At 44.3% G+C, this 71,697-nt stretch overlaps 2 protein-coding genes across 4 annotated transcripts; one reads left to right on the top strand and one right to left on the bottom strand.

The window, feature by feature from the left end:
* Positions 1-21,587: 21,587 nt before the first annotated feature.
* Positions 21,588-23,048, bottom strand: MAGEH1 (MAGE family member H1). Its single transcript, XM_081115102.1, has one exon. It carries the CDS (start codon positions 22,805-22,807, stop codon positions 22,148-22,150), a length of 660 nt encoding a protein of 219 aa, XP_080971228.1. The 5' UTR covers positions 22,808-23,048; the 3' UTR covers positions 21,588-22,147.
* Positions 23,049-40,014: 16,966 nt separating this feature from the next.
* Positions 40,015-65,749, top strand: RRAGB (Ras related GTP binding B). Of its 3 annotated transcripts, none has more exons than XM_081115099.1 (11): positions 40,015-40,704; positions 41,587-41,620; positions 45,317-45,416; positions 49,696-49,779; positions 51,687-51,753; positions 54,061-54,283; positions 57,629-57,724; positions 60,119-60,241; positions 62,172-62,263; positions 63,319-63,434; positions 65,234-65,749. In XM_081115099.1, the coding sequence occupies exons 1-11, from the start codon at positions 40,613-40,615 to the stop codon at positions 65,329-65,331; spliced, it is 1,125 nt and encodes a 374-aa protein (XP_080971225.1). In that variant the 5' UTR covers positions 40,015-40,612; the 3' UTR covers positions 65,332-65,749. The 3 variants fall into 3 exon arrangements, with proteins under 3 accessions (XP_080971225.1, XP_080971227.1, XP_080971226.1); XM_081115101.1 differs by having other exon boundaries at positions 40,048-40,263; XM_081115100.1 differs by lacking the exon at positions 49,696-49,779 and having other exon boundaries at positions 40,086-40,704.
* The last annotated feature ends 5,948 nt before the right edge of the window (positions 65,750-71,697 follow it).

Genomic DNA, 71,697 nt, shown 5'->3' with positions numbered 1-71,697 from the left:
CTCCCCGTTCTGTACGAGCAGGAGCAGAGGCTCCGGTGTGAGGTGCAACCCTAGGCCATCCTCTTGACCCCTCCCCCTGCCGGCCCCACCACAGTTTGCAGTGATTGAGACTTGAGGCTCCTTCCAGGTGCCACCAGAGGCCCTCAGACCTAGACAGGTCAAATGCTCTGCATTTCCAGGGTCAGGTCTGATTCCGTCTGATGCTGTCATTTTCAAACCTGCAATCTGTTTAATGTGAGAGCGAATGTGATTCCATATTTCATATCTTGGTGAGGATCATATGCCTACATCACAAATCAAAATGCAGTAGAAAATCAGGGCTTGGTGCCCTATTTATTGTCTGATCTTAGCCATCTAAACCGTGCGTATTCACAGGATATATGAGGGAAACAAGAGTATTGCAATACAAACCACGAGAATTTATGGTGATGGCATAATATCCAACTATCTTTTCTCCTTCTTTGTTTCCACATAGTGTTATCCTGGGCCTATGTTATCTTATCCTTTTTTCACAGTTAGAAGATACTTTCTTACCCGTGCATTTATGTGTGGGTTTTGGGGTTTATATATGTCTGAACTTAAACCTTGTAACTTTGTATTATCTAAAAGTGATAATGAACACGGCTTGCTTACTTATTGATAATAGATTTGATCATTCGTTTAGAAAACAGACCTTCAGCAAAGAATCACAGAGCACTCTGTACACATGGCTTCACTAAGCCACAGACCACCTGGACTAGGAAGGACCACAGCAGCCCTGAGGGTTTAAAGGATCCCTCCTGGGCTTCGGGAGTAGGGAGCTGCCTGAATTCCAGCCCCCTTCTCCCCTTCCCACACTCGGGGTCAGCTTCTGGCCCACAGGGGCCAACTCTGGAAGCATGATCTCCCTTAGGAAGCACTGCCAGTCAGCCTGCCCGGAGGCCCCACCCCCCAAAGCCCCAGGGGCCCTTCTGTGTGAGTGGGAGAAAACCATCCTCCCTCACTTGAGAGGCTGAGCAAGAGGGGCCTCCTCCCTTTCCCTTTCCTGTCCTGCACTCGGGCCGCTCAGCTGCTGTTGAAGGAGCAACTCCAAACAGACTGACCCAGCTATGGAACTCAAGCGTGGGAGTCATCCCACAGAATTGCTGATCTCCCATCTCACAATTCACGTGACCCCCCTCAACGCATCCCCTGCTGTGGGTCCTCCTCGCTCTGCCCCGTCAGAGAACCCAGGACACCCTCTGCCATTGTGTCCTGGTGCCCTGGGTGCAGCAGGTTTGGTGTCTGGCCAATGGGTGTGGAATGCGCCCCGTGGATGTCACTCTCCTTGGCTGGGAATGGGATTTGACGGCTGGGGTCACCTGGTGGTGAGCATGATCAGCAGTGGCGAGTGGGAAGCACCCCGCTGCGGTAGACCCAGGAAGTGGAATGGATCCTTAGTGGCGGTGATGGCAGTCGTGATGTTGGTCACAGATACAGCCCCAGCGGCTGAAGCTCAGGCCAGATCATGACTTTGAAGAACTCTTGGCAACAAAAAGGATATTGTGTTCTGTTGACCCGTACGCACATGCACACGTATGCACACCTGCCCCCCACACCTACGTGTGTGCTTACACACATGCTCACACACCCCCCATACACACACACTCATATGCATACTCACGCACACTCTCCTCCCACCCATGGTCACAGACACCTACATGTCCACGTACACACACATACATCATGCAAAACAAATTTATACTCCCCACACCTATGTGATGCTCCAATGTAGACACCAATTTCTGATGTCTGATTCCTGACTAACTGGCCTTTTCTCCCTCTGCCTGTCTCTTTGGAGCGAGGGTGATGGGAGACCTAGCCTAGCTTTGCTGGTGCCTTAATCAGAGCTTTGCCTATGTTATATATTTGATGAAAGATAGAAAATAATAGCACCTTTTTTTGCATGAGTTTCTCTATTTTTGTCTTTAACATATAGGTTCTGTAGACCGGGACATCTTCTCCCCTCCCTTTTGCAGTTGGGGCCCATCTCACACACACACACGCACACACACATGCACACGCACACACACACACTTTTGGGAACCTGTGTCAGGTAGCATTCTGTTCTACCAGTGGCGCAGCAGTGATCAGAAGTGAGATATTGGGTCGGGCACAGCGAAAAGATTGGCACCTCCTGTCCCAGGATCATGGATCCCAAGACACAGAGGGCCCCTAGGCAGAAGTTCCTAAAGAGCGAGAGATTCCTTTGCCTTGAAGATGGTGATGACTTTAAGACATGTGCCCTGGCTTCGGACCCCTGAAACCTCTCTGCACTGAAATGATTTTCTCTACTAACCTCACATATGAGAAGAGTGCTAATTCCTGGAACCGCGTTTCTTTTAGACAAGAGGATTCCAAGCACACCACCCTCAATATTCTTACCAGTGGAGCATATTACTGTACACGTCATTTGCTTCTATCTCCTTCAACAAAAACAAAAAGGAGTGATTTTTAAGAAATAACACATGTTGAAGAGATCGGGAAGATGTCCCCTTCTTTCCAAATTCTTTCTGGGGGTAAATGACTCTGTTGTAATTGCAGAATCACTTCCAGCCCCATTTGTCTGAGGATGGCTTACGTCTGCCAGAATCTGCCATTGGCAGGTCATCTATGAATATGTGACTGATAGTTCACAGCCATTTGCATATTGCACTGGCTATTTTGTTCCCATGAATGTGACTATTTTTTTCCATTCCTCATCTCTTGCCCCCACGTTACCCGTAGTAAGTGAAGCATTTCATTTTCTGACTATTATGGAAAATTTCAAACACATGAAAGCAGAAGGAATAGTATAATGCATTCCGTGTGCCCATTAAGTTCAGGAGTCATCAACTTCAGCAATCATTAACTTTTTCAGTTTGTGCTTCATGTACATCCCATTATGTGAATGTTTTTCCTGGAGTACTGTGAAGCAGAGTGTAGGCATATACTCATTTCACCCAGAAGTACACTGTAAGAAACGAGGACCCCTTTTCCCATACCCACGGCACAATATCACACCTGAGGAAGGGACCAGGACTGACTGAGCACCATCTACCTACTACCTAATGACATTTCCATTTCCCCAATGGTCTCCGAAATGTATTTACACAATTCATTTGATCAAATTAGGATCCTAAAACCACCACACACTGCATGTGTTTGGTTGTGACTCTTAAAATACTGCCCTTCCCTGTCTCTTCTCCAGGACATTATTTGGATGAAGTACCTGTAATCTGCTCTCCTCTTGCCAGTTTAGAAACCGGACTGGGGCATAATGACAGTCATGGTTCTCCTGGGCCTTGGGCCAGAGGGTTGGGTCTGGGCAGCATTGGGGTCAGATCTTCCTTCTTTTTTACTGTTTCAAAATTTGGCTTTAAGTGCTTAATGGGTCTAACTGTTACAATGAGAAATAGAAAAGTAAGGAGAAACAAGGAACCTCACTGAGGAATGGGCATATATTCCACATTCCATTCGTAGGAATTCGGGCTCAACTCTCCCCATCAAGTTTTGACTGGCCAAGGTACACACCAGTGTTGGAACTGTCTCAGTCAGTGGCCTCCCTTCCTTGCCAGCAGTGGGCCAGAAGAACTGTGGGGAATCTTGGCAGGATCCCGTGGAAAGGTTGCTCTTCTTTACCCAAGAGGGAAGATTCTTCAACATGTCCCTGTGTAATCCCAGGAAATGAAGGCCCTTGGAACCACTCCATGAGGAGGCTACTAGGTTCTCTAGGAGATGAGAGTAGAAGTTGGAGACTGGTGTATCAGCTATCATGTTCCCCTCGGGGCTCCCTTTCCTCTCCTCTTGTATTATATGCAAGACTGGAGCGGTCCCATCCTGACCCTTTCAAGCTAAGAGATGGTGTCTCCATCTGCTTCCTTCGGAATTGTGTGATTTCCAGAAGCAGTGTTGAGTAACCAGGTACCAGTGTGCAATAACATATGCAGGTATTTGTCATTAAATTGTCAAGAAATGTTTTGCCTTCCAACAGTCTAAAAATCTCTGGGGTGCGGGAACATGTGCATGTAGTCTTGGGAAGAAGGTGCCATGGTATAGGAGAATTAGGTGGCTGACACTTAGAAAGAAGAAGTAAAACAAATGTTTACTTTTCTCAGAAGAAGTGCGGGAAGGGGCAGGGAGAAAGAGGTGGAGAGACAAGAGAAAATTATTTAACATAAGTGTGTCCTGACATCATGTTCTGACAATTCCTGTAAGTGGTCATATCTAGAAGACGGGAAAGTTGGACAAGAACGGGCACCTGCCAACCACAATGGGCCAACATGACTGCTGGGAGACCAAAGCTGTCTTGTAGCCTGTGAACACACTTTATGCAGAGTGGATGTGGAGAGATGAGAGCCTGAACCCTTGAACCTTCCCACGCTGCCACTTGCTTTACAAGAGATCAGGAATATGTCACCAGCCTCATGGAAGGGTTGGAAGGCACCCTGGATGTTTGCTGTTGAACACACCAGAGTCCCTGTAGCCTGGAGGAAGGGGTCTTGGAGCACATTGGTTTACAAAGGGCGGTGTGCACACATAGGAGGTGGGTAAGAAGAGCTATGGAGGTGTAGGAAGACCTCAGCATTAGGGATTCAAAGGATTTGTATGTTTATTACCTCCTTTTCAATGTCTAATTTTAGTGTATGTTTGATGAGCATGGCCTCCTAACATAGTGTCACCATTGTATAAACTGTAAGTTCATAAATAGACATACAGTGGAGGCGTGTGCTCATAATCTTTGATTAGAGGGGCAGGTATTGGGCTCTCGGAGCTGCTGTAACCAATGACCATCAGTGGGGTGCTGTTGAACAACAGGAACATATGCTCTCGCAGCCTGGAGGCTGAACGTCTGAAGCAAGGTGTGGGCAGAGCCACACTCCTTCTGACGCCTTTTGGAGAGGATCCTTCCTTGCCCTTCCCAGCCCCTGGTGGCTGCCATGATCCTTGGAGTCTCCTGGCTTGTACTCGCATCCCTCTGGTCTCCACCATCCCCTTGGTATGGCGTGCTCCTCTGCGTGAGTCTGTTTCTCTGTGTGTTCTTGATAGGAAGAACGCAGTTGTATTGGTTGTGTGGACATTAGGTCCTGCCCTAATCCCACCTGGCCTCATTTGAGCTAATCACATCAGCATGGGCTCTATGTCCAAATAAAGCCATGTCTGAGGTTCTCGATAGACATGCATCTTGGGGGCACACTCCTTCACGGAGTCCAATATGTAAGGAAAATTGGCCAGAGGCCCTTACTGTATGGAATGATGCACTGGGCACCCATGTCACTATTAAGTCTGAGGGGTCCCCTGAGTGTAGCAAGTGAACAGTCAAGTAAGAAGGCAGCATTCAGATTGCAGAGCCACATAGGCAGCCACCAAAGAAAAGAACTCCAGACTCAGGGGTCTTTGTGCTGCCACCTTAACATCATGCGAGCCACACCCTTCCCGCAATCCCCAGGCGTCTTCTTTTTTTTCTTCTTCTTTTCTTTTTCTGTTTATTTTTTTCTTTTTCTTTTTAAATTTTTATTGAATATATATATATATATATATATATATATATATATATATATATATTGCTTTAAGTATTACAAAGAGTATTACATATGTCTCCTTTTTTTCCCCCCGCCCTTGATAATCCCCTGGCCTCCCCTACCCCCCAGTGTCTTATGTCCATTGGTTATGCTTATATGCATGCATACAAGTCCTTCGGTTGATCTCTTACCCACCCCCCTCCTGCCCTCCCACCCTCCGCGGCCTTCCTGCTGTAGTTTGACAGTCTGTTCGAGGCAGCTCTGCCTATGTATCTATTTTTATTCATAAGTTTATAATGGTCTTTATTGTCCAGAAATGAGTGAGATCATGTTTTATTTTTCCTTCATTGACTGGCTTATTTCACTTAGCATAATGCTCTCCAGTTCCATCCATGCTGTTGCAAATGGTAAGAGCTCCTCCTTTTTTACAGCAGCATAGTATTCCATCGTGTAGATGTACCACTGTTTTCTAATCCATTCATCTACAGATGGACACTTAGGCTGTTTCCAGATCTTAGCTATGGTGAATTGTGCTGCTATGAACATAGGGGTGCATATATCCTTTCTGACTGGTGTTTCTGGTTTCTTGGGATATACTCCTAGAAGTGGGATCACGGGGTCAAATGGGAGTTCCATTCGTAGTTTTTTGAGGAAACTCCATACTGTCTTCCATAGTGGCTGCACCAGTCTGCATTCCCACCAGCAGTGCACAAGTGTTCCTTTTTCTCCACATCCTCTCCAGCACTTGTCGTTTGTTGATTTGTTGATGATAGCCAGTCTGACAGGTGTGAGATGGTACCTCATTGTTGTTTTGATTTGCATCTCTCAGATGATTAGTGACTTTGAGCATGTTTTCATATGCCTGTTGACTTTCTGAATGTCCTCTTTTGAAAGGTGTCTATTTAGATCCTTTGACCATTTTTTGATTGGATTGTTTATCTTCCTTTTGTTAAGTTGTATGAGTTCCCTATAAATGTTGGAGATTAGGCCCTTATCAGATATGACATTGGCAACATGCCTCTTCTCATAAAGGAGAAGGAGGAGGAGAACTTTGCATTGACACCATAATTGCCTACAATGAAGCAGCCAAACTGAGAGCCTGAGGAATCCTTAGTCATGAAAGGTAAGTGGGGACCCCCTGCCGCCTCGAGCACCCACTGCAGCGTGTCCAGGCCAAGTAGGATTGATCTTGAAAACCAAGAGGTTGTGTTGTCTTTGCACCAGAGAGCACACTGTAGTAAAGTTTGAGATTCTTCCAATGGATAGTCTGTGTAAGGAGCCTCCCTACCTATGTATCGTGTCCTAATCCCTCTGGTGATGTCACACTGCACCTGAAAACGGGCCTATCCCATATGAGCCCTTTGAAGCAGCTCACAGATAGTGAAGGGTGGGTGCTGCCTTTTGAGATTTAAGAGCAAAGTCCCGGTTTTGGTCTTGGGGAGAGCTGGTGTTAAATCTCCATTCTGCCACTTAATGAAACCTTGGATGGCCCTGATTAAGCTATCTAACCTCCGTGAATTCCAGACGTGTCATCTCTAAAGATTGTGAACCCTGTCACAGAGGGTGGAGGTGAGGGTGACATTTTCCAATATAAAAAATATAAACACGCACCCAGAACACCACCGGTGCTCAGTCAACACAAGCTGTAGCTGTGAAGTGCATTCCTTGCTCATTGAAGAATCTGCTCCAGGATCAAGTGGAGAATGCTGTACCACCTTCGGAGTATCCTAGCAACTTCCCTGCTTCTGCTATTGCACAGTTGGCACATAGCTTAATGATTCATGGCACGCGCCTGCTCAGCTTCAGTGGTCATTATAGTTTAAGATAATTCCATATCTTTCAGGTGAAGATGAGTGAGGCATTATTCTGCTGTCGCCTGATTTCTCTGTGGGGATGCCTCAGTCACGTGGAAGTGTTTATTATCACCACCGTTGACATCTTTGCGCTAGATGCTCAAAAGGATTCATTGACTCATGCACCAAGTTTTTTCGACTGTTGAATATTCCCAGGGTACCGTTCTAGGCACCTAGGCTATATCAGCAGATAAAGCAAACAAACGCAGCAAGGCCTGACTCCATGGAGCGTGCAGTCCAGCGCAATGATGGTGAGAGCATTGACCCGGGGACTCACCCTCTGGACACAGATTCTGCTGCGACTTGCACAGGCATCAGACAGGCCTTCTTCCCACCTGGGTGGGAATGTGGACCAGCATCACAGTCCTCTCTCCTATGATTACTGTCTTCAGCAATGATCAGGCTGGGAATATGTGCCTAACCCCCGAGCACTCTACAAAGCAGTTGCATGCACTCACCGCATTTCATCTTCCCAGCCGTGTCCTTGGGGGGCATTAGCACTGCACAGTGGAGCATGCTGAGTCTCAAAAGGGAAGGGCTTGGTCCGTGGTCACACAGCCCAGCAAAGGTGAGGCGGTCGGCCTTCTGATGACCAATCCCAGCCGTTCCCAAAGGGTGCACGTAGTACCTGAGCCCCCACCCATGAGAATTGGGAAAGTGGATGATCACAGACCAGGGTGTGAGGGCAGGCTGTGTGTGTGTGTGTGTGTGTGTGTGTGTGTGTGTGTGTGTGTGTCCGCTGAAAGAGAGATTGTTTATCAGAGGATGGAAGGCAATTGCTTGAGTTCAATTCTTGATGTTCCCTCAGTTCCGGGGGCTCCCACCCACAGTCAGGAAGCTAGTAAGTACCACACCTAATGGCCTGCTGGCTGACTCTCCAGGTATGGGGATCACAGACCAAGTCCTCCATCCCCAAGCACCACCACTTCTGACGCACCCAAGGCTTACTCTTGTTGTGTAGAGATCTCACTGGCAAAAAGATGGATACCCCTGAATCCATGGGACAGGGAATGATTGACTTTTCCACCCTGGCCAGTGCTGCTCTGTAGTTAGGGTGTTGACCTGTGCGTGGAAGGGAAGCTGGTTTGATTCCCCATCAAGTGCATGTGCCTGGCTTTCATGTTCTATCCCAGGCCCCAGTGGGGACCCATGCTGAAAGCAACCCATCCATGTGGCTTCCTCACATTGATCTCCCTCTTCTCCCTCCCTCTCTCCCTCCCTTCCACTCACTAAAAATCAATGGAAAAAATATCCTCAGTGGAAGATGAACCACAATAAAATGGTAGTCTTTTCCTACCCATGTCCTTGTTAAGAGATGAGCACCTTCTGTATTCTGCCAGAGCTGGGTGGGACAGAGGGGTAGATATGGACAAGGAACCCACAGCAGCCGGTCCAACCTACGCTTCTCTTCCTTAGGAGAGAGATGCGACAGCCCTAAGTTTGCTCCACTATTGGTGTGCAAAGGCAGGAACAGGACTTTGGCTGATGATTCCTCCCTCCTAGGAAGTAGGACACAGCAGGGTGCAGTGGAAGGGAAGGTTACTAGGTCCAGGGGTTCTTGGCGAGATAAATATGGTGCCTTCACTAATTCCCCCATTGCTTTCCCATCTCCCCTCCCTCCCCCATTGCTTTCCCATCTCCCCTAGTTCCCCCATTGCTTTCCCATCTCCCCTCCCTCCCCCATTGCCCCCCTCTCCCCTCCCTCCCCCATTGCTTTCCCATCTCCCCTCCCTCCCTCATTGCTTTCCCATCTCCACTAGTTCCCCCACTGCTTTCCCATCTCCACTAGTTCCCCCACTGCTTTCCCATCTCCACTAGTTCCCCCACTGCTTTCCCATCTCCACTAGTTCCCCACTGCTTTCCCATCTCCACTAGTTCCCCCATTCCATTCCCATCTCCCCTAGTTCCCCCATTCCTTTCCCATCTCCCCTCCCTCCCGCATTGCTTTCCCATCGCCCCTATTTCCCCCATTGCCCCCCCTTCCCTAGTTTCCCCATTGCTTTCCCATCTCCCCTCCCTCCCCCATTGCTTTCCCATCTCCAGTAGTTCTCCCATTCCTTTCCCATCTCCCCTCCCTCCCCCATTGCTTTCCCATCTCCTCCAGTTCCCCCATTCCTTTCCCATGTCCCCTCCCTCCCCATTGCTTTCCCATCTCCCCTCCCTCCCCCATTGCTTTCCCATGGCCCCTATTTCCCCCATTCCCCCCCCTTCCCTAGTTCCCCCATTGCTTTCCCATCTCCCCTCCCTCCCCCATTGCTTTCCCATCTCCAGTAGTTCTCCCATTCCTTTCCCATCTACCCTAGTTCCCCCATTGCCTTCCCATCTCCTCTAGTTCCCCCATTGCTTTCCCATCTTCACTAATTCCCCCATTGCTTTCCCATCTCCACTAGTTCCCCCATTGCTTTCCCATGTCCCCTCCCTCCCTGATTGCTTTCCCATCTCCCCTCCCTCCCTCCTCCATTGCTTTCCCATCTCTACTAGTTCTCCCATTCCTTTCCCATCTCCCCTAGTTCCCCCAGTGCCCCCCCTCTTCCCTAGTTCCCCCAGTGCCCCCCCTCTTCCCTAGTTCCCCCATTGCTTTCCCATCTCCACTAGTTCCCCCATTGCTTTCCCATGTCCCCTCCCTCCCCCATTCCTTTCCCATCTCCCCTAGTTCCCCCATTGCTTTCCCATCTCCCCTAGTTCCCCCATTGCTTTCCCATCTCCACTAGTTCCCCCATTGCTTTCCCATGTCCCCTCCCTCCCTGATTGCTTTCCCATCTCCCCTCCCTCCCTCCTCCATTGCTTTCCCTTCTCTACTAGTTCTCCCATTCCTTTCCCATCACCCCTAGTTCCCCCAGTGCCCCCCCTCTTCCCTAGTTCCCCCAGTGCCCCCCCTCTTCCCTAGTTCCCCCAATGCCCCCCCTCTTCCCTAGTTCCCCCCTTGCTTTCCCATCTCCACTAGTTCCCCCATTGCTTTCCCATGTCCCCTCCCTCCCCCATTCCTTTCCCATCTCCCCTAGTTCCCCCATTGCTTTCCCATCTCCCCTAGTTCCCCCATTGCTTTCCCATCTCCACTAGTTACCCCATTGCTTTCCCATGTCCCCTCCCTTCCCCATTGCTTTCCCATCTCCCCTCCCTCCCTCCTCCATTGCTTTCCCATCTCTACTAGTTCTCCCATTCCTTTCCCATCTCCCCTAGTTCCCCCAGTGCCCCCCCTCTTCCCTAGTTCCCCCATTGCTTCCCCATCTTCACTAGTTCCCCTACTTTTTTCCCAACTGCACTCATGGAGCTGTTGTCGGTGTGCACGTGGTGACACAGACCTGATGTGCATAGATGGTGGGTTATGCTGAGGAGAACGCTACCATAGCCCTCTAACTGGTCCCAGTTCTAGGTACAGCTCCTTCCACTTTCCTGCCACGCCCAGTCCTGACTATTTTATTAATACTGATAATTCAGGGGAATCTTTTCCAACATCTGTTCCTTGTTTTATCCTCACATAATCTCATCACCGATTCACATAATTCTTCCCCGGACTGGAGAAGCACACAGGGTCTGGTCAGAAGCCTGGCTGGGAAAAGTGGGCATCAAGGTTGTCCTGGTACTTGGGCCTCAGGTTGTGCCCTGGGCAACCTCAATCCCAGCCCTCATAGCTCTGCACCCTGCCCTGTGGGTATCTGCCTGGAAGGGTCAGAGTCCTTTGGGGGCATCAGCCACATGGTGAGGAGAAGGGCGGGCCATTTCTCCTCTGCATGAGCTGATGACCAGGCCCCTTCCTGTTGACTTTCTGCAGGAGTTTGCAGCTGACGCACTCATTAGCTGCAGGCCCCAAGCCTAATGTCAAAGGTCAACATGCCAGGGACTGAGGCTTTCTCAGGGAATCCATCTGATTACACAGCGATGGAAGGGGAGAGGCGTGTCAGGAGGCCCCTTGGGAGTTTTAGGGACATCTTGGCTGTGTTGTGAGCTCCGGGTCACAGGGCAGGATTCCATGGTCTTGCCTCCTCTCTGGTCACTTTCCTCCCAGTTGCTCTCTGCTGCTTTGCCTGCAGAACTCTCATTCCCGGTGCTGGCCTGCAGATAGCTTTTCCTCCTTCAGCCCCTGCACAAGTCCGCTCAGGCTTCCTTCTGCGTCCTGGGTCCTGAGGCTACTCACTGTTTGACCAGAACAGCAGGTATATCTGCTTTCTCTCCATAGCTGCATTCCAAGGGGGTCATGCGAGGGAGGGAGGCTTCAGAGCAGGAGGAGGGAGCAGGGAACAGTGCACAGAGGAAGCTGAGAAGCAGGCTGCCTTGCGTTTGGCTTTTGGAGCCGCCCAGGCTGGGTGCCAGGAATGGGGATCTTCTGTGCCCCAGGGCTCCAGGTTTGCTGCAGGGCCACCTCCTCCCAGTAACTGCTGCTCAGGACCATGTTGCCCTGCCTCCACTTTCTCACCTTGCCATATCTGTGGAAGCTGTGTGTGTTAGCGTGTGTGTGTGTGTGTGTGTGTGCAGAAAGACAGAGAGTAAATGTATGTGTTTGTGCAAGAGTATGCATGACTGTGTTTGTGGGTGTGAAAGAGAATGTGTGTTTTTCTTGCTAGTTTGTGTTTGGTTTCTGTGTATATGTGTAACAAGGAAAGATGAGAGAGAGAGAGAGAGACAGAGAGAGGAAAGGAGAGAGGACAGAAGGGAGGGAGGGATGGAGAAAGAGAAAGGGTAAACTATGTACTTTAGGCCTGGGAAGAGGGAAGAACCTGAGACTACAAATGCATCCTTCTCCTTGTTATCTCAGGACTTGGATAGTGTGGGTAGACACAACATGCTTCAACTTCCCTAGTATGCATGAGTGTGCATGCATATATGCATGTGTGGTTTTCTTAGTCAGTAAACATGTTCTTGTAATGTGTAATAGGTTTCAGTATGTGTGCATTTAAGGATATTTCTGGACATCATACTCCCTGAGATTTTCTCCATCCTGCGTGCACTCATGTGTACATGTGTGTCCTTGTGTGTGGCCTTTGTGACTATGCATTATTAGCTATGTTTGTGGGTGTGGAAGTGTATGCCAGGTGTTTCTGTGGTGTCCATACGGTGAGTGGGCTCGTGTGTGTGTGTCCATCTGGGGGTATGTCTGTCTGCCTGAGAATGGAAGCCTGTGAGCACACACTCAGGTGAAGATGGGTAAGGTAGCATCCAGGAGAGTCTGTAGCTGTGTGAGGTGGCTGTCTGTGGCATGGGGATCCAGTGTACACCTGAAAGAGAGGTTGATGCCCATCTGTAGGACATCAGAGGCACCATGGGGATGTCACCCGCTGGGGGAAAGGGAGGCTTGTGTAGGATTGTGGGGGCCCAGGATATGCCTGTCAGAACTCCTCCCTCAGTGAGCTGAGAATGAGCGCTGGGGATGTTGAGACAGGAGGGAGCCTCACAGAGTCAACAGGGTCAGAGGAGCATATGAGAATAAGATCATCAGATAGCCCTCCAGGGCTGGGAGCACAGGGCAACCTTGTCAGGGGACAGCATGAGGGTGCTAGAGTGGCCCATGGTCCGCTGGTTCTGTAGGCTGCTGTGGGACTGGGCTGAGAGGGGTAGCCCAGAGAAGGGTGGGCCAGGCAGTGGACAGGGAGAAGTGCTGTGGCCCAGGTACAGGGAAGCACTGTGAGGGGGGGGGGGCAGCTCTTCCAAAGAGATGGGTTCTGGGGAAGGGAGACCCTGGCCACGCACACACACGCTGGGCTGTGGTGCCACCTTTCCCTTAACCTCACCCGCAGGGCCAACCTTGCAGAGAAGAGCCGATCTGATCTATGGTAAGTTGACTTGGAGATTACACGTTCAGAAAATTGCAAAGAATGTGAGGAGAGTTTCCATGATGGTCAAAACATCAGGGCTGTACTTTCTCATTTTTCTTCTTTGTATGAGTTCACTTTCCTTGCATTGTACGGATGCGTTGATCCAGAGTGACTGACTTGGAGCAGAATAAACCCGGGTGTTCACACAGAGAGTTTGAGGAGCAGCAGTCGAAGGGCCCTGGGAAGACCAGCTGGCTGGTTCTGCAGTGTGTCTATGAGCAGCGGGCATCATTCCTGTGTGTGATGGTGTTCACAGAAGCTGACACAAGATAGATGCGTTTGATGTGTCCCTGAGCTGCTGTGTAAACACCTTGGGTTGGGGAGCAGCATGTTACCAGTCAACGTGCCTAGTTTCCCTCAGCTGCGGTCGATTGGAGCCGGGAACGAGTTCATCTTGCCAGGACTTCAAAAGGGCCTCCGACACACAGCCCTGGAGGCTGCTCTGCACCTTGCACACCATATGGGGCAGCGATGCCTCAGAAGGAGCCCCCCCATGGGGGGGCCTCTCAGAGGAGTGCCTCTCTGGAAAGAGCACGCAGCTTCAAGCCAGTCACGGAAGCTCTGTCTGCGTGAAGGCCACAGAAAGGTGACACCACATGTCCACCTGCAGGGAGTGGGCACCTGAAGGCCGTGATCCCCGTTTCAGGGACAGGGCTGTAGGAGTGGGGAGAAGGTGATGTGTGCCTTGCAGGAGCTCATCCTTGAACTCAGCCGCCCTCCAAATCTGGGTCTGTGAGGGCGCCAGGGCCATGTGTTCCTCTCTTGTTCCTTTGTTGTCCTGGACTCTGAAGTCATTCTCGCTGGCTCAGATCAGCCGCATGATTGTCCTTCCCCCAGGATAGGCCTGGACCCTGTGACCTGAGGCTCATCCTTGTGAAACCCTCACAATCTTCCCTGGCTTCAGGCTTTCCCTGCAGAAGGCCCCCCTCACCAGGAAGCTCGTGCTTGGGGAGAGAGCAGATGGGAGCTCTTGCCTGACCGGTTGGGTATGGAGTGGCAGACACCAGAATGAAGCCAATGGTAGAAAGCCCCCAGTGGTGACAAAGGGATGTGTGTGTGTGTGTGTGTGTGTGTGTGTGTCCAGCAGTCTAAAGGGTAGTGTCCCAAATGGCACAGTGGCTTTAGTTTGATCAGAGTTCTTTATGATCCCAGGGAAATCCTGTTCAGGACACGAGCCTTGCTGTTGGAGTTTATTGAAGTCAAGGACAGGACAGTGTGTGGTTCTGGGACGTCAGTTCCACATGGAGTCGGGCCCTCTCCTGAGCAAAGGTCTGTTTTAACCGAGCCACCCGCAGTCTCAGACTTGGGATTGAGCTCCAACTCTGCGGTAGCATGTCACACGGAGCCTGAGGCAGGTGCTCAGACACACCGACTGCCTGTGGCCAGGTCATTCGAAGCAGCTGTGGTAACTGGGAGCCGTGTTGCCAGGGTGACGGGCTGCAAGCACAATGGCACCCTTTGAGTTGCCAGCAGGTCCGAGCCTATGGTTATAAGTCGGTCTTGATAATGAGCCTGCTTGGGCTCCATATGTTAGTCCTCCAATCCATGGCTAAGTGCCCTTGCCAGCCCACCTGCCCCCCTTGCGCATCACATCTCTAGCTTGTGTAATGGGGATCAGGATATAACCCACATTGATCTGTTTGGAGTACTAAATGTCACGAAGGAGCCTGGCGCATACCACATGCTCAATAGACAGGGAGGCACATCAAATAGGCAGGTGCCTGACCTCAGGTAGAGGAGGTCACGGGGCCCAGGAAGGCTAGCTGAGCTCCCGGCGATCCAGTACCCTCATGATCTGCAACTCCTTGTGCCTGCTGTGGGCCCCTCTTCATGCAAGGTCCAGTGCCCTCCAGGCCACTCACAGTGGCTGTGCCGGGACTTCTCTGTGCCTCCCTGTGCTGTGGACCTCACTGCTCTCCGCTGGGCACCTCCCTTCACTCAATGCTGCTCTCATCGAGGTCACGGGGACGCTCTGCATCGGAACATGCAATGGTCACGTGTCACCCTCACTCATATGTCACCTGGCATCAGCCCTCTGTGCATAGTTGCCCACTGGCTCTCCCTCGATACACTTGGCTTCCCTTGGCTTGCCAGGCACTGCACTCTCCGTCTCTGACACTGGTGACAACACTCCATGTCTGGGCCGGTGCCTCCTGCTCCCCCTGACCCTGTATGCTGCAGGCGACTGCCCATGATCCTCTGCTCCTCTGCGCTTCTCTGTATGCTCTCACCCCCTATCTGATTGCTTATCATCTCAGGGCTTCTTAGGCAAACCGTTCAGCCACATTCCTGACTTCCACACAACTGAATTTACACAACTGCCTACCCCACCCCCATGAGTGTTAAAGGGACATTTACTGAATTTGACATTTACGGACTGCATTCTTGATCCCCTCTCCCAACTACAAAACCCATATAATTTGACCGTCATTCCCTCCTACTACTTGTGAGGAGAAAAACTTGGCGTCATCCTTGACTGCTCTCTGACACTCCACATGGAAACCAGCAGGAATTCTATTAGCTCAACCTCAAAATATGCCCAGAAACTGAGCAGCTCTGGCCATATCTGCTGTTACCAGCATGGTCACAATCCCCACCCTCTCTAGCTAGACGTACAGCTGTAGCTTTCTCCCTGGTCTCCCCACCCTCTACATTGCTGGCTTTCGCTCTCTTCTGAATAGAGTAAGTGTTCAAAGTGATCCTCTCAAAAGGTGAGTCAGGGTTGCTCCTCTGCTCAATCCCCCACCTCCGTCCTCCTGCCCCCACATTTCATGGCCATCAGGAGCCCAGTTTCTTCAATGGCCTCCTAGGCCCTACGCAATATGGGCTTCTCGTAATGCCGCTGACTGTCTCGCCAACTCTTGTCCTTTTGCTCATACCATGCCAGTCACATTGGCCTCTCTGCCGTTCCTCGGACCTGCTACAGGCTCGCTCCTGGCCTTGCTTGGAGCCTTCGCACTCGCAGGTGTTGCTGCATGAACAACATTTCCTTCGTGTGTCAGTAAAGCGAATCCCCTCACCTTCTTCCTTTCTTAGCTGTGTCACCCCTCCAATGAGGACAGCCCTGACTACCCATGAGATTGAAATGTCATACTCCCTTTCTTTCCTCACGTTTCCAATGCACCGTTCTCTGTTCTTTGTGGGCACAGTACGCACCCCCCCCCCCCCCAGAAGACGTATGCCCTTCTAAGGCGCTGTATAATGTGCTACTGAAAAGGTTTACCTTCAATGTTCTGTTTCTCAGCAAGGCAGCCTGTGATGTGTTCATGCATGTTTCCCAGGCAACGGGAACTGTGACCGGCACAAATAGACCCTTGAAAACGTGTTGAATGAGTGAATGGATGAATTGTTAGGTAATCTCAGCGTCCAAAATATCGTGGGCCCAGTCATTTTTGAGACTTTGTAGGCCGAGAATAGATCAAGAGCCTCCTTGGTCGGACTTGCAGGAGGGATTTCGGGCACTTCTCGTGGATTGCTTATTTTGACATAACATTTGCCAGGGTGTCATTAGTCATAAACTGCGGCGAAAACCGACCTGTCTAGAACGGGGCCTGATATTCACCAGCTATTTACGGGCTCCACCTTCTGCTTTAATCTACCCTGTGTGTGCTCTGCCTGCTGGGTGATGGGCTGTACCTGCCTAGAGCCCCATTCTCCCCCGCCCCCCACCAAGCCTGTTCTCCCAGCCCTGGATGGCTCCAGAGACATTCTTCTTTATGCTCTTTGGTGTTTCACTGTTCCAGGCAGTGCAAGCCCTGCAGTGCCCTGTATACAGATCTCATTACATCTTCATAGCAACCACTGATCTCCAACAGCACCACTAGGTCAAAACCATTGCCTTCAGAAAGCGGGGGCTCTGTGCTCCTTCCAAAGGAAGGAGACAGTGGGAGCCTGGCCGCTACCCACCTCCCAGGGGGGCATGTGAGCCAGGCAGAATCCACACCTGCCTTCCTCCAGGGCTGTGGTCTGTCCTCTGCCCCTGACTGCTGAGGCCAAGGCCCCAGCACTGGGCCCAAGGAGGACACCCGTCAGCCTGAGTTTATGATACTCACTGCTCTCCGCCTGAGCCTTACCCCAGGCTCCCCCTCTGCTCAAGGTAGCAGAGATCTGCGGCTCTTGTGCCTTCTGGATTGAAAATGGGATCAGGGAACAGCGTTGCAAGCCCAGAAAGTTTGCTGTTTGGTGGGTCCACAATGTGACAGCCAGGACCTCGCATCTGAAGATCAACAGAGTGTCTGGGTGGCCACGTTGCTGAGCCATGTGCGGGGATGGGGAGGACAGACTTGTCTGGGAAGGAAATCCTCATTGCACACATGGCCACCCCGCAAGGACACGTGGTGACTGGGCCCGCAACCAATCAGCAGGAAGGGACCGTCTCTCTAATCCCCAAATGGCTCATTGACTTCATTGTCCCAGGCCTCCTCTCCCCACCCCAGCCTGCCCTTCCTCACCTCACAAGGGCTGTGCTGATGAGAAGACAGCAGACTCCCCGGGCTGGTGGAGCGCCAGGTGTCCCGGGGATGCAGTGGGTTGTTTTAGTAAAACAGTTGGGGCTTTAGCCTTGGCTGGCCCTGAATCCATGTCCAAGGCTGTCAGTGACCGACCAGGGGAACCTAGCAACCTGCTGCTGGTATGTGACGCGAGTTCTTCCTCTGTGAACGTGGCCTGGGGCGCCCACCCTGGTGACTGCTGCCAGAGTTAGAGACTGCATGACAGCAGCCATCAAAGTGTCTGGCACAGCCTAGGTGCTCAGGGAATGGCAGCTGCCGGTCTTGCTGTGCATTGGGCTCTGGGCTCTCTATACCTGAGCTTCCTAATCACCCGGAGGGTCTGGGACCCAGAATCTCAGTGCACTTCAGAGGTATGCTGGCAACTGAAACGGCATCTTTCTAACTCAGTCTGTGGAAACTCTGCTGGGTGGTGGGGGCAGCTTAGGCGGTTGGTTGACACACAGAGGCTCCCAGCCTGGTTCCCATCTGGATGCTCACAGACTCTGTAAGAATGTGTGAATCAGTGGAGAAGAAACAGTGAATATTCTGTTTTCCTCACCTCCTTCCAGAAGCCCCGTTTCCTGCCTCTCCCTCAGCCCTGCTGTCCATGTCATGGCCCCTGGACATGCAGCCCCTGTGTAGTGCTGAGCTCATCAGATGAAGGTTGACTGTTTGCGGCGCCAATGCAGGGGGTGGGGGTGGGGAGGGGTGGGGACACACTTTACCTCCAGGCCAAGGGGAGGAAGGATGGGCCTGGGGCAGTAGCTGCTTCCTGGCTGGGTGAGGCCAGGCCACTCAGCCCTCTGCTCTTCCTTGTGGAGCCTCCCGCCTGGGGCCCGCAGGAGCCCAGCAGTCCTGGTGTCAGTGCAGCTGGTGGCAGACTCCCACCCCTTCCCCCCTTTCCTGCTTCTCTGACTGAGTTAAGGCTCTTGAGCCACGCTTGCAAATACCCATTGAGATCTTGGGATGGCTATTGCCCACCAGAGTCAAAGGAAACATGGGTTCGGACAGGATCTAATAGTGGGGAAGGGCCTGGGAGGAGAATGGAGCCACAGTTGTCTAATAATTACTGACCTTACCACCTATAGATAGGTTTTCCTACAGACCCTGGGAGCCTGCAGGATGGTACAAGGCTGTCAAGAGATAAGATGCCTCCATGGATCCATGACTCAGAAAAGAAATACATTTTGAGAACAGAGCTAGGACAGGACCTGCTTTGATTTGGCGGCTGTGCCCGGACCCTGACCCCCTCCGGGAGTTTCTCTCAAGAATGCCGACCATTCTCCAGTCCCAGGAAGGGGCTGAGCTGTTTGTAACATCACAGAAAAGTAGCCACCTTGTTATCAGACTTTGAGCTCCTGAAGGCCAGACTGCAGACCCTCCCGTCCCCTTCCCACATTACACTTGCAGCTCGCAGCTGCACGTAGCTATCTTCTCCCGTGTGTGTGTGTGTGTGTGTGTGTGTGTGTGTGTGTGTGTGTACTCAGCCAACTGGCAAAGGGGGTCAGAGCAGAATTTCCAGGGTGACCTGCTGCTCGCTCATCCTACCGGTATTATTGGAATGAACGCGCAGTATTTCTTCCCCTGAGCTAGCTGGTGCGTCCTATAAATTGGGGTGTGTGTCATTTTACTGACCTGGCAGAGATAATATATGGCGGGCCCCTGGTACAGAGAAGATCCTCAGTACATCTTTGCTCTGCAGCTCTCCCACTTACTGACTGACCTGGAGCTGTCTGACATTTTTATTGTTATTTATTGATGAGAGAGAGAGAGAGAGAGAGAGAGAGAGAGAGAGAGAGAGAGAGAGTTTGTCCACTTATTTATGCAATCATTGGTTGCTTCTTGTGTGTGCCCTGACCAGGGAGAGAACCTGGAAGCTTGGAGTATGGGGAAGATGCTCTAGCCAACGGAGCTACCCGGCCTGGGCCCGTCTGACATCTTCGGGCCCCTTTCTATCAAAGGGGGAGGACTTGTAGTCCGTCTGGCCCCACGAGAACTCGAGGCCGCACTCGGGGCCACTGAGGCCTGCTGCACTGACTGCACCGGCGTCTGTAGTAGACACGGCCCTGTGAGCTGTGGCAGGCAGAGGGGACCGCGGGTGGCCCGCAGGAAACTCTCTGGATCTGGGGGATGGACTTGGGGGCCTGTTTGGGATAGGTCCCTTGTTATCCCTGTGGCTGTAGACAGGAAAGTCACTTACTGTCCTGAACCTCGGAGTCACGCCTGTGTACACTGGGGGTGGTACTGAGAAATACGGCCCCTCCAGGGCCAGGCACCTGCCTTTTGATTGCTCGCAGCCCAGTGTCTGTCGCTCTGCCCGAGTCGCAGGGGGCTCTCTAGTTCCTTGTTTGCTGAGTGAATTTGAAGCTGGGGTGGGGGGGGGCAGGGGTCATAGTTCCTACTTTCCTTTGAAGCCCCCTTAGCCTGCAGGCTTCATTCTATGGGTCCCTGAGCGCTTGCCAGAAGTCATTTGCAGGCCACCCTGTCCACAGGGACTTGACTGTGCACACAGCAGGAAGCAGTGTGGGACTGACTGGAGGCAAAGGCAGGAAGGAGAAGGGACCCTGGCCCCTCTTTTGTGTGTGATAGGTAACTGCTGCCTCAGGGCCCCACAAAGCCATGTGGGGCACCTTCCTTGTGGACTTCATTCACCAAGTGCTGAGTTTTAGGGAGTAAATGTGGTCACTTTTGGGGCGGGGGGCACAGCTCCTCGTGCGTGTTGCTTGCCTGTAGCTGATAAGAATGTGAGGGTCGACTCCCACATCTGCACCTTTGCTGCAGGGTGGGGTAGAGGGTTCCGAAGGCCCCGGTGATGGGATGGATGGGATGGGCATCGAATCCTTTGTATCATGAGGTAAGTGTGAAAGCTGGAGGAGGGTAGGCAGCGGATCCCGTGTGACTTAGTGTGTACCAGGGCCCACCACCATGCCAGATGTTCCTCAGGATTTACCACACTGGCTGGAGGAGAGTCAGAATGTTAATTCTGCCCCACCCCGTGGGCTCACATGCACTGCACTTTTCAAACAATTTGTACACCCTCACCAACGCTAGTGCCTGAGAGAAATGCCAGGTCACCTTTCAGGCATGTCCCAGGTTCGATCTCTCTGCCTCATCCAAGAGTGTATGCTTTTCTTCAGCCATTTCTTCTCATTATTCTAGGATTATCATTATTATTAATCATGTGTGTTCTCATTATCACCAGACATAGCTCCCTCCCTTTAATGTCGTAGACCCTGCTCACCTCCTTCCCATCTCATTTTGTTTTATCCACTTTCCCTTGACTTATCCTTAATAGTTCAGTGAAGAGTGTGTTATCCCTAATGTCCACGCTGCCTTTAGTGCCTCCATATTACTCCTTTCCCCATGTCCAATATGATTTTCAGACCACAGGCTGTTATATCACCCAGAGTTTTCTGACAGTCACATCTTTAATCTCTGTAGTGCCTCACAATGTCCTATTTCCTGCAAGCACCCCTCTCTCCTCTGCCCTGCTGTCAAGCTGATTTAGGTGTCCTTCCTATTTCTACTGCACCCCATCATGCTCCCTTCCCTTTGCCAATGCCACTTCCTCCCAGCTGGGTTAAGTATCCCAAAAGTACCCAATGTACAGAATTGTCATAGTACGCTCTGATGCCCCTTTCAAATCGCCCAAGCCAACTCTTGGATTTTTATGGCTCCCTATGATGTCTTCTTCTTTTTCCAAGATTGGTCACATTAGCTTTTCTACATGTGCATGGCACCCGAAGCTCATCTCTGTTACAGCACTTACGACACTACCAGTTTATGTATTCATCTCTCCCATGTGATCTATAACATCCTTTAGAACTGGGGGCTGTGTGCCAATGAGTATTTTCAGGATGTACACTGGTGATTCACACATGACTGGTGGTCAATAAATGAGCAAGGTGTCCTGGACATTATGCTTTTATTTTTTCCCAATATTCTGCAATAACTAAGCAACATCACGGTAGTTTTAAGTCTTCTTTACACAACAGCAGACACAAAGGTTTTCAGAAAGGTCAGACATAAACAAATCCCACCCCCCCTTCCCATCCTTCTTTCACATTTTACTGGTTATTTCAAAGAACAGACTACTCAATGCTATAAAATAGGTACCATATCACAGAATATGATGAAAAGACTTCATTGTATAACGTTAGGAAAACTGTTACACTAAATCTCAAAGACAAAAAAAAGAAAAATACCTTTCTTCAATGGTATTTTAAACGTATTGTGTGGCCTTTAACAACATTGTATTAAAGCGAATAAAATTTTACAATAACCAAAGCAAATGGTCTTTTTCGCACTTCCAACTATTAGCACTGATCACATATACAAACACAGCGCGCCCGCTTCCCCATAATATCCAACTGAGAACCCAGGTGATACACTCCTTGCGGTACCTGTGAAGGTCTTTACACCCCGCCCCCCCCGCCCCGCCCCCACACACACCCAAGGCTGTGTGCCCGATTTCCCTAAGGGGCGAAGTAATCTGCAACACCTGAATTGAGGATAGCCTCAACTTCGGCATCATCATCCGAATCCCAGTCGTAATTACATGGCCAGTCCTTGGAGCATCGGTTACGCACCCTTGCCACGAAATGCATGACTTTCAGCTTGCTTGATTCCACGTGTGCTCGAGGTCCCCAGAAGAACTGGTACTCTACGGGGCAGCTCCGCGGCACCGGCTTATAAATCAGGTACCCGCGGCGCACAAACTCTTCCGTGACGACCTTCTTCGGATCTCCAAAGATGCTGTGCTGCCGGCCAGGCTGCATCCCCAACTTCCCCAGCACTTTCCAGACCAGAGCCTCCTTGGCACTGTTGCCCATGATGAAGATGAGGGCTAATATGGACATCAGGAGACTTTTCTTGGTGCCTTGAAAATTGCTCCGGGCTACCGCGGGCTTTTGCGCTTGAGCAGTACTGGAGGCTTCCTGAGGGGTGGTGGAGGCCTCCGCTGGAGTGCTGGGGTCTTCTTCCGGGCCGCTAAGGTCGTCCTCGGGGGTGCTCGGGACCACAGAGGCGGCCATCGGGGTCTCTGAGGCTTCTGAGGCCTGTATCTTACGATTGTTGCGGTTCTCTTCGGCGGCCCTCGCGTTACGGCGGCGCCTGCTCTTTCGTCCCCGTGGCATGTCGCTGGCTAGGGGCGCTGAGCCTACAGCAATCCTAAGGGAAGGATGCCTAGAACCCCTGCAGAAAGCGACTGTCTCTACCTGCAGAAGGGGCTACCGCTGAAGCCACCAACGCCACTAGAGTCTTTGTAGCAAGAAGCCAGACGGTCTCAGCGACAGCGCTCACTCCCACGCAAGCCCACTCGCGGGGACAACCGCCACCTGCACGCGCCCCGGCCGCGAGCGCGCGAGAAGGCTCGGCTGAATTGGCCCCGCCTCCCCTGCCACGCACTCCCCGAACTCTCAAAAGGAAGTGGGCGGCTCCTCCACCCAGACTTCCGCTGTCACATAGGAAAGGGGGCTGGCCCCTGCAGGGGTGGGGCTAGATCCCAAATGAAGACCAGGGATTGGCGAGGTGAGGGGTATGCAGAGGAGAAATGCACAGGGATCATGTATTTTTTCAATCTAGTGCAGGATTGGCTCGCGGGCCCTGGGAAGGAATGTGTCTGTTTCTCCATTCCCACGGAAGGCAGGCAGGGTGTATTTGTGTGGCGGTGGGGAAGGGGCGTGGATTCTTGGAAGGAATCAGCTATTCCCAGCTCTCCCTTCCTGTCTTGGTTTACACAGCGCATTCATCCACTCGGCCTGTTTTCAGAAGGCATCCATGTGTACACTAATTAATTCGTGGGCCCATCTAAGACCCAGTTAACGTGGCTACGAGGCGACGTAGAGCTGCAAAAGCAAACAGCGCACAAGAGACGCAGGGCCTTAAAAACATGTATTCAGGGGATGATCAAACAGGGCGCTGATTGGCTGCCTTGCAGAGGAGCAGACTATTGTCTGGAAGGTCACTCAGGAAGCAATTAGGATAAAAGCAAGAGGGGATGAAAATGAGCCTGAGGGCGGTTGCCATGGAGATGGAGAGGCAGAAAGGCATTTTAGGGTGACGATGGACAGGCTTTCCAGCCTGATTGGGTGAAAGTGGTAAATGGGGAGAGGGTGGAGTGTAGGTTGGCTCTGAGGTTTCTAGGCTCCCGTCTGCCTGGATACCTGATTTATTTTGCTTCTTTCTTTCTTTCTTTCTTTCGGTAATCCGAATGTCATGCGGAGCATATTCGGAAGTTACCCACCCAGGTCTTTGCTCACCGTTTCCTCTGTTTGAATTTCCTTTCCTCTCATCTCCAAGTAGCTACATTCCACCTGTCTGCTCACAGGCCCTTCTGTCCCTGAAGCTTGTCTTGGTCTGCCCCAAAGGGCAATGAGTCAATATTTGCCCCCTCTGAGAAAGGAGTATTTAGGCAAAGCACTCTATATCTTTCTTATGTCATTCCCAAGATACTATGTTGTACAAGCCACTTTACCTCTCTAACCTTCCTTTTCCTGGTCTTTAAAGTGGGATTAGCCCAGCTGGCGTGGCTCAGTGTTTGAGCGTTGACCTATGAACCAGGAGACCAGGGTTTGATTCCCAGTCAGGGCACATGCCTGGGTTGCAGGCTCGATCCCCAGTGCAGGAGGTGCAGGAGGTAGCCGATCAATGGTTCTCTCTCATCATTGATGGTTCTCTCTCCCTCTCCCTTCCTCTCTGAAATCAATAAAAATATATTAAAAAAATAAAGTGGGATTAATGAAAGCACTGGCCTCCTAGGATTGTGAGAATTAAATGAGATAATAAGTGCAAAGCGCTCAACACACAGGAAGCACAGCCTTTGCGGCTCAAGGTGTTTCAGCAATGAGAAAGAAGTATTTAGGGAAAGCACCGTGTATCTTTCTTTAAAAAAAATTTAATGAATTTATTTGGGTGAAATTGGTTAATAAAATTATATAGGTTTCAGGTGTACAAGCCTATAATACTACATCATCTGTATATTGCATTGTGTGTCCATCACCCAAAGTCAAGTTTTCCTCCATCATCATTTTCCCCCGCTTTACCCTCTTCTACCTCTTCCCATGCCCCTTTCCCCCTGGTAATCATCATATTGTCTGTGTCTATGAGTTCCTTTTCTTTTTTTTTCTTAATACCTTTATCTGTTTCACTTCAAAGTGAGCTGATTAGCCAACTCTGCATTATCACAGGAGTGATGGTACTTCCTAAAATTCACCCTAAGATTCTCTGGGGTCTTCAGGGTACTGACTCACGTCAAGTGGTATCAGGGATAATATGAACAAAAGCTGCCAAATATTATACTCATGAAATCAGCCTGTGTGCTCTTGTGGAGCCTAGTTGCATATCACTGGTAGGCTTTAGAGTCCCTCCCCGATTATTCCTGGACATGCCTTTTCCTTGGGAACTCTAGTCCTTCATGCTTTCTGTTTAAGGGTTGGAATGACTCTGAGAGGGAGGTGAAATATCTGCCTCCTGAAAATAAGTAAGCAAGTACATTAAAGCTCTCCCAGCTGTTAACTGAAATAACAGTTATTCATAACCATTAACAAAAACACTTATTATTAACCATGTTATGTTTCTTTCCTTATCATATATACTAGATTCAGCTTGTTGTTATTCATAATATCAATAATAAATAACTTCCTTCTGCCATTCTTTTCTATGGTCATAACTTTTTTTCTTTATTGCTTAAGGTATTACATATGTGCCCTTATCCCCCCATTGTCCCCCTACCTCCACTCATGCCCTCACCCCTCCTATTGTCTGTGTCCATTGGTTATGCTTATGTGCATGCATACAAGTCCTTTGGTTGATCTCTCCTCCTTACCCCCACCCTCCCCTACCTTCCCTCTGAGGTTTGACCATCTTATCGATGCTTCACTGTCTCTGGATCAGTTTTTGTTCATCAGTTTATGTTGCTCATTATATTCCATAAATGAGTGAGATCATGTGATATTTATCTTTCTGACTGGCTTATTTCGCTTAGCATAATGCTCTCCAGTTCCATCCATGCTGTTGCAAATGGTAAGAATTCCTTCTATTTTACCACAGCATAGTATTCCATTGTGTAGATGTACCACAGTTTTCTAATCCACTCATCTGCTGATGGGCATGTAGGCATTTTCCAAATCTTACCTATTGTAAATTGTGCCACTATGAACATAGGGCCTTCTGCCATTCTTAATGTGCATTATCTCTAGGTGGCCACACTCATTAGAATGCCCAATGTATGTATGAGGCATCTCATGTCGTGACAGACATAATAACTGGCTTGATATCAAATCTTTGACAGATGATAGAGTCAGGAATTGTTTTGGCTCACTTCCCCTGATACCACAGACATTGTTGTTTCTACTCTGGGTCATTAATGTCAGATTTCCCATTACCACCACTCTGACTTACAGGGTTTCCTATCTAGATTTATGTAGCAGGCTCCTTCCTGGCTTTACCCCACTTCCAGTCCCTCCTCATCCAACATATGGACATAATAAGTTCCTCTTGAGTGGGCCCCCACTCATTGCTTAGTAATATGCTCTTTAGCCTCCATGTGTTTGTGTTTTTCCGTTTTTGTTTGTTTGTTTTTCTTGTGGTTCAATTCTAGTTTCATACCATTGTGGTTGTGTCAATCCCGTCTGTCCTGAAATGTTTCTTTTGAGAAATCATCTGACGGTCTTATGGGAACAATCTTGTAGGCAACTAACTGTGTTTCCCTTGCTTCTTTTAAGATTCTCTCTTTGTCTTTAACCTTTGCCATTTTAATTATGACATGTCTTGGTGTGGGCCTCTTTAGGTTCACCTTGTTTGGGTCTCTCTACGTTTTCTGGACTTGTGTGACTTTGAACTTCTGCAAGTTAGGGAAATATACAGCCATTATTTTTTCACACATCTTCTCAATACCTTGCTCTCTCTCTTCTCCTTCTGGTTCCCCTATGGTGCGGATGTTGCTATGCTAGATGTCCCAGAGGTCCCTTAGACTTTCCTCATTTAATTTTTTTTTCTTTTTGCTGCTCTGATTGGGTGTTTTCTGCTACCTTGTCTTCCAAGTTACTGATTCCATCCTGTGCTTCACCTAATCTGTTATTGATTCCTTCTAGTGTATTCTTTATTTCAGATATTGTATTCTTTATTTCTGACTGGTTCTTTTTTGTGTGTGATTTTTCTAATGTTTACTATCTCTCTTTTTTTTAAGTTCTCACTGAGTTCATTTTTTCCCTAACTTCCTTGAGCATCCTTATAACCAATGCTTTGAACTCTGTATCTGGTAGATTGTTGCCTCCATTTCATTTAATTCTTTTTTGAGGAATTATCCAGTTAATTAATTTGGGGCACTTTTATTTGTCTCTCCATTTTGGCTTCCTCTCTGTATTTGTTTCTGTGTACTATGTAGATCTACTATGTCTTGGTTTGGTAGCCATATATAGTAGGTGTCCTATAGGGCTCAGTAGTCTATCTCCCTGATCACCTGAGCTAGGTGCTGCAGGAATGTATCTTTTGTAGGTTATATGAGCTCTCCTGATGTAGTTTAGTCTTGATTACTGTTGGCCTGTCTGTGGTTGGGGTTGACCTTCAGGCTGGCTGACTATGAGGACTGACCCTAACCATAGTGCTATGCAAGACCTGGCCCCTCTGATGTGGCCTGAAGTCTACCACCTGATGTGTTAGTTCTGGGGCTTCTTGAGAGAGACTCTGGAAGAGACTCTGGTGTAGGTCATTTCAGACACTGCTTGTGACTGGCCCTGGGCTATCTGTCTGGAGCCACAAAGCGATCCACAGTTTGTGGCTCCCTCTGCTGGGCCTTGGTGCCCATGGGAGGGGTCAAGCTGCATATCAAGGCCATCTTCCGCCAGCACTGAACCCAGGTTCAGGTCAGCAAAAGGCCCAAGGCACCTAGAGATTCACATGTCTGGTAGGTTCAGTCACTAAAGGAGCCTCTGGCAGTATTTGAGTTGCATGTGGTATGCTCTCAGTGAGTCACCATGTAGAAGCAGGTGGTGTTTACCAGGTTTATACAGATTCAAACTTGGTGACAGTGGTAGTTCAGAGGCCACTCAGCAAAAGTCTCAGACTGTACCAAGGACAGCCACCACCCTCCTGGAACCCACGGGCCTCTCTGATGGGTTGGGCTCTCAGGCAGTCATCAGGGTGAAACCAGCAGAGTTCATCAGGTAAAAACAGTCCAAGATTTGGTCGTGTAGAGGGAAGGTTATGCACAGGAATGGTGGAGTCTTTCAGGTGTGTGAGGGAAAAATGGCCCTTGCCCAAGAGTCATACAACTCAGTCTCTTCTTGTGTGTCTCTGCCACTTTCCTGCCAAGTTTGCCTAGACTTCCTTAAGATCCCCGCATGAAAGTCTATACCTCAGTCAAGGCTGGCTATAGTCAGCAGACTACTCTGCTAGGCTTGAGCTTGGCAGGGTGGGGCCATAGGGAGTCAGAAGGGTGGGGCTAGTGCATTCCCCAAAGCTGATTCTATACTAAGTGGAGTGCTCAACCCAGGAAAGGAAAGATGGCGCCTGCAGTTGGTGCAGGAGAGGGGCCAAGCAAAGAGACCTTGGTGTTTGTCCCTTCAACACGCTCCCTGAGGCTACACAAGCCAGTCCACTCCAAGCCGCCTTCACGTCACCAGAGAGCAGGGTGAGTGGCTGCAAAAGAAATTTTGTTAGCTGGTCCTTTAAGAGGGTGCCTGTTTCTTTAGCACACTCCTGTCTCTCCCTTCAGACAGAATCCTCACTGAATTTCACAGTAGATATTATGTCACAGATTCAAACTTGGTGACAGTGGTAGTTCTGCCACTGTCAGGGGAGCTTGGCACGGGTGAGATTCCTCACTCCTCTGGGGGGACCTTTGCAGTTCAGATATCCCTCCAGATTCTCAACTGCCATATGTGGGTGCAGGGCCAGCCCTTTCAGTATTTCCGCCTTTCCTACCTGTCTCAATATGGCTTCTTCTGTAATTCCTCGATTATAAGACTCTGTTCACCTAATTTTTAATTGGTTATTCAGGCTGATTATTTTATAATTTAGTTGTAATTTGGTCCTGGGAGGAAGTGATTGTAGCTTCCATGTACTCTGCCACCATCTTGGATCCCATAACATTCAAAAATATTTAGGAGCACATGAACTTGAGTATCAGTGCTCCCTAAACAAATGGACTCCACATGGTTTCACCAACCTTCCCAGAGATAATTACTGTTAACAATTTTCTTTAATTTTTTCTCATACTTTTTCTGTACATTTACACACAAAGGTGTTTGTGCACTCACAAAGGCTCACTCTCTTTAGATTACGTAATCTCAATGTCACGTGACAGGACTTCAACTCAAACAACTCTGATTAACTGAGGGAAGTGCCGCTAAGTAGATGAGGATTCTATGGCCAGAATGTGATATATCTAAAACAAACAAACAAACATATACACAGAAAGAAACTGAAGCTGGTAACTCTAGTGAGGAGGAAAACTTGGAAGGGAGTTTGAGCATGGAGCCAAAAGTTAGATCCTGAGACTGTCCTTGGGAGTTCTCACCTTCCCTTTCTTCCACAGGTTTTGTGACAATTTTGGAGTTTTATATTCCTTTGTTCTTCAGCTATGTAGTATGTACTATGCAATCATGATCAGCAATACTGACAAGTAATAGAGAAAAACAAAGTCACTCAAATTTCCAAAGCTCATTTCAATCTTTCAGTTTTTCCAGACAATATTCCATGGTTAAAACAATCCTTGTATAGAATTATTTTACTGGATATATAGAATTTTATTTCAAATGTTGACAGACATCCTATTCGGTGAGAAATACTTTATGTCTATTCCACACGAAATGCATACTTTCTGTACAATATCTTACTTGTTAGGTTAAGTGTGAATAATTGCCCTCACGATGTCCTGCAGAAAGAGAAATACTAGAGGAGACAGGCAAAGTGATGGCTCCATGGAGGAAAACACTGGAGTGTTAGGCAGGATATCTGCACCCTTTACTCAGTACATCATCTTCCATAGGTCTCTTTTTCTCCCCATCTCGTCTATAAAACTGTGTAATACAACCCATCTCTCATTAGTCATGAAAAAAAGATTTTCACAGTGTCTCCTCTCCTCTGTCATCTCAGGGAAGGCAGTAGTACACAGTGGTTAAAAGCATGGGCTCTGAAAGGAGACTATCTAGGGCCAATCTAAATGCCGCCATACACAAGACTGCAAACCTTGGAAAGATACTGAATCTTTCTGTGCCTCAATGGCCTTATCTGTGTAATCATGTTGAGGATTAAGTGAGTTAATAGGTGTAAGTACTTAGAATAATGTCTGGTTTGTGGTACATTTATCTATATATAAAAGCCTAAGTGACCAGCCGACCAGTAGCTATGATGCGCACTGACCACCAGGGGGCAGATGCTCAATGCAGGAGTAGAAACCACAGGCATGGAAACATGGAACAGACTGATGAATTTCAGAGGGAAGGGAGGAGGGGGGAGGGCGGGAAGAAATTAACCAGAGATCTTATATGCATACTAGTGGATTCGTGCATCAGTGGGGTCCCTCAGCCTGGCCTGAGCCCTCTCGCAATCCAGGACCCCTCAGGGGATGTTGGAGAGCCAGTTTCAGCCTGATCCCTGCAGGCCGAGGGACCCCACTGGTGCACGAATCTGGGCCTCTAGTAAATAATAATAGCTGTCTCTGGGCTGCTGAGTAAGTGTTCCTTTAAAGTGTCTCCAGTTGTAGCCTGGCCCATGTGGCTCAGTGGTTGAGCATCAACCTATGATCCAGGAGGTCAGGGTTCCATTCCCCATCAAAGCACATGCCCGGGTTGTGGGCTTGATCCCCAGTAGGGGGCGTGCAGGAGGTAGCCAATGATTCTCTCTCATCATTGATGTTTCTCTCTCACTCTCCCTTCCTCTCTAAAATCAATAAAAAGTATTTTTTTAAAGTGTCTCCAGTTATAGCTAAAATTTCAGCACCCTTCTCAGGATTCACCCTCAATATCTAAATTTTCCTGCTGTTCAGCAACTTGCAATATTCTCATTGACTTCCTATCTCTTTTCCTTCCATAATGTCTAGTCCAGAACAAAATAGTAGTAGCAATACAAAGGTTGTCATTTAATGAATGCCTACTATTTGTCAGGCACTTTATTCATTTGGAATTATACGCACTGCACATTTATTATACGCCAGGTGTCAGCCTGTCACTGGGATTTTAAAGGTGAGGTCACAGTCTGTTAGTGGAGACAAAGAATTGAAAAAGCGAAGTGTGACAGGTGCTGATTAGGAGAAATCTGGATGAGGCATATGAGCAGGCACCAGGGGAAATCAGCCTAATTAAGTGTGGTCCAGGAAGTTATCGCCGAGTAAATAAGTGGCCTTTAGACTGAGACCTGAACGTTCAGTAAGAGTGAAGCAGAGGAAAATTCAGAAGGTGTTCCATACAAATGGAACAGTATTTCTGAAGACCTGGAAGTTAAAATGGACACAGGAATGTGGGATTTTGATTATTGTAAGCAATTATCTCTAGGGGCTACATTTTTTTTTTTAAATCATAGTTTATTGATTTTTTTAGAGTCAGGAAGGGAGAGGGAGAGAGAGAAACATTGATGTGAGAGCAAAACAGCAATCGGCTGCCTCCTGCACGCCCCCTACTGGGGATCAAGCCTGCAACCCGGGTATGTACCCTGACCAGGAATTAAACCAACAACCGTTTGGTGCACAGGACACCCAACCAACTAAGCCACACCAGACAGGGCAAGGGGCCAAATTTTATTGCCTGTATAGGCATGACCTGAAGATATCGAGGCACACATAAAATTCTTAGTTCACAATATTACATTTTATAGCTGTATTATAATTTATTTCACCATAACTTTACTGCTGAATATGTAGAGTATTTGTTCACATTTAGAAGCAATGTTGTTGCTGTCATCCTGTCTATACACATGTGTACATATGTCTGTTAGGTCTGATCAAATAATTGAATTGTTTCCTCCTCCCCTGGGAACTGACCTTTAGACCACTTCACAACCGACATTCCCTTTCGCTTAGACCACATTCCACTTGTTAAAACTACATTCCATTTAAGACCATTGTCTTCCCTCTCCTGACTTTCCCAGGATCCAGACCTGCCCAGAAAGTTGCCCCGTGAAAAAGCCCGTGTAGAGTCCTTTAAAACCTCTGACTCCCCATCCCTGGGTGCTAGCGCCATTTGGGGGCTCAGCCCATCTGATATCCAGATGACCTAATAAATTTATAATCCCTTGCCACTTTTGGCCTCATACAGTAGTACCTCCTTTGGATACCCTAACAATGCCCACTTACTTACTTAGAATATATTTCCAGTCATGAAATTTCTGGTTTAGATGGTTTTACACATTTAAACTTTGATTTAAACTATCTAGCATGACTTCCTTAAGTAGTTGTGTCATTTCATAGTATCACCAGTAGTGTGTGGAGAGTAAATGCTTTGCCACATCTAACACCAGCCCTAAGCATTGTCAAGTATGCTCCATATCAGCAATCTGATAGGTGAGATGACATATTTCCTTTTACTACAGTTTTTTTTAGATGTAATTGGCATGTAATTTAATAAGTTTTGACATATGTATACAATTCCATTTCCTCCAAATCCTTGCCAACACTTGTTATTTTAAGGGTTTTTTTGGTTGTTATTTATAGCCATGTTAGGGAGTGAAAAGTGGTATCTCATTGTAGTTTTGATCTGCACTTCCTGATTTGTGTTTATCAGACTTTTTTGCAGAGACATCATTATCAACAAAGCCCACAGTTTACATTAAGATTCACTCTTAGTGCTGTACATTCTATGAGTGTGAAAAAATGTATAGTGATATATTTCCACCAGCATAGTATTATATAGAATAGTTTTAGTCACCTAAAAATCTTTTGTGCTCTGTTTATTCATTCCTTTCTCCTCCCAGCCCCAGGCAACCACTGAACTTTTCAATGTCTCAATAGTTTTGACTTTTTCAGAATGTCATATAGTTGGAACCATAAAATAGGTAGCCTTTTTGGATTGACTTCTTTCATTTATTAATATGCACTTAAGATTCCTCTGTGTCTTTCCATGCCTTGATAGCTTATTTTTTTCAGTGCTGAATGATATTCCATTCTCTAGATGTATCACAGTTTATTTATGCATTCACCTACTGAAGGACATCTTTTTTTATTATTATTATTATTAGTTAAGGTATTACAAATGTGTCCTCATCCCCCCCATTAACCCCCAACCTCCCCCCACACACAAACTCATGCTCCCATCCCCCTGTTGTCCATGTCCATTGGTTTGGCTTATATACATGTATACAAGTCTACTGAAGGACGTCTTGGTTGCTTCCAAGTTCTGTCAATTATGAAAATGCTGCTATAAAAGTCTTTGTGCAGGTTTTTGTGGGGATATGAGTTTTCAACCATTTGGGTAAATACAAAAGTACAATTGCTGGATTGTATGGTAAACGAAAGAGTACTGGTATGTTTAGTTTTGTCATAAACCACCAAACTGTCTTTCAATATGGAGATAACTTTTTGCATTCCAACTAGCAAATTAGAGTTTCAGTTATTCCATATCCTTGCCAGTATTTAGTGTATCCCGGATATTGGCCTTTCTAACACGTGTATTGTGGTATCTCATTGTTGTTTTAATTTGCATTTCCTTGATGACATATGATATGGAGCATCTTTCCATATGATTATTTACTATATATTGTCTTTGGTAAAGTGTCTGTAAAGGTTTTTGCCTATTTTTTTAAATATATTTTATTGATTCTTTACAGAGAGGAAGGGAGAGAGATAGAGAGTCAGAAACATCGATGAGAGAGAAACATCGATTAGTTGCCTCATGCACGCCCCCTGCTGGGGATGTGCCCACAACCCAGGTACATGCCCTTGACCAGAATCGAACCCGGGACCCTTCAGTCCGAAGGCCGATGCTCTATCCACTGAGCCAAACCGGTTTCGGCCCATTTTTAATAGAAGTTTTTCTTCTTATTATTGAGTTTTAAGAGTCCTTCATCAGATGTATCTTTTGCAAATACTTTCTCCCAGTCTGTGGCTTGTATTTTTATTCTCTTGACATTGGCTTTTGCAGAGAAGAAGTTTTAAAAAAAATTTAATGATGTCAGCTTATCGATTAGTTCTTCCATGAATTATGTCTTTGTTGTTGTATCTAAAAAGGCATCATCACCATACCTCTGATCATCTAGGTTTTCTCCGATGTTATCTTCTAGGAGTTTTATAATTTTGCATTTTAAATTTAGGTTCCTGATCCATTTTGAGTTAATTTTTGTGAAGGGTATAAGGTTTGTGTTTAGATATATTTTTTTGCTTGTGGGTGTCTAGTTGTTCCAGTACTATTTGTTGAAAATACTATCTTTCTCCACAGTACAGCCTTTGCTCCTTTGTCAAAGGTCAGTTGGCTATATTTATATTTCTGGGCTCTTGGTTCTATTGCATTGATATATTTGTCTATTCTTTTGCCAATACCATACTCTTTTGATTATTGTGGCCTTATAATCAGTCTTGACGTTGGGTAGTGTCTGTTCCAACTTTGTTCTTCTGCAAAATTGTGTTTGCTGTTCTGGATCTTTTATTTCTCCATATTAACTTTAGAATCAGTTTGTCAATATCCACAAAATAACTTGTTGGGATTTTTATGGGGATTGCATTGAATCTATAGATCAAGTTGGGAAGCACTGACCTCTTGACGATTCTGAGTTTTTCTATCCATTATCATGGAAAATCTATACATTGATTTAGTTCTTTAATGTTTTTAACCAGAGTTTGAAGTTTTCCTGATATAGATATTGTGCATATTTTAAAAAGATTTTTTACCTAAGTGTTTACCTTTTTGTAGTAATGTAAATGACATTGTGTTTTTAATTAAAAAGAAAAGTGTATACAAATCTGGAAGGAATAAATAAAACTCTCTTTGCGGTTGACTTGATCATCTAGATAGAAAATCTGAAAGAATCAAACAACTGGGACTAATAAGTAACTATAGCAAAGTTGCAGGATGCAACGTTAATATTCAAAAAATCAATAAATTCCCAATGTACCATTACTGCTTCAAATATTGCTTCTGTTCCTCTCTTTCTTTTCCTTTTGATATTTCCATTATCCATATGTTGCCCCTTTTGCAGTTATCCCACAATCCTTGAATATTCTTTTCTGTTTGTTTGTTTTTTTGTCTTTTTCTCTTTGCTTTTCAGTTTTGGAAGTTTCTTTTTACATATCCTTAAGGTCAGAGATCCTTTCCTCAATCCTGTCCAAACTACTAATGAGTCCAATCAAGGCACCTTCCCTTCTGATATAGTGTTTTCTGATCTCAAGCTTCTCTTTTTTATTCTTTCTTAGAATTTCCATCTCTCTGCTTACATCACCTGTTAATACATATTATATATTTTTCATTAGAGTCCATTGATCAGAATTATTTTAAATTCACAATTGGGTAATTCCAATATTTGTGCCATATGTGACTGGTATTTATCCTTGTTCAGTCTCTTCAAACTGTGTTTTTTGCCTTTTGGTATGCCTTTAATTTTTTTTGAGAGGTGGACATGATATACTGGGTGAAAGGAACTTTGGTAACTAGGTCTTTAGGAATGTGGTTATAATGTGGGGGGGAATGAGGGGATGAATCTATAGTCCTAAAATTAGGTCTCAGTCTTTGCCCCTAGACTCTGAACTTCATCAGTACTTCTCAGGGTTCCCCCCTACTTTAGGTGGAACAGGATATTTAGACTAGGCTGGAGTTGGGCATTTCCCTTTCCTATGGTAGGCTAGGCACTCTGATAAAATCCCAGCAAAATAGTTTCTTTAGAGAGAAAGCCTTGTTAAGAAGAAAAGAAATCTGGTTTATTTTAAAAATGATTACTTTTTCCCTCCTACTGCCAGTGGCAGGAAGATATTTTCCTCTGATATTCACTGTGAGGATCTAATAGAGTTCCTGGAAGTAAAACTCACAAAAGAGTGGAGGACCCCTATGACTGGGCTGCCCTGGAGTTTTTAACTCTCAGACTTGTCCCAAAAATGATCAATTGCAATTCAAGTTTTCCTACCCCAGTAGTGGTTCCCATAGAGGCTTCTGTGTGTAGGCTCCTGCCCTGGAGAGTTATCATTTTCTAGATCTGCCTGTCTGTCTCTCCAATTTTAGGGGCATAGGTTTTCCCTGTGACTTACTTCACTGATGACTCTAAAAAAACGTGGAGTTTTCAGTTTGGTCAGACTTTTACTTGTTTTTAGCATGGAGTAGCAATGTCTAAGCTCCTTCCATGCTGGGCAGGCAACCAAAAAATCCCTCCATTAGAAATTATTCATCAAATCGTTAAGTCCAGTTAGCTGGAAGATCATTTCCTGATATTTCAAGCAAAGAGGTGGGAATGAGGAGGAAAGAGCTTACAGCAGGATATAGTCATAAACTCATGCGGTTCTGGGAAGTAGCAATGATAGCTATGGGGTCAGAAGGAGCAGAGAAGGGTGGAGGAGAAAAAAGGGCAAGGGAGTTATGAGGGACAGTTGGGAATTGAAGACTCTTGGATATGGTTTAGGATAAAGATGACAAAATTAATTAAAGTAGTAAAAAGAAACCTATCATATTGGATCTTATGGGTCTATGCTACTTTTTCTTGCTGAGGTGGATGGTTGAAAAAATACGGGGTAGGATCTGGACAGATAGAATGTTGATGTGTTGGCATGTGTGTGTTTATGTGTATCTGAGTATAGTGAATGTTAGATAGAAGCACTGATAGGAAGTGGGACCTGAAATAGAGGGATGCTTGTATTTCTAGCATCTAACATATTTCCTGGCTGCTCAACAAATATTTGTTGAATAAATGCATGAATAACCCCGCAAAGCTTTCTGAAAAGAACCTATAATTACAAGTTTAAAAAGTAATTTGACAAAAATAAAAAGCAAACTTCATCTCTTATCTAGGCAAGATTCTTTAATGAAAATGTAAAAATAATCAGCCAGGGATATCTGGGTAGAAACCAGAATCTTAACCTCTAGAGGAATGCATTGTACCAACAATCTTTTTCATCACTAGAGGCCCAGTGCATAAAATCGTGCATGGGTAAGGTCCCTAGGCCTAGCCTGCAATCAGGGCCATCTTTTGCCCACTCGCCAGTCCCCAGTCCTGCCCCGCTGTCACCTACCCCGGTTCCCTGTGGTTCCCCATTGGCCATCCAGTGATCAGAGCCTGTGGGATGTGGGGAGGGACTGAGAGGTGATCAATGTACCTCATAGCGACTGGTCAATTGGTTGTTCTGGTCGTTATACCGTTATGGTTGTTGGCCTTTTATTATATAGGATTCTTTGGGATTAACTCTTAATTTGGTTTAATACCGCAATCATTTATCAAATCCCCTTCTTTCACAACCATCCTCCTACCCCTAACCCTCCTCTTTCCTTTTCACCTTTCTCCTCTCTATCTTCTCTCTTTCCAACTCCCCACTTCTCCCACTTTTCATCTTCATCCCTTCCCTTCCCTTTCTTTCTCTATTCCTCATGGACCTTGATAGAAACAGGGAGAGTGGGCAGAAAAAAATGATGATTTGGAGAAGGAGTTAAAGGGAGACCAGCAACAGGGAGACAGCGAATTTTTCTAAAGCTTGAAGGAAGGTGGGGGAGGGTGGGTGGGTGGGAGGTAACTAACCAAGGACCTTGTATGCATGTATGCATGGACCATAGACACAGACAATGGGGTGGTGAGGGCCTGAGGTGGGGGGGGGGCCTGGAGGGGGTCAATGGGGGAAAAGGGGGGGACATATGTTAATACTTTCAACAATAAAGAATTATTTTAAAAAATAAAACAGCAGTTCAAGGACACAATACAGCTTCAGGACACAATACGGCTGGTGAAGCCTGGTGAGGAGGGTGGAGTTTATGTTTGAAAGCTGCCTTTACATAACAAGCACATATTAATTACATTAAGTGCCTTTTTGAGCGAGATGACTGATGAAGATTAGATTATTCCACCCACTCCTTACTCCTTTGGAACTGCCACTGTAGGAAAATCACTTAGGAGGCTATTGCAATTACCCAGCCAGGTATTATAACAGCTGGAACAAAAACAACATCAGTAAGAATTGGAAGGAGTAGACAAATTGTAGAAAAGGACTAATGAGAAATTCAGAACTCTCAGCACCTAACTCTGTCCAAACCCCTGCACTGCAGTAAGAGGCTTGCCAAACCCTTAGGATGACCCTCAGCTCTGCATTGACCCCAAATTTTCATTAAAATGCTTGTCTGTGCCCTGGCCACTATTGCCCAGTGGTTAGAGCATTGGCCTGTGCACTGAAGGGTCTCAGATTCGAATCCTGGTCAAGGGCACATATCTAGGTTACAGGTTCAATCCCTAGCCTCCTGTTGGGGAGCATGTGGGAGATGGAGGTGTCTCACATCTCTCTCTCTCTCTCTCTCTCTCTCTCTCTCCCTCTTCCCCTCCCTACCTCCCTTCCACTCTTGTCTAAAAAAAAAAAATCTATGGAAAAAATATCCTCGGGTGAGGGTTAACCAAAAAAACAAAACAAAAGAAACAAACAAAAAGAAACAAAAGAAGCTGGTCTGAAAAGAAAGCTTGTCTGCAAGGAGAATTACAGAATGTTCTAGCCTAGTCTGATGGTAGGTCCCTGACCTACTTTTCTCAAAACATTGGATAAAAAGGGATTACACTTGTATGTATCTCTTACAACTCAGAGTGTCTTTCTCAAGGTCCTGAGAGTCATGCCCTTGAAATGTAATCATCAGGAAGGTTAGGGCCTCTGTCTTCCAGTATCTGTGGGAAGATAGACTCCTCATTTTGGTACCTGCCAGCTAGCAGACACAGCTGGTTTAATCACATTGACACAGACCAATCTTTTGTAATTTTTCACTTCTCTGACTCTACTGATCCCTGCCCACTCCCCCTGTCCCTGTAAAAGGTCCAATTGCGTCCGCACAAACTGGAATGGAGCTCAGCTTTCCCCCTACTGACAATAGTTATTGAAGAAAATATGTTTTCACTGCTTTAACTCAGTGACACTAATCATCATTTAATCTCATTGTTTTGTATGGAGGGCCATGAATCTAAAGTGACTTCCTGGTTTGGGACTTAGGGTCTTTCAGGGAAAAGAACAGGAGCTGGTTTGGAGGCAGCTGGTGGGGAGAAGGAAGGTGATTAGTGAGTGACAGGGCTAAGGAATCCTGTGATCAGAGTAGAATACATTTTTCTTGAGGCATTGTAGTTGTGGTGAGAAGGGATTGTATAGGATGGCAAATGGGGAAGTCTGGGAGCAGAAAGTGCCATGTTCCTATCCAGTCACCCTTCTCTTTCTCTTCCCTCCCTTCCTTCTTCCCTTCATTTTCTTTCTTTAAAGAAATATATTTTTAATTGATTTCAGAGAGGGAGAGGGAGAGAGATAGAAACATCAATGATGACAGAGACTCATTGATTGGCTGCCTCTTGCACGCCCCACACTGGGGATGGAACCACAACCTGGGCATGTGCCCTTGATAAGAACCGAACCCAGAACCTTTCAGTCCCCAGGCTGATCCTCTATCCACTGAATCAAACCAGCTAGGCTCATTTTCTTTCTTAACAAGTAATATATACATGTGGTTTAAATGTATGTGTATAATTTCATTATGTATACATTTATATATTTAATGTATACATTTACATATACTAAATATACAAAAGGGCTTAAGATGAAAAGCAAGAGGCCCCTAACTTCCTATCCCCTGCCCCTTTGAACTCTTTTGGCCATTTTTTCCTGGTGGTCTCATAATCTAAACATACTAAGTATATACCTATCAGCAGTCCTTCATGATCAATTTTGGACTTCATCTATTGGTTTTTTACTATGGTATATGAGAATGTATTCCCCTTCCAGTTTTAAACAAGTGGGGAGATAGGTGTGTGTCCTTGGATCCCCGCTGAACCACTGGTCCCACCAATAACTTTCCTTAAGCGCTATGTGGTAGACACAGATGCAATCCGTTCAGATGCTATTCACTCATTTAATGACAAGCTCCGTTATAGGGACTGATAATAATAATAAAAAAAAGGAAGATAGAAATTTCAAAAACAGAAAGATAAAGACAATGCTGGGTCTTCCCCACCAAAAAATGTGAAGGGAGAAAGAGCAGTTAAAAAAAAAAAAAAAAAAAAAAGCTAGCTTTGAGGCACTGAAATCACAAGCGTCTCCTTTAACTCCTCGCGTTGGCGGGTGGGACCCGGATAGACCCCCAGGGGAGCGCCAGCCGCCGGGCGGGGCCCCACCGAGCCCGGGTCACGTGACGGCGCTAGGGGGCACTCTGCCTTTCTCCGCGCAGTCTCTATGGTATTCTCCTCAGCCCCCCGCGCCTTGGGTAGCGGCAGTCACGTGACGGGCTCTGGGTTTACGGCAGGTGCCCACGTGATGCTGGCCTGCAGTCGTGTGGCTGCAGTGAAGTACCTGGGCTCCTGAAGGGCGGGCGATTGGGTCGTAAACGTCGCACCCGCCGGCGGACTCGCAGGGTTGGGCGGGCTCGGGAGCCACGAGCCCGCTGAGGCGATCGTCGCTTAGTGCCTGCACGGGTCTGCTCTTTCTGCCACCTCTGCCTTCGTCATCCCCACCTCTTTGCGGGTGAAGTCACCTTTGGGTTTCGAGACCTTGGGGCGTGAGGCCCAAACTCGAGACCCCCACCCCCACCCCACCCCTCTTTTCCGCTCCCCCGCTCCTCCTCCATTTCTTCCTTTGCATCACCGCATCACTTAGCCTTGGAGCCGGCCAGCTCGGCTTGCGCCTGAGGCCAAGTTTGAGGTGGTAAAGGTAACTGGGGAAAGCAGCCCCCCAGTGGACAAAGGCGAAGGCAAGAACCGAGCAGGCCTAGGGGCTGCAGGCGTTGAGAATAGGCGGCTGAGGGGGCGGCCAAGGAGGGAATACATAAACAGTACTGCGGCTTTAGCAGGGACTGCAAAGGACTTGTTGCACGATGGAAGAATCTGACTCCGAGAAAAAGATGGAGAAAGAGAATCTGGGGCCGAGAGTGGATCCTCCCATAGGGGAGCAGGAAGGATCGCTTGGGTGGGTGAAGGGTATTATGCCAAACCTGGAAATGGGGGTGGGGGTGGGGGTGGGGAGCGGGGAGCTTCTAACTGAAGAGAGTGATGTGGATTAGGACACCCCACCCGCGATAACTTGCTTCTGTTTACCAGTAAGGTTGATTAGTATCATGCTTTTGGCGACTGGGTAAACTGTAGAGGGCTGGTTGGTAACTGGGCCGACAAAACCCTTGGGAGGGGAAGGGGCAGGCCTAATACCAGTCCTGGGAGGTATGTTCTAAATGAGGTGACGGTTCTGAATTGCTTTGAATGATCAATAAAGAAGATTTGGCATCATCATATTGAGGATAAGAAGACTAACAAGGAGGGTTGGTGTTGCCTGGGCAGAGATCATGGACTTGCGAGTGCTTTCTGTGCCAATTTGTATCTGCAATTGAATCTTGTATTTTATATCCTTTGTGCCTGCAATGAGTGAAATATGACTTGGAAGGACAGCCGAAGGGTTAAAGATGCTCCCACATTTTTAAAATCGGAGGCTGGCTTTAAAAAAATAGAGGACATTTAAATATGGCAATATTGTTTGCTTTGTTAAAGCACTTGTGTATGTTTGCTTTGCTTAAAAAAATTTAAGGTTGTGAAAAATGGAATCTTGCATTTTAATGGCTCATGTATATTCCTAAATAAATATAACTAGGAGCTATCGCCTGAGCATGTGATTAGGAGATAGGTTAGCATAAACCCAGTTGTATAATTGAGGAAAATGAGGGCCTCTACTCATCTGAGGTCCCACAGCTGTTGTGCTAAACATGCTCTTTTGCATCTCTGCATTGATTTGTATTTCTTTAATCCCAATTTCTAAGGCAATTGGATCATGGAAATTCTGTCTTATGGTTTATATCTGCAGGTGGGCGCTGCCAAATACAGCCTTGAAGAAAAAGGTAAGATGCATTAAGTACATCAAAAACATGAAGGTGAAGGTAAGAAGTTACTCTTCAGAAAATGTGGTGTAACCATTTTTCCTGGACTGTTGCAGGAACCTTCTAAATGTTCTCCCAGACTCTTGTCCCATTCTTTACTTCTTAATTTAATTTTTCTGAGACATATATCTATCTGGGTCATTCACACATTTAATTTCTTGTAACTTCTCAAAGCCCATAGAATAAAATCCAAGGGACTTCGTGGCATAGAATGCTCTTTAAAAACTGATTCCTGACTAAACCATCTACCACACCTATGCACCTTATCATAGCCATACAGAATTTGTTTTTCTCCAAATTTACAAATTAATTTGCATTTTCTGCAAGCCATACACAGACATACACAGGCCTCTGCCTGCACATTTATGTTGAACCCAACTCACATGTTACCATTATAGGGTCTTTTTAAAAATACATTCTTACTGATTTCAGAGAAGAAGGGAGAGAGAGAAATATCAATGATGAGAGAGAATCATTGACTGGCTGCCTCCTGCACGTCCCCCACTGAGGATCGAGCCCTCAACCTGGGCATGGGCCCTGACTGGGAATCAAACCGTGACCACCTGGTTCATAATTTGACACTCAACCACTGAGCCACATGTAAATGAGCAAATACATGTAGAGCACTTCGATCAGTACCTAACACAGTCTTTCATAAACAATTGAAGCAAGGTTTCTTAAATTAAAAAAAAGACCCTTTGAGACAGCATGGAGGGACCTGGAGAGTATCATGCTAAGTGAAATAAGTCAGAGAAAGACAAGTATCACATGATCTCACTCATATGTGGAATCTAAGTAACAAAATAAACTGATAAATGGAGTGGATCCAGAGACTCGGAAGCATGGGACAGAGTGCGGAATCTCAGAGGGAAGGGGGGATGGTGGGAAGTAATCAATCAAGGACCTTGTATGCGAATATGCATGGCCCATGGCCACAGACAATGGGGCGGTGAGGGCCTGGGGGGTTGGGGGTGAGAGTGGGCCTGAGGCAGTCAATGGGGGGAAAGGGGACATATGCAATGCTTTCAACAATAAAGAATTATTTTTTTAAAAAAGAAAGAAATTTATCATATTTAGGCTTAACTTCATCTAATAAATATTGTATAAAAAACTCCACTTTGCTAAGGGGATGTTCTTGATGAGCCTGTCTACAGTTATTAATAAGGCTATCTGAGCCGAAACCGGTTTGGCTCAGTGGATAGAGCGTCGGCCTGCGGACTGAAGGGTCCCAGGTTTGATTCCGGTCAAGGGCATGTACCTGGGTTGTGGGCACATCCCCAGTGGGGGATGTGCAGGAGGCAGCTGATCGATGTTTCTCTCTCATCGATGTTTCTGACTCTCTATCTCTCTCCCTTCCTCTCTGTGGAAAATCAATAAAATATATTTAAAAAAAAAATAAGGCTATCTGAAAATAGCAGAAATTTGTGCATGAATAAGAAAAAACGGTGTTTTTTTTAAATCATTTTAGACTGGCTCATGAGTAACATTTCCTTAGTGCGATAAAGTTATATAGCTAACTAGATTAAATTGAGCTTGAATGCAGTGTACTTTCATTAATACTCCCTATATTTGCAATTAGGAACTTTTATACATTATTTTAGGGTTGAAGATAGAACATGTACCCCTCCCTTCATTTGAAAAGCAAGGTGATTAGAACTGTGTTTCATAAATTTGAAGAATCTTAGAATTCCCCTCATCCAATTCCCTTCTAGTTCAAGAATCTATATCATCTCTGACAGGTGTTTTTCTGTCTTTGTTAAATGCTGACCTTGACAGGAAGGTTATTCACTGTCATGAGGCCAGCCTTTCCATTGGACAATTCTCATTGTTAATAACTTGCTTGTTTTATACCAAGCACGTCAAACTCACGGCCAGTAGGCGACATGCCGCGAGTTTGACGTGCTTGTTAATACCTTTGTTTTGATACCTTGTCCATTCATTTGAGGAACATATTTTGAGCATCTGTTATATGTTAGACACTGAAGATACCAAGGGGATTCTCTCTTCCATTCAGGAGCTCAGACCGAAAAATTGGGTAACTGCAATGCATTATGGTCTTTGCAGTGCTTTAGGTAGGAGTGTCATGGAAGGGCAGAGGTGCGAATTACCTAAGCCAGCCTAGGGTATTGGGGTCAGAGAAGCTTTTTGTTGTTGTTAATCCTCACCCAAGGATATTTTTTATTTTCAAAGACAGTGGAAGGGAAGGGAGTGAGGAAGGGGAGGGGGAGAGAGAAAAACATCCATTGATTGCACACACACACACACACACACACACACACCAGGGCTGGGGATTGAACCTTCAACCCAGGTATATGCCCTTGACTGGGAATCAAACCTGCGACCCTTCGGTGTACAGACTAATGCTCTAACCACCAAGCAATACCAGCCAGGGCCAGATAAGCTTTTTGAGGTGGTGGTCACTGAACCAAATTTTGAAGAATGGGTGGAGCTTAGCTGAAGAAAGAAAAGGGAATGGAAAGCTATTGGCAGAGAGTACAAGGTGAAACAAAGACATAGTGCACAGGTCCCTGGAGATCTGGGAGCAATGACAGGAACTACGAGCAGTTCAGTTCAGTATGGCTGGACAATAAAAGTTCCAGGCAAGGAGGATCAGAAGATGAGGGCAGAGGAATAAACAAGCCAGATTTGCGGGGGGGGGGGGGGTGTTTTAGGTAGTTTAAGGACTTGATCCTGTAGGCCAGCGGTTTTCAACCTGTGGGTCTCAACGCCTTTGGGGGTTGAATGACCCTTTGACAGGGGTTGCCTAAGACCATCGGAAAACATATATAATTACATATTTTTGTGATTAATCACTATGCTTTAATTATGTTCAATTTGTAACAGTAGCAAAATTACAGTTATGAAGTAGCAACGAAAATAATTTTATGGTTGGGGGTCACCACAACATGAGGAACTGTATTAAAGGGTCGCGGCATTGGGAAGGTTGAGAACCACTGCTGTAGGCCATGGGACATTGAAAAAGAAGAGACAGAGCAGAATCTTGGAGGTCAGTGGAAAGGATGAGATGGGTAGCAGAGATGGAAAAGTTGACCTTGAGCAGGAGGAAAAACTTTCGGTTATACTAAAGTCTCCTGTCCTATAGTTCAGTGCACAAAACATTAGATTATGCGAGATCAGGGTTCAGTTTCCTCTCAAGTTGCTATGTCGCTAACATAGTTTTTAAAAAATATATCTATTTTTAATGATTTCAGAGAGCACGGGAGAGGGAGAGAGAGATAGAAACATCAATGATGAGAGAATCATTGATTAGCTGCCTCCTGCACGCCCCACACTGGGGATTGAGCCCACAACCCAAGCATTTGCCCTGACCGAGATGCTCAACCACTGAACCATGCTGGCCGGGTATTAACACAGTTTTGAATACATGATAGTGTATACTAATAGCATAATAAACTCACTGCATTTCTGTTGCCAAGAGGATGTGTGACTCATGACAGCTACGCATCTGGGCCCTGGAATTCTGGGTATCTCTGCCTTTACAGATGGTTGAGGAATTAGTTGCCATTATCTGCACCAGGTTGTTGGTACTGTTACTTCCGGAAAACATGAAGTACAGGAGAGAGAGAGATCCCTGTAGACTTGATTTGCTTTAGATTGCTAACTTCTTTTCATTCTTTCCCCCCACTTTGTCCTTAGGTGCTATTGATGGGTAAAAGTGGGTCTGGTAAGACCAGCATGAGATCTATTATCTTTGCAAATTATATTGCCAGAGACACTCGTCGACTTGGTGCAACAAGTAAGATGTTTTATCTTATTGTAAAGTCAGGTGATCTTAACTATTAATGATCCGCATAACACACTTGGTTGCAGTAACTTGGCCATGCAGAGGTTGAAAGATTTGTTTTGCAGCATGTTTTCCCTGTTTGCATTTCTTCGCAGAGGTGTTTGGCCTAATTCTGGCTACTACTGCTTGCGCTCTTGGGTGGTTCTTTTCTAGGTTGCTTACCAAGTGGGATGCCCGCGTGCAACTTCTTTTTTACCCTGCTTTTTCTTAAACAAGCATAGGGATCTTTTTGTTTGTTCTTGTGTGTGTTGTTTTTTTTTTCTTTGGGGGCGGGCAGGTGTTCGTATTTTTAACTGTTATTATGTAAAAGGAAATTAATTGATAGGTATTAACAAGCATAACAATAAAATCGCCTAAGATTTTTTTTTAAGCAGCTGCTAGTTCTTAGTCTTTATTAAAAGGTAAATTGCTGGGGGCCGGGGGTTATGAGGGGGAGGTTAACCTGATCTGTGCTCTGCTGTTTCTCTTCCTGGATACACGTGAATGTTCTCACTGGAGTTCTGGCTTTGACTTGAGAAACGTTTCATTGCCCTTTATGGTTTGAATGTTAAATCTGGCTTCTTCGTGTAGGCTCACTGGGCTGCCAGTGGATCCACGCTCCTGAGAGACCCCTTTGTCTCCAGGCTGTAAAGCCATTTCATTTTGCAGCATCCAAGCATTTCTGGATCCTGTCGTGGTCCTTGGCCTCTAGGTGATGAAGCCATTGCCCTTATCTGGCTTTTAAAGATTTCCTGATGTGGGTTTCTAGCATCCTGAACACTTCAGAGACAAGTCTCCCACTACTTCATAAAGTATCTTACTGTGGTTTCGAGAAAACAAACATTTTAAAAACACCTTATGTTCCAGATGCTAGGATACAAAGGAGAAGGGAACCTCATTTCTGTGCTGGGCGTGTAGTATAGACTCTCAATTGGAGCAGCTCTAATGTTTAGAAAGCCATTTCTTAGTTACAGCTTCGAGTCTATTTCCCTTTATTTCTGTTGGCTGGTCCCCTTTCCGCTCTCTTGAGCCTCTACAAATATTTGTGTGTGATAAATGTCTCAATCAGTCCTAGCCATCTCTTACCTCCCAAGTCTTATCTTCCAGAGGTCAAACATCTCCACTTCCTCCATCTGTTCCTCACTTGACATCATTTTGAAGGATTTTTAAGGACTTGTTTGAACATATCTACATTTTTCTTAAAGTGCTAAGACTCGAATGTTGATGTGGCCTGATCAGGGCAGATAGAATTGTCACATCTCATGTTCTGGGCAGCACCGTTTGGCTCTCTTTTTGTGGAGTGACTTTCATTATGTTGAGTTATAGCAGAAACACCCAATTTCTTTTCACATATATTATCATCAAAACACGTATTCTCCTGATTCTTGTGCAGTTAATAATTTGAACCTAAGAATAAATGCTTACCTCTGTTATTCAGTTTCTTTCATTTTAGCCCATGCATGTTCCTGAACCCAGTGTTTGTTAACTGTGAAGTCCAGCACAAAAATCGCTATCTTACTGAGCCTCAGTTTCCTTATCAGTAGGAAAGAGGATAGAGCCTATCTTTAATTCTTTCATCAGATATGTTGCTTATTCTTCCTAGCCTTCGTACAGTTCGTACACTGGATAAACATCTCTAGTTTTTAGCTAAGTAGTCCATCAGAAATTTTGGTCAGGACAGGGTCCTTTGGCCTATCATGCCTCAAGAGAATTCCTTCTAGAAAGTACCTGTCCAGTTTCCTTACTGTCTTGATTTGCCAAATTTTAATTTATTCCTATTCTTCCAAGTTAAATATCTGGGCCTAATAATCACATGGTTTTAGTAGATTAGAGGAAGCTAATGTTTATTGTATGCTATTTTATTTACTTTAGTCCTTATATTAACTTCATTTTCATAGATGAAGAAAGTGTGACCCAGGAGTTCAGCTCACTCAACTCGAAAGCATGAGAGCTGGAATGTCAGTCTGTGCTCCTGCTCCATTCATTGTGCAACAGCCACAATTCTTGGAAGACTTCTTTCTCTTCGTGTTTTAAATTCTCTACATTTCATTGAAGCACCTTTTTTCTCATCCAATTAATATTTCTGTTTTTAGGGAATTAGAGTTTACATACTACCCTAAGTCTAGTGAACAGTCTTGTGATCCAAATTTCAGAACTATATTGGAGCTACTTAAAATAGTTTTAAAATCTAGCAGCATCATTGAAATGTTATAAACAGTATGTTGCAAATTATATGACTCCATATACATCAAAGCAGGCCGTTTATCCAACAAGTGCTTTTCCAGAGCTTCCTGTGTGCCTGGCGTTGTGAATGGGACAGAGCTCTTGCCCTTAAGGATATCTCAAGCGGGACCTTCATTGATAATACTTTGTTAGCAATTACTGTATTTCCTTAAAGGTCGTAAAAGTTATACTTTAAAATATTGTGTTGGCCTTCATGATTTAGTGTATTATTAACTAGTTCGTTCGTCATTGGGTTCTACTGCTTAACTTATAGACTAATTAAAAATTCATTGATTTTTACCTGCTATTCTTTTGTATGCAGCTTTTAAAATTTTCTTTAAAAGTAGTAAAAGAGTACGTCAAATATATTACATCACCTTTAATGTTTAGTGTTTCTTTCTAGATTGTCATTGATGAAAAAGTCCAGTTTGATTTTGTTAAACTTAGAGTCTACTTGTTTTGAAATTTGAAGTAAGGATACAGAATGGTGATAATAATGACTTTATTAGGGGGCTGTTAAAATGTGTTTGTGTTGGAAGAGTAAATTTGTCAATGAAAATATGATTATGAAGTATTTTATTCTAAAACACTGTTGACGGCTCTGAGATTTCCGATCTCAAAAATTCTGTTCCCTTGGCTTTTATTTAATGCCTTATTACCCTGGTTTTCTTCCTTTATCTTTAATCAGCCCTCCCTCTCTTTTAAAGAATATTTTTTTTCTTTCTGCCCCATAAATGTATGTGATTTCCCAAAGTACTGTTCTTGGTTCATTTCAGTTGCTTTTATAATAGCAGGATAGGAAGACTAGGAGAGCTATGAGACTAAAGAGGGAGGCAAAAAGTGGGTTTTAGATCATAAAGTGCCTTATAAGCCATGCCAGGTAGTTTGAACTGAGAGTAGAGGGCAGCCCCTAGAAAATTTTAAACAGAAAGTAACAGTCATATTTTATCATTTTTAATATTCAACTTTAATGACAAGAGTATAATATTTATGAAAAATTCAGACATCATAGAAGTGTAGAAAGTATATTCCTTTCCTCATTCTCAGGCCTTTTTTTCCTGAGTGTATACAATCATACATATATAGACTTATACAGAGATAATTTTTTTTCTTTTTAAAGAAAACTGGAATAAAAATCTGCATTTTTGAGAGACTATTATATCTGTAATATGGAGGATAGGTTAGGGGAGGCAAGGGTAGAAACAGGTTAACAAATCAGGAAAAAATTTTAGTAGACCAAGTAAAAGATGATGGAGGCTTAACTTGGGTTAGGGTGGTGGTCATAGATAGGATGAGAAGTAAATGGATTTGGGATGTATTTAACAGGTAGAGTCAATAAGACTTGCTGATTGATAGGTTTGGGGAGAATGGTGGGGAAAAGAGTAGACTCATGGATGAAACTAAGGTTTTTGCTTAGGCAACTGGTTACATTCCATAAGATGGAGAAGACTGTAGAAGGGATAGATTTTATAGGAAGAATGGGGAGATGATGAATTATAGTTGTAAACGTTGAGTTTGGGATACTTGTGGTTTATTCAAGTGAAGATGTCCAATATATGATTCAGAAAGGGAGGAGAGAAATATGTATTAGCGATATCAGTATCCAAATGGAAAATAAAATAATATGAATAGATTAGCATGCTTGAGAGGAGAATACATAGAACAGTAGGTGACCAAAGATGGAATCCCAAAGAACTCTAACATTTAAGGGACAGAAAGAAGAATAGGAGACCATGAAGGAGGGTCTGCCAAAGAGGTTGTAGATGTGACATCAGAGGCTGAGAGAAGAGAATTTTTTGAGAAGAGAGCAGTCAACAGTGTCATACTATAGAAGGTAAGACAAGGACTAAAAAGTCCACTGGATTTGGCAGTTAGGCCATTGGTCAATGAGAACAATATCTGTGATATGGGGAATAGAAACCAGATTTCTATTCCATGTGCTCCGTATCTAAACAGTCACTGAATCCTGTCACTTCTTTTGTTATTGTCTTTCCCTTTCTCAGTAGCACTTCTTTCCATTTTTTTTTAGTACTAGACCGTTTACATAGTCTTCAAATTAATAGCAGTTTGAGCACCTACTCTCTCGTAGACTCTGTTGGAAATACAAGGACATGTAAGATATGATTCCTTTTCCAAGGAGGGGGAAGTAAAGGGGAGAAGGGAGGTAGTTTGAGCACCTACTATGTGCCAGGCACTTGATGTATGATAGCTCCTTTAATCCTCCCAGTAAGCCTGTGAGGTCAGTAGTCTGCCTCCCAGCTTTTTTAATAGAAGATGAAACTTAAACGTAGAGGTTAAGTGACTTGCCCAAGGTCACACAGAGAGGTAGAACTAAGAACTGTTTGGCTCCAGTGTCCATTTAAGAAAATAGTGCTCTGCTGCTTACGATCCAGTTTCTGAGAATCTGAAATTGCACAAAAGTTAGCAGGCAGTTTAAGCAACAGCTTCGAGCTAGTCATAGAAGAAATACCCCTGTGTGATTGATTGACTATCACATAAATTGTAAAGGTGATAGTTGCTACACTTTGAAAAATTTCCAAGATAAGAATTTTTATTTTTTCCTCCTTGTGACCTTTAGTGCCTGGCAGAGAGTAGGTGCTTAGTAAATGTTTGAATGAATTCAGAGGGAGTGATGACGGTAAGTGGGGGTGGCCAGGTAGGGCTTTTAGAGGAGTGGGGGTTTTAGTCGGGTCTTAGAAGATGAATCTAACTCTTAAAGAAAGGTGGGGAGGACTTTTTAGGCAGACGGACAGACTAGGCAAAGTATAGAGGGAGTGGGAGGGAAGTGTAAGGCAGAGGTCGCAAACAGGCAGCCTGTGTGCTGGAAAAGGCCTGTAGATGTGTTTTGTTTGGCCTGTACAATGTTTTTTAAGAATTGGAATTAGTTATCAACACATAAGTGTTTCCATAAAAATCTGGATTTCCCACTACGATCGAAAAATTGAAAACTCTGTTAATCCTAAACCCATGTTCCTGCATGGCAAATGAGCTACAGCCGAGTAACTGCCACTCACGCCATCGACCCCTTGGGTAAATGTTTACTCTTCAGAAATGATTAACTTTGCTCTTGTATGTTTACTGGCCTGGCCCCTATTAGCAAGTTTGCGACCCCTGATGTAAGGTACATTGGGGGTTGGGGAGGTAGTGGGGTTTGGGAGGACTATGAATAAACCAGATTGGACTGGAGCAAAAGGCATTATTAATGTGCCTCATTGGGGAATATAAAGGGAGTTTGGAAGCCACATTCTGAAGGACCTTGAATGCCCCCCTATAGACATAGAGGAGCCTTTGTAAATTTTTTGAATGGGGAGTGACATGTTCAAAGTAGTGCTAAGAAGATGAACCTGGCAGTAGCCTAAAGGGTAAAATAAAGGGGGTAAGGCTTCCTGGTGGAAGGTAATTATGGAGCTATTGTGGTTGTGTAGGCTTGAGAAGGGAAGGGCCTTCCTTAATGTTAGTGGCAGGTTATAAAGCAAGGAGTGGGAATTGAGAGAGATTACAAGGGATAGTAATGAATGAATGTGGACAGAGGAGTAAAAAATGACCACCCCCAATGTGGAATTGGTCGGGTCAGTAATGAAAATAAGGAAATCAATAGAAGGAGTGAATATGGTTATGTTGTATGTTTTTGGGGTGTCTGCTTTTTTGTTTGTTTTAAAAATTTTTTTGTGAAGGGCTTTAGTAGGGATAAATGAGTCAGGGAAGCGCTATTAAATGGTATATGTCTCTGTCTTACATGTTGAGATTTTAACATTAGTATTTTAATTGGCAGTTGTTTCTGCTTTAAGCACTAAACTACTAAAAAGTAAAACGACTCACATGAGAGCCAGTTCTGTAGCGCAGGGTAATCGGGGTGCCACCTTGCCACTAAACCACGCTATTAAGCTAAAAATCACCTTCTTGTGGCTTTGAGCATTTCACTCCACTTTGGTCCTTCTAAATCCTGGGCTTAGTGCTTTGCTTAGTTTGAATTTCGCCTCGCATGCTGCAATGACTAGATTTGTCATATTTACCTTCCAGTTGATGTAGAACATTCCCATGTTCGATTTCTGGGAAACCTGGTGTTGAACCTGTGGGACTGTGGTGGGTAAGTACCATCTGATTACTTGTGAGGCCAGTGGCAGTAATCAGCATGGAGAATACTAGAGTAACTATCATTCATAATAGACACATTGGTTGGCGGTGGTGGTATAGTGATGAGCATAGCTGCCTTCCATAAGAGATACATTGGATAAAAATTTATTTAGAATTGGCATTTGATTAAATCAAGATCCCTGACTTGAAAAGATTTTTTTTTATTGATTTCAGAGAGGAAGGCTGAAGGGGGATAGAGAGAGAGAAACATCAATGATGCGAGTCATCACTGAGCTACACAGGCCGGGCTATGTATTAATTATCTCCAGGCAGTCTAAGCACTATACATAAGACCTAAGCACATATCTTTCCACTGTGGAAGGAGTAGGAGACAGTGTTTTCTCTCATGGCCAAGGCAGTTCTCAAATAGCCCATCACAAATGAACATTCACTATGCTTGTATGCCGGTATTGCTCCCTACCCTATGGCCATTTGATCTTCAGCTGATGTTTAGTGTACTGGTGAGGAGTTTAGGCTCTGGAGTTATATTAGCATTTGTATCTCAGCCCTGTTAGCTGTTATCTTGCATTGATCACTTAAACTCTCTGAACCACAGATTCTTCATCCATACAATAGAGATAATGATTGTGCCAACTCATAGGGTTGTTTTGATGATTAAGTAAGATAATATGTTAAAAAACACGTAGCCAAATGCTTCACGAAATAAACAGTCATTGTTAGCTCAGCATTTCCCAGTTCCTAGCATAGAACCAAACATGGAATAGGTGCTCAATGAGTATCTGTTAAAAACAACAAAATAGCCAAATATTCCATAAGAAAATGACTCCACTGTTGCTAGCAGATGGATTACTTAGCACCCTAGCAGATTTCTCCATACAAATCCTTCCTCATTACCATTGCTTCCAATTCTGTAATCTGTGCCACATCAGTCCAGGTCTCTTTTAGGCAATAAGATGTTATTGTCATTTTTACACATAAGGCAACTAAAGTCCAGTGATATTATGCATCTCCTAAGGTCACACAGCCATTTATATTTATTTATTCATTATATATATATATATATACACACACACACAGAGTTAATCCTCACCTGAGGATATTTTTCCACTAATTTTTAGAGAGAGTAGAAGGGAACAGGGAAAGACAGAAACATCGGTGTGAGAGAGACACATCGATTGGTTGCCTCCCACACGGGCCCCGACCAGGTCCAGGGATTGATCCTGCAACTGAGGTACATGCCCTTGACCGGAATAGAACCCGGGACCCTTCAGTGGTCTGACGCTCTTATCCATTGAGCCAAACCAGTTAGGGCTAAACATATTTTTATTAATTTCAGAGAGGAAAGGAGAGGGAGAGAGAGAAGCATTGACTGGCTGCCTCCTACACCCCCACCCCCACTGGGGATTGAGCCTGCCATGAGGCACGTGCCCTGACTGGTGGTAATTGAACCATGACATCCTGGTTCATGGGTTAATGCTCAACCACTGAGCCACACTGGCTGGGCTACACAGCCATTTAATAGCAAAGTACAGGACTGGAAGCTAAGTTCATTAGTTTTTTCCCCATAACAAAATTCTGTTTTTTGCTAGGCATCTGGTAATTGAGAATTGCTTGGGAAACAGCACACAGCCTAAGAAGCAGAGAGCAACATTCTGCTAAAAAGTGTTCTTAGAGTCATTTTCATATAGTTCAGAGTATTGACTATTCTTCAGTAAATATTCACTGGGCATCTATTCAATGGCAGGCTCTATGCTAAAAGCTGGGAAACAGTGGCGAACAGTAACAGACATGTTCCTTACTTTGGAACTTTCTGTTTAGGGAAGTGAATGGCATTAATTAAAAACTCATGCAGATGTGTAATATCATACTTGTAAATGTTAAAAAGAAGAACAGTGTATTGGTAAAAGGGCCTATGGTGATTGGATTTGCCCGTCAGGGAGGTCAGGGATTTTTTTTTTTTTTGTAAAGAAGTACGGATTGAACTGAAATCTAAAGGGACAAGTTAGGAGTTAAATGAGAAGTAGAGGTAGTGCCAGGTGAGACAATGAACAGCGTGTGTCAAGGCCCCTCGGGGAATAGACCATGGGCCTCGAGAACCAAGGACAGGTCAAAGTATGTTTGGAGCACAAGGAGAGGGCCTTAGGGTAGTGCAAGGCTTAAGTAAGAAGTTGAAACCAGAGCGGTTTGCTATTACTGGTATTTGCCCTGTCATTCGAAGCTTTTAGATTATCTTTCACATAAGATAGATCATAAGTAGAAGGGACTAAACTGAGGACTTGCTTATTTTTTTTCCTACTAGACAGGACACCTTCATGGAAAACTACTTCACTAGCCAACGAGACAACATCTTCCGAAATGTGGAGGTTCTGATTTATGTCTTTGATGTGGAGAGCCGAGAACTGGAAAAGGACATGCACTATTACCAGTCATGCCTGGAGGCCATTCTGCAGAACTCTCCAGATGCCAAAATCTTTTGCTTGGTGCACAAGATGGATCTGGTACAGGAGGATCAGCGGGATCTGGTAAGAAACAGAAAGGGTGCTACAGGACATGGTGGACATGCTTTGCAAACTTCTTTTGTGGAAGTATAGGGACATTTGTGCCATCCTTTTTTTTTCAGGGCGGAAATCTCTACCTAAGCTTTCAAAATAAAGTTTTGTCATTTGTGTGTGTATGCACACACACACACACACACACACACACACAATCCTCACCCAAGGACATTTTTCCATTGATTTTTTTAGAGAGAGTGGAAGAGAGGAAAAAACAGAGAACTATCGATGTGAGAAAAACACACAGATTGGTTGCCTCCTGCACGCGCCCTGACCAGGGCGAGGGCTGGGGAGGAGCCTGCAACCGAGTTACATGCCCTTGCCCAGAATCAAACCTGGGCAGGCCAATGCTCTATCCACTGAGCAAAACCGGCTAGGGCAGTGGTCGGCAAACTGCGGCTCGGCAAACCGCGGCTCATGAGCCACATGCGGCTCTTTGGCCCCTTGAGCATGGCTCTTCCACAAAAAACCGGCTCTTCCACAAAATACCGACTTCTGCGCATGGGCCACGAAGTTTCCATCACACTACGTGCGCGCCCGCACGTGGTATTTTGTGGAAGAGCCACACACAAGGTGCCAAAGAGCCGCATGTGGCTCATGAGCCGCAGTTTGCTGACCACGGGGCTAGGGCATTTGTTTTTTTTTAAACACTCATAAACAGATTGTCCCTGGTAAGGGAATAGTATTCATTTAATAAATAACTTTCAGATGTAGGTAAGGAACCTGACCATGTAATATCACTAAACAGCCTTTTTATATTTTTTCTTTTTTCTATCCCTTTTTAAAATTAAATTTATTGGGGTGACACTGGTTAATATGGTCATATAGGTTTCAGGTGTGGGTTTCTATGTTATAGGATCTGTATATTGCCCTGTGTGCCCACCACCCAAAGTCAAACCTTCTCCAGTCACCAGATATTAGGACCTTTTTCACGCTCCACCCCCTTCTCTCTGGCAACCAACACACTGCTGTTTGTATTTAGGAGTTACGGTTTTATATCCCACATATAAGTGAAATTATATGGTTCTTAGCTTTTTCCTGAGAAAAAAGAAGGAAGCTTGAGGTATAATACTACCTCACTTCAAATTATACTACAGAGCTACGATAATCAAAACAGCATGGTATTGCCCAGCCGGCATGGATCAGTGGTTGAGTGTCTACCTATGAACCAGGAGGTCACGGTTTGATGCCTGGGTTGCGGGCTCAAGCCCCAGTTGGGGGGGGGGCATGTAGGAGGCAGCTGATCAATGATTCTCTCTCATCAGTGACGTTTCTATCTCTCTCTCCCTCTCTCTTCCTCTCTGAAATAAAATTTTTAAAAAATCAAACAAAATTCCCCAGCATGGTATTGGAGGAGAAACAGACACAGATCAATGGAATAGAATAGAGAGCCCAGCTATAAAACCACATGTATATGGACAGATAATTTGAGACAAAGGAGCCAGAAACACACAGTGGAGCAAAGATAGTCTCTTCAATAAATGGTGCTGGGAAAACTGGGAAGCCACACGCAAAAGAATGAAGCTGCATTACAGTTTATATATTTATAAAATCTGTATGCTGCCCCTGTTTACTGTCCTCAGAGCAGACAGTTACTGTCAAGGCTATAAGACTCACCAGGGGTGAAATGAAAGATTACAACTGTCATTAGGTTGACTTAGGAAACTGATAAGCATCTGTTCAAGTGCCAGTCACACTTGTTAGGCACAATGCTAAGTCCCTTAATTGCACTGATATGGTATATTTCTCTTTTCTAGTGTGGGGATTATTAGTACACATAAATTTAAACCAGAAGCCACACAGTAGAAAGGGAAAACTCCCAGCTAGCTATGAGACGCCCCCCCCCCCCAAGATTGGCACATCACAAATATAATCTAGCTTTAGTTTGTCCAATCCTATATAATAAAAGGCTAATATGCAAAATGTCCCCTTGACCGGGAGTTGGACCAGGGGTCGGAGCTGGCCAGTCATCTGCCTGTGACCCTTTCTTCCCTCCCCCGTGCCCCCTGGCCGGGGCGGGCTGACCTGACCCACCCGTGCACGAATTCATGCACCGGGCCTCTAGTATAAAATAAGAGGATTGGATTTTAGAGTCTAAGCTGAAAGAAAAGATCTGTTTCCAAGGATGAACCTGAGGAAAGTTTTAGAATATGTCATTGGTACAGAATACAGTCCCTCCTTGGGTTGGAGCCTAGGGGTCTAAGGATACCTTTTATTTAACTAAATGATTTTTTTTATAATAGCTGTGGTCAGGAATACTTTTTTTCCTATAACTAGTTATATGATTGCCTCCAGTGTTCCAGTTTTGGGGTATGTTTTGGTGTTTCTAGGTTAACTTACAGGCTTTCAAAAACCATTAGACAGAGTTCCGTATTTGATTTTGAGAACTACTTTGAGTATCTAATCTTTTTATTCCCTTCTCTCCAGGCCCTTGACTGGGACCCAACCAGGGACCCTTCAGTCTGCCGGCTGACACTATCCGCTGAGCCAAACCAGCTAGGGCAACTTACTGTTTTCTGAATGCTTATATAGATATCTCCAAAGATACACTGTTGTTGTTTGTGGGATTTGAAACTTAATTAAGAAAGTTATATTCTGTTTCATTAAAGATTCAGTCAGACTTGGAAATTTTGAAGCAAAAATGGCTAGGGTGCCTCCCTAAGTATCAATTTCAAGTAAGATGGATGTTTCTATGTATTAGTGAGGGAACCTTAAAGAAACAGAACCAATAATAAGTGTGTGTTTTTGTGTTTGTGTTTGTGTTTGTGTGTAGATAGATAGATATAATAGAGGGAAGGGGTAGAGGTTGATTGATGGATTTTAAGGAATTAACTCATACAATTGTAGAGACTGGCAAGTCTGCAGTCTTCAGGGCAGGCCTAGGTTAAAGTGTAGATGTTGTTGCTTGAGTCAGAAGGTAGCCTAGAGGCAGGATTCCCTCTTAAGGCCTTCAACTGATTGCATCAAGCCCACCCACATCATGGAGGGGAATCTGCTTTAAGTCTACTGATTTAATTATTAATCTCATCATACCTTCACAGCAACATCTAAACTGATCTTTGACCAAAGGTCTGGGTACCATGGCCTAGCCAAATGAATACATAAAATTAACCAGGTAGGGTCACAGGTAGGGTCACTTTTAGACCTGACCAGAAAACATTTCTGCCAGGATGTCTCTGAAGTACTGTACACATTGAAAAATCCCTCTGAGGAAATGCTTTCTGTTTAAATATGCGGAAATAATTATATCTCAGCTTTTGCAAAGAAAGAGGAGAGCTGTATATCCTGATCAGTGTGTTGGACTTTCTCATTCAGATTTTTAAAGAGCGAGAAGAAGATCTGCGGCGTTTGTCTCGCCCACTGGAATGTTCTTGCTTCCGAACATCTATCTGGGATGAAACTCTCTATAAGGTGTGTATGTTTCTCCGAGTTCCCTCATGTTAGAGCATAAAAAAAAAAGCAAGAAGGGTATTATCGCAAAGATTTTAAACTCTTTCATAGCCATCTAAACATGTTGAACTGAAAAAGAAATTATAATAAATTGTTTGAAACATCAAAATTAACCTTAAGAGCTTTTGGGTTTGATCTTAGATTGGGTCGACATGCCTACCAACCACACTAAATTAGCTACCCAGTTTGGTCATGATTAATTTGATACTGATATTCATGACAGCTAAGGTTTCATCGGCTGTCATCCATTTTGACTTGCTGTGGTCTCAGTGCTGATGGGAGCTATGCCTACTATTCGGGTACTTCTACAGGATATGTGCTAGTCTGCCTAAGTTTGGATGGCAGGAGAAGAGCAATATTTAAGGGAAAGATTGGCAAAGGGAGACTTAGCATGAGACATGTCTGTCTGCCTAGAATTTGGTAGCGTCCATTTTCATGCCAAATGAAGACTAGCATTCTTTTTTCTTAAATGTGTTTTTATTGATGTCAGAGAGGAAGGGAGAGGGAGAGAGAGAGAAACATCAATGATAAGAGAGAATCAGGGATCAGCTGCCTCCTGCACGCCCCACGCTGGGGATCGAGCCCGCAACCAGGGCATGTGCCCTGACGGGGAAGCGAACCCAGACCTCCTAGTTCATAGGTTGACGTTCAACCACTGAGCCACGCCAGCTGGGCGAGACTAGCATTCTTTCAACCAGAAAGATCGTTCCCGCTGCTGGAATGGATACCATACCGCTTGCGGTAGTTGTAGAGGTTACAACAATAGCCGTGTTATGGGTAAAGCTGAAATTACCTTATTGGCACATAGGTTCCTTAACCCTGCTTCCTCCCTTTCTCCTACTGATCCAGCGATTTGAAAGACTGGCTCCTTGACGCCCTCCTGTGGTCAGACCTTTCCTTCAGACTGCTTCTGGTGTCTGTTGACAAGTTTGACATCCTTCTCTGTCCCTGGTAGCTACAGCCTCAGTATCAACTGCATCCGACAAGTATCTACAACCAGAAGCACAGAAACCTGATTTCCCAAGGAGAAAAAAAACCCAGTGGACTTTAAATATAGCCATTGCTTTATTTTTTTAACTAATTCATTTTCCCCCCAATATTATGTTGACCCAGCCTCGCTCTATTAACAGATCATTTTTGAGATACCTGTCTAGGAAATACTGTTCTAGATTAATTTGGGCCGAATTTCTCTCAAAGCCTTATTCCCATAGAACAGGTAACCGTGAATAAGGATGGACATGACGCACTGATAAGAACCAGCTGCGGTGTGAAGGATGGCAATACATAACACGACCAAAGACAATTGGCTAATCACAACACTGCTGTGAGTGACAATGTCTCTGCTGTGGTTAGCTTTGGTGTCTTCTCCAAGGTAAATTCAGCAGTGACATTAACACCGACCTGGGAACTTGGAACCTGAAACCCCATGCCTAAGTAATAAAACTAATTGGAGCAGAGACATGGCACTACTATCGCTTGCATAAATGTCGCATAGAGCTAACTTACATTTTTCTATTCCGTTTTATTCTGCAAGCACTCATCACATACCCGCTTGATGCTGTAGGATGCACAAATGACTAAGACCGGGTTCCTGCCCTCTAGTGGAGGAGAAGAACATTACACGCCTTGCCAGACAAATTAGAGCAAGATTCAAGGACATATTCTAATGGAGGTTCAAATAAAACAGCCATAAGAGAATAGAGGGAGGTGTGGTTAATTTCAACTCCTTTCATTAGTCATACGCCTCTAGATGAAGTCAGTTTTAGGCAAACACGCAGTGTACCATTTTAAATTCAGTAATTTATACAGCTGAATATATAAGCCTTTTGGAATAATAATGCCACTAATTTCTCTTATAATTTCTCTTGTATGGTATCCCATTGAGGGGAGGGGCCATTTGTCTTTGTGGCTCTGATATTTTTTTAAAAACTGATACTTAGGTGTATGTTAACTATAGCATCATTAGGTTCTGATTTTTTAGTATAGTCTGCATCGTTGGATTTAAATATTTCCTGAATGACAGGAGTAGAAGCTTTATAGCACAATAAGAGATCAGAATTTTCAACTTTTGCTAAGATAACATGATGGAATTAAGTGATTTTTTATTATCAATAAAAGTTTCTGCAGCATTTTACAAAAGTGTTTGAAAATTTAAAAAAACTCCAACTGAAGGGTAAATATCAAATGTTAGCTTTGCTTTCTCATTTTATTTGTTTTATGTCACTGGTTATCAGTATTTGGGACTCAATTATCACCGTGTTTTGCTGTCCGTGTGTCGTAGTGTGCTTACTCATTTGCAGAGGCCTGGGACTGGCTGCCTGTTAGTAATATTCCACCACATTTCTGTTCTGTTAGGCTTGGTCCAGCATTGTTTATCAACTGATTCCCAATGTTCAGCAGCTAGAAATGAACCTGAGGAATTTTGCTGAAATTATTGAGGCCGATGAAGTGCTTCTATTTGAGAGAGCTACTTTTCTGGTGAGAACTTTCTGCTCTGAAAATATTACTTCACACTTACCTTCTTTTATTCAAAAGCAGAGAACACCATGTTGCTGCTTTCTGGAAGAACCTTCTTCTCTCTTGTGTTTAAGTTAACATGCACAACCTTATTTACTAGTATATAGTAGTATTGTCAGTAAGCGACCTGAAAGAAATCCTTTGGTTTGTTACTCTTCAGTAGTTAGAAAAAACTTAGATTTTTGTAGAAATAATCTAAAGTGGTGGTCACTAACCTTTCGGACCTCACGGACCACCAGTGGTCCGTGGACCACTGGTTGGCAACTGCTGCTCCAAAGGTTTCCTTAAACCAATGGTTGCCAACCTTTCGGACCTCTTGGACCACCAGTGGTCCATGGGCCACCAGTTGGCAACCGCTGATATGCAGAGTTTAGATCTGCAAATCACTGCTCGTTTGTATTGAAGTATCCCTGTTTCCTATTGAATTTTATTATGAAACTAGAGGCCCAATGCATGAAGTTCGTGCAAGGGGCTCGGCCCTCGCAGCCCCGGCTTCATCGGGCATCTGGTCTAATGAGCATATTACGTTTTTTTTATTATAGGTGAGGGTTATTTCCCTTTTGGGGAATCTCGCATCCCACCCTTTCCAACAAAAGACTGAGTTGAGAACTTTTAACATGGAAGAGATGTAATGGTCAACTCGGTGACATAGCTAAGAGTCACATGGAGAGGCAGAAGGGAAAAGAGGCATCTTGGTATTTTAATTTTTGTTATAAGTTCAACTTACCAACTATATTAGAGCCTACTGTGTGTATGGCCCTGAGAGGCAATACAAAAACCAATATATTTATACATAAAATTTTTATTTTACTTTTTTGAAATTATTTTTTTATTGATTTCAGAGAGGATGGGAGAGAGAAACAAACATCAATGATAAGAGAGAATCACTGATTGGCTGCCTCCTGCACGCCCCACGTTGGGGATCAAGCCCACAACCTGGGCATGTGTCCTGACCAGGAATCGAACCATGACCTCCTGGTTCATAGGTCGACACTCAACCACTGAGCCACGCCAGCTGGGCATATAAGTAAAATTTTTAAATAACAGTAGCAGAAAGGAATTTGAGATATCACAAAGCACTGCATAAGTAATTGCTGATCAGCTCAGTAAATGTAACTCTTAAGAGCAGTTTATAGTAAATAATTTGTTTCTGAGTGTTACCAATGCTTGGTGATTTTAGACACATTTCTTAATCTCTGAGCTTGGTTCCCCTTCCCTAAAATGGAGATAATAGTATCTATCTCATAGGTTCTTGCAAGTGACTCAGTTTTGCTTCCTACTGAAAATTTTTACATCTGTATGTTCAGCCTATAGAAAATGCTCGTCTAGGTTTTATTAAAATCTGTAAGTGTGAGGGAAAGTATTCTCAGCTGGCGTGGATGTCCATCCTGAGTAGGTTAATTTATAAATAGTCAATTCTCAGAGGTTATAATCATTTAGTTAACATTTTAAAATATAATACCAAAAGCCACTTAGTTACAGGCTTTATTAAAATTAAATATATTAAGTGTACCTCAAGAACAGCTAAGAATTTTTATATATTTTTCTTTTTTGATTTGTATTTTTTTAATCAAAGACCATTCTGAGAAATATTGAAATAAGTTGAACATTTAATGATTAAAATAAGTGATAAAGACCAACAAATCAAAATAGATAATACTTAGGTGAGCTAATAAAATTATAACCAAACTGTATGGTGTTGGTTCATCCATTGGGATGTTGAAATTCTGCGTAATGTTGGCAGCATATGGGCTGAGGAAAAGAAACAGTAAGCCAGGTGCCAAAGTTTGCCCTGAAAATCAGGAGACTGACAGATGCTGGCCTAGAGGAGTAACAGTGGGTGATATGACTACATTGCATGGATTTAAAGGGCATTACTCTTTTTTCATAGGTGATTTCTCACTATCAGTGTAAAGAGCAGCGTGATGCCCACAGATTTGAAAAAATCAGCAACATTATTAAGCAGTTTAAGCTGAGCTGCAGGTAAGAGGTCTTGTGGGATCTATTTACCTCTGGAAAAAAATAATGTTATTTTGTGAGGTTCAAATAACTATAGTGGACTATGCTTCTATATCTAGAATAGTTCTTCAATTGAAAAGAAAGCTAAACTCTAAGGGAACCTATAGGTAACTGAGGTGAATGAAATTCATTGTCGTTTCATGTAAACTCAAGTGATACAGAAGAAGCATATGAAAAATATCTAAGCAGAGTACCCTTTTGAGATGTTTGCGGAGAAATAAAAAATGTCCAAGAGAGTTTTGAAAAAGAAGAAAGTAGGATAATTTACCCCACCACATGCCAAGATTTTCTATGAAACTACAGTAATTAAAATAGGGAGGTACTGATTCAGGAATGGTACAAAATAGAGTCTGGAAATGTCTAATCGTGTTGCCTCAGCTTGGATTAAATACAATTTGAGTCTTAGCGTTGTGAATATAGGTTGATGCAATGGCTGAACATCATAATTTATTAAATATTTAAGAATCAAAATTCTTACCCTGGTAAAACTTTGATACCCAGACAGTAGAATAGGTATGAGTTTATTCCTTTTATGCCTCAGCATAAAAGGCACTTTGGGACTTTTTGGCATGTTTAACACTAATGTTTTTAAGGAGAAATACAGAATGAAATGCAAATATAATTACCTTGTTTGTTTTCAAAGAGATGAGATCATTTCTTGAATTTCAATGTAATTAAAATTCAAAAGTTAATCTTAGTGATAGAGGAATTTCAACTTTAAAATCTTCTTAAATAAAAGAGAAATCTTTTATAACATGATTTTTAACAGGGATCTAAGTCTAAGCCCACTTTAATTTCACAGTCAATATCAAGTCCTAACTCTATTTCTAAGTCACTTTCCAAACTACGATCAATTGAGCATTAGAGTTTCTTTGGAAAACAAAGTGGAGCTAGTGATTAACTGTCTTAATGAAGTGGTCAGTTGAGGTATAATGCTATGAAAATGTTTTCCTAAAACATAAAAATTCTTATATTGCTATTATTTTATGTTCTTTGCTCTCTTCTCTTCTCTCCTATAGCAAGCTGGCTGCTTCTTTCCAGAGCATGGAAGTTAGGAACTCTAACTTCGCTGCTTTCATTGATATCTTTACATCCAACACTTATGTGATGGTTGTGATGTCTGATCCATCCATTCGTAAGTTGAAACTTAGCTAACATTGATTCAAAGCCACATATTCTTTAAACTCATTGCCCTAGAGGTAGGACTTTATTAGATACTGAAAAACTATTTTGTAGTGAGTGAGGATGGTTTCACAACAGTGTAAATATACTTAAGGCCACTGACCTGTGTACATTTAGAAATAGATAAAATGGTAAATTTTTAAAAGACTTTTTATGGATTTTTTTAGAGAGAGAGGAGGGGAGAGAGAAACATTGATGTGAGAGAAACATTAATCGGCTGCCTCCTTCACACACCCTACCTGGGGATCAAGCCCAGAACCTGGGCATGTGCCCTAACTGGGAATCAAATTGGCAACCTTTTGGTGCAGGGTTGATGTCTAACTAACTGAACCATATGGCCAGCGCTAAATTTCTTGTTATGTATGTTTTATCACAAAAAAAACTATCTTAGTACTAATAATAAATATTTTTTCTGTTTAATAAATGTATATTTTGAAGCTTAAAAATAATTTAGGCTCTAGGGCAGTGATGGCGAACCTTTTGAGCTCGGCATGTCAGCATTTTGAAAAACCCTAACTTAACTCTGGTGCTGTGTCACATATAGAAATTTTTTGATATTTGCAACCATAGTAAAACAAAGACTTATATTTTTGATATTTATTTTATATATTTAAATGCCATTTAACAAAGAAAAATCAACCAAAAATGAGTTCGTGTGTCACCTCTGACACGTTTGTCATAGGTTTGCCATCACTGCGCTAGGGTATTATGTTTTGTTCTTGGGAACTTCAAAAATCAAATGACTAAATCAGGATTTTCAAGAAAGGAGAACCCAAATGTATGCTATATAGTATAGATTTTTAAAAAACATATATTTTTATTGTTTCAGAGGGGAAGGGAGAGGGAGAGAGAGTTAATGATGAGAGAATCATTGATCAGCTGCCTCCTGCTCACTCCCTACCGGGAACCGAGCCCGCAACCCAGGCCTGTGCCCTGACCAGGAATCAATCTGTGACCTGGTTCATAGGTTGACACTCAACCACTGAGCCACACTGGCCGGGCTAGATTTTTAAGATTAGTCAGTCTCAGCTCTGAACTATTAAACATTGACCGTTTTATATGTCATTGTATATTTCTAAGTAGCATATTCCCATATTTGTGTTATGGGCATAAAGGGAGATATTTGGTGCTTCTATACCATAATAGCCAGATTCATCTCAACCATTAAAATAAAGGTTCTAGCAGTATTTTCAGGATGTTCCCAGAAGTTCATGTTATCTCTGATCCACTGTTTTTTTTCTACCTTAGTTTAATATTAAAATGTAACATAAGCCTGGCTGGTGTGGCTCAGTGGTTGAGCTCAACCTATGAACCAGGAGGTCAGGGTTTGATTCCTGGTCAGGGCTCATGCCCGGGTTATGGGCTCAATCTCCAGTGAGGGGCAGCTGATCGATAATTCTCTTTCATCATTGATGTTTCTATTTCTCTAGCCCTCTCCCTTCCTCTCTCTGATATCAATAAAAACATATTTAAAATATATAATACAATATAGGATAGTAGGTTTTATAGTATTAGCCCCCAAATAAAAAATTTTGATAATTTATGTTGGAAAGTTTGTGTTTATAATATAAACACATATACTTTTTCAGAAAAACTAAACTGTGCTTAACTTGGGGCCTCATTATCTTATATGTTGTCTATTTCCTACTATGTTGAGGGATTTGGCTCTCTTTTGTTTGTTTATTTGTTTTTAATAGACATTCCTTTGCCTGTACTTATTTTGTTGTGTATCTTCCCTACCCCTACCCTCAGCTTCTGCAGCTACTCTGATCAACATCCGCAATGCCAGGAAACACTTTGAAAAGCTGGAAAGAGTGGAGGGACCAAAGCAGTGTCTTCTCATGCGCTAAGCATTGCCAAATGTTGTTTCAGAAAAGAAATCGAAATACTGTTTCTTAATCTTACTGTTGTATTAGTATATGTAGACTCTGAAATGTGATGCTTACCACTTCTGTATTTCTTCCCTACTGCCCAGTCTTTAATGTTTAACCTTGAATGCTATTTACTTAAATAGCTAGTGAGAAATTAGAAGATGAGCTGTCCATGAAGCTGATCTGACATAAAAGTAGGTAATATGTGAGTGTTCTGATAATAAGGTTTTAATAGTGTGTTCTGATAGTCATGTTCCAGTAGTTGTGTGTGCCAAAGCCTCTTCTAACATTGTCTTGTATTCCCTATAAGATAGTAACCTAGAAGTTTGGAGTATTACTGTTTCTCAGCATGCATTAAAATAATCCTTAACTCCAATTACAAATAAACTTGCTGTTAGGGATTTCAGTGTCTGTTTTTCTTTCTTGTTTATTTAAGTTTTTCGTAAGGAAGAGCAAGTTAATTTCACAGTCTAGGGAAAGGGAACCTATTTCTTACTGAGAAATAGTACAAAATAAAGTTGGGTGCAAAGGATGGAGCCTAATTATAGCCTTAAATCTAGGCAGAAGAGTTTAGATGTAATGTGTTAGGAAATAGGAAACCATTGTAGGTTTTTAAGGAGGGGAATTACATGAAAGGAATTTTGGAAGAAAATTAACCTAGACTATATGGCTGACCGATGGCAGTTGGGGAAGCTCTGATAGTAATCTAGGCCTGAAGTGTGTTGAAAGCCTGTTCCATGATGTAACTGGAGAAGGAATGAATAAAAAGTTGAGGAGAAATAATAGGATTTGTGAAATGTAACTTCTTTCTTTGAGGTCCAGAAATGGTGAATTTTATATATTCTGTTATACCTAATGGGATATGCCTTCATTATGCTAGTCAAGTAGCATTATTATTGACTTCATTTCCTAAAGAAAACATGAAGCATTGTGAACTGGGAGAAATGGAGCTTGACAACACATACTGGAATTACTCAAAGCCCTAACTTTTACAGTTTCCATAGATACGCTAACAACACAAATGCATTTAGGAAGTCTACAGCACAGTAGACTCATCTCATTTCTCGTCTCTATGTTCTGAAGATACTTCTTCCAGACCGCCAGAACACCTTTTCTTATCTTATTATCCCCAGTTGAGAGAAAGAGAGAGTTTTCATTGAACAGCAAAGTACATGTGGTTTTGGTAGCCTACATTATTTAGATTAACAATCTCAAGTCTTAAAAGAACCTCATGGGACTAATTTGATCAACAATTGTATTAATCTTCTGGAGAAGGAGAGTTTTTTAAGTAGATGTTCCAGACTTTTTTTTATCCTATTAACACTTAGGAAAATGAAAAGAGTAAATGAACCGGGGATCTGTTCTATGACTAATAGGAGTCGTGATTTGGCATGACTCATTATCCTCAATACCTGGGGTGGTATTTGAAGGAGCTACTGAAACCATTTTTTAAGAAGTTGGATAGATAGATATAGATATAGACATTAAATTAGATGAGCATGAAAAAAACACAAAGGTATATCATTATTCTATTTGCTCTTGATTCAACTTGCTCAGATTCTAGTTATAACTTGGATCTATAAAAGGATGGAAGGTTAGCAAAATAACATGATTCAACATAATCCTTCTTATGATAATGACCAACCAGTCTTCTTTGTCACTGAAGACAAAAATATATTTTGAGGTGGAGTTGCTTAGAAACTGAAGTAAACAAGTGCACAGTGAAGGCATGTACACAAAAAAGGATAGAAGAAATCAAACCAGAGATCAGTCTGTTCATTAAATTTCACATATAAGTGAGATCATATGGTATTTGTCATTGGTTTATTTTGCTTAGCATAATATTCTTCAGGTTCGTCCATGCTATCACAAAGGGTAAAATTTTCTTGCTTTTTCAGGCAGAGGAGTAGTCCATTGTGTAAATGTACAGCAACTTTTTTATCCACTCATCTACTGATAGACACTTGAACTTCTTCCAAATCTTGGCTATTGTAAAGAACACTGCAATGAACATAGGGGTACATATATTCTTTTAAATTAGTGTTTTGTGTTTCTTCAGATAAATTTCCAGAAGTGGAATCACTGGGAGACAGATTCATAGATAGAAAGCAAGCAGACAGCTCTGGTATGTGTGTATAGGGGGATGTTGGGAAGGGTGGAAGGATTGAGCAAAAAAAGAACTCATGGGTATAGACCAGGGGTGGGCAAACTTTTTGACTCGAGGGCCACAATGGGTTCTTAAACTGGACCAGAGGGCCGGAACAAAAGCATGGATGGAGCGTTTGTGTGAACTAATATAAATTCAAAGTAAACATTACATAAAAGGGTACGGTCTTTTTTTTTTTTTAGTTTTATTCATTTCAAACAGGCCGGATCCGGCCCGTGGGCCGTAGTTTGCCCACGGCTGGTATAGACAACAGTGTGGTGATTGTGGGGGGTGGGGTGGAGGTAGAAAAGGGAATAGAAGGGATAAAATATATATAAAAGGCTAAGCAACCGTCTGACTGGTCAGTAGGTATGACACACACTGACCACCAGGGGGCAGACGTTCAACACAGGAGCTGGTGAGCTGCGGTGACTTGGCAGCAGTGTTCTCAGGTGATGCACCCCGGAACCAGAGAGGAGGGAGCCTGATTCCTCGCACTTCAGGACCCCTTGGGATGTCAGAGAGCCGGTTTTCTCCAGATCCCCACAGGCCAGGTTGAGGGACCCCACCTGCCCAAGGGACCGTGCTCACTCCGCAGATGCCCTCCAAGCCACAGCACTCCCCCAGGGAAGGGCTGTGGGAGGTTGGCTCCAGGGTGTGTCTGGCCCATCTCACCCAGTCCCGCCCCACTGGCCACCTTCTAATTAATTTCCTTTCAATGTGCATGAATCCATGCACCAGGTCACTAGTACGGAAATAAAATAAAATTTTAAAAACCAAGGTACCAGGTGATGCTGATGCTGATCCTGCTGGTCCAGGCAGTATATTTTGAGAACCACTACCTTAGGGAAAAGAAGAGGAAATGTAGATGTGGAAGCAGGAATAGGAAAACAGGTTCACTAGGTTTGCGAGGTGAGCTGAAGGCATTATACCAAGTAAGATATTTATAGCGTAGGCCACTGATTCTCAAAGTAATATAAAAATGTTTGAAGCACTATTTTAGAAGTAATGACTGGGAAGTTTCTATTTCATAACTGGTATGTTGCAAATGGAAACCAATGCTAGCATAAAGAGTATGGATAGCAATTTGTATAAGGACCTAGTATATTCCAGTTTCGACCACCTTTATTTGCTAACCCAATAGAATATGAAAACTTACGTCGGTTTGCCAAATGAAAACAGTACTACCTTTACTTGAGTATTTACTAAATGTAAGGCTGTAAATGCTTTATAAGGATTATATCATTTAATTTTCACAAGAACCCCAGGAGGTAGATGCCGTCTGTCATTATCCTGGTTTTTTTTTTGTTTTTTTTTCTGTCTTCTTGGTTCTGTCTTCTAAGTTCTGTCTTCTAAGTTCTCTATCCTGTTTTTTTAAATAAGCTAAGTGGCCGAAACCGGTTTGGCTCAGTGGATAGAGCGTCGGCCTGTGGACTGAAAGGTCCCAGGTTCGATTCCGGTCAAGGGCATGTACCTGGGTTGCGGGCGTATCCCCAGTAGGGGATGTGCAGGAGGCAGCTGATCGATGTTTCTCTCTCATCGATGTTTCTAACTCTCTATCTCTCTCCCTTCCTCTCTGTAAAAAATCAATAAAATATATTTAAAAAAATATTTAAAAAAATAAATAAATAAATAAATAAATAAGCTAAGTGGGCCCAGAGAGGGTAAGAAACTTGCCCACAGTTATGCAGTAATGGTGAAGCTAGAATTTGAACTCAGGTAGTAAACTGCAGAGCTTGTGCACTTAACCTTGATCTTGAAGTTATTTGGCCTTGAATTTAAGAATTTACTCATGGTGGAGAGTGTGAGGTGCACCCAGGTGTGGTACCCAGCTTTGAGACTACCACTCTGTTCCCTACTACATATATAATAAACTGAACGCTGTTAACCTATCTCACTTCTGTTTTCACTGGGGCTTTGCCACATGGAATAAGAAGCTTTACCACAGTAGGCAGTGAGAAGCAGAGTCAATAGGAGAAAAATACCTCCAGCTTGTAGGATTTAGGTTCAACCAAAGCAATTCTCAGTATTTAGGGTTTTTGTCCCCCCAGAACTGGGCTACTGTGAGTAGTTATAGCCCCTACTTCTCTTGGGCCCTTTAAAATAAGAGGGGAACACTTTGTAACATTTCTTAGGCCTCCTACAGCAATGTTTTAGCAGGAAGGCAGTCGGGGTCTTCTGCAGCCTTCATAAACAAGCCCCATTGTGTAAATTTCCTCACTTGTGTGGAGCACAATCAGCATCCACCCCCCCCAACCCCCCCCCCCCCCGCCCCAGCACTGCTGAGGCTTGATTGACAAAATGTATGTTTAGGTTGTACAATGTGTTTGTTTTTTAAGGCGCACAGTGAGATAATTTAATATATGTTGTACATAACGAAACAACTACCACAACCAAGTTAATTAACATATCTCAGCATTTTTTTTTCTGGTGAGAACAATTAAAATCTATTCTCTTAGAATTCCACACAAGATGGCGGCATAGGTAAACGTGGGACTCGCGGCCTCCCACAACCACAGTAGGACAACCATCATTCAGAACCACCTGAGATCTAGCTGAATGGAAGTCCTACACCTGGGGAATTAAAGAAGAAGCACATAGAGACTAGTAGGAGGGGTGCAGACTCGGGACAGAATTGCAGAATGGATCAGTCTCATACCCATGTGTGGCAGTTTAAAATAGGGATATGCCCTGGTCGATTTGGCTCAGTGGTTAGGGCGTTGGCCCGCAGACTGAATGATTATGGGTTCGATTCCTAGTCAAGGGCATGTACTTCTGTTGTTCTTCAACCCCCGGCTCTGATCAGGGCGTGTGTGGGAGGCAACCAATAGATGTGTCTCTCACCTTGACATTTCTCTCTCTCCCCACTCCCTCCCTTCCACTCTCTCTCTGTAAAGATCAATGGAAAACATACCTTCCAGTGAGAATTTACAAAAAAAATCAGGAAGGGTATCTTGGTTGTGGAGGTTTCCCTGAGGAGTTAGGGGTCTCAGTCCCACATCAGCCCTTCCCCCCAGCCCTGCCCCGGGTTCCAGGATGGGGAAGATAAGTCCCCACAACTTCTGGCTGTAAAAAAACAGCTCATGATTGTGGCTGAGCTGGAGGGGCAGCTTTCTGCCAGACAAAAGTGCTAGCAGAGGTCATTGCTCGTGTCTGTGTGTGTGTATTGATTTAATCCTTAAAAATTCCATTAATTGGGCACTATTATATATGCTAAATCTGAGGCACAGAGAGGTTAGGCTATTTTTGCACAACTCTAATGATTGGTGAGTAACAGAGATGGGACTTGAATCCAGGCAATCTAGTGCATGCCACTACATTCCTGTAACCCTGTGTAGCGCAGGAACTTCAGATTGAGGTGGACAGAGCTGGACAGACACCCTACTCTAAACTAGGTTGAAGATAAACTAGCTTCATAAGTCTATTTAAATTCCCCTTGATATGTTAGCAAGTATTGACTGAGCAGCCCTGAGTATTTAGCTCTGTTTTAGGCCTTGTGATTGGGAAGACAAAAAGCTTGCAAAAAAAGGGGGGGGGGCCTTCCCTCAATACTGGTAACTATTTGAGAGCATAAACATGTCTATTTTCTCTCCCCACTGACTCTCCACAACATAATTCAATGACTAATATGTCATAGGCATAAATATATAGTTGATAAATGAATGAAGTTTCTTATCCAGATGGTTTCTATTCTAGGGAGGGAGCAAACAAGCCTGGCTGGACGGAACTCAAGAATACATCTAGGGGGCGTAGATAGATGAATGGATGGATGGGTGGATGGATGGCAATGTGGAAAAAAAAAGAATACATCTAGGGCTCTGGATAGTGTAGCTCAGTAGTTAGAGTGTTGGCCCTCCCATCAAAGGGTGGCGGGTTTGATTCCCAGTCAAGAGCAGTTACCTGGGTTGCAGGTTCGATCCCTACCCCCGTCGGGGCACATGTGGGAGGCCAACAATCGATGTGTCTCTCTCATATTGATGTTTCTCTCTCCCCCTCGTTCCTCCTTCCCTTCCTTCCCCTTCCTTCCCTCTCTCCCTCCCGTCCACTCTCTCTAAAATCAATGGAAAAAATATCCCTGGGTGAGGATTAACAAAAAATAAAAGATTTAAAAAGAGAATACATCTAGGGAAGTGGGTCCAAGACGGTGGCTGAGATTGCCCCCTCCCAAGAACAAATTGAATGTACCCCTATATTTGGAA

Source organism: Myotis nattereri (genome assembly GCF_964212035.1).
Source record: "Myotis nattereri genome assembly, chromosome: X".
Taxonomy (NCBI): Eukaryota; Metazoa; Chordata; class Mammalia; order Chiroptera; family Vespertilionidae; genus Myotis; species Myotis nattereri.
This window is presented reverse-complemented; position numbering and strand designations above follow the sequence as displayed.

Bases quoted from the DNA above. Each gene is read 5' to 3' on its own strand.
- RRAGB (XM_081115099.1), top strand. From the start codon at position 40,613: ATGGAAGAATCTGACTCCGAGAAAAAGATGGAGAAAGAGAATCTGGGG. The intron at 49,780-51,686 runs GTAAGATATGAT...TTTACCTTCCAG, and splicing joins TGTTGGAAATACAAGGACAT to TTGATGTAGAACATTCCCAT. The intron at 51,754-54,060 runs GTAAGTACCATC...TTTTCCTACTAG, and splicing joins AACCTGTGGGACTGTGGTGG to ACAGGACACCTTCATGGAAA.
- MAGEH1 (XM_081115102.1), bottom strand. From the start codon at position 22,807: ATGCCACGGGGACGAAAGAGCAGGCGCCGCCGTAACGCGAGGGCCGCC.